This window comes from Glycine soja, chromosome 4 (assembly GCF_004193775.1).
Source record: "Glycine soja cultivar W05 chromosome 4, ASM419377v2, whole genome shotgun sequence".
Lineage (NCBI taxonomy): Eukaryota > Viridiplantae > Streptophyta > Magnoliopsida > Fabales > Fabaceae > Glycine > Glycine soja.
Window position 1 is genome coordinate 50,636,869 of NC_041005.1, and position 69,340 is coordinate 50,706,208.

At 29.6% G+C, this 69,340-nt stretch overlaps 6 protein-coding genes, 1 non-coding gene and 1 pseudogene across 7 annotated transcripts in view; 5 read left to right on the forward strand and 3 right to left on the reverse strand.

Moving 5' to 3' along the window:
• Positions 1–8,028: 8,028 nt before the first annotated feature.
• On the forward strand, positions 8,029–9,849 carry LOC114410357 (transcription factor CSA-like). Its single transcript, XM_028374280.1, has 2 exons — positions 8,029–8,363; positions 8,661–9,849. The coding sequence occupies exons 1-2, from the start codon at positions 8,216–8,218 to the stop codon at positions 9,527–9,529; spliced, it is 1,017 nt and encodes a 338-aa protein (XP_028230081.1). The 5' UTR covers positions 8,029–8,215; the 3' UTR covers positions 9,530–9,849.
• Positions 9,850–18,467: 8,618 nt separating this feature from the next.
• On the forward strand, positions 18,468–19,845 carry LOC114410358 (basic blue protein-like). Its single transcript, XM_028374281.1, has 2 exons — positions 18,468–18,736; positions 19,266–19,845. The coding sequence occupies exons 1-2, from the start codon at positions 18,553–18,555 to the stop codon at positions 19,463–19,465; spliced, it is 384 nt and encodes a 127-aa protein (XP_028230082.1). The 5' UTR covers positions 18,468–18,552; the 3' UTR covers positions 19,466–19,845.
• A 5,784-nt stretch (positions 19,846–25,629) lies between these two features.
• Positions 25,630–26,190, forward strand: LOC114410914 (annotated as a pseudogene).
• Positions 26,191–29,023: 2,833 nt separating this feature from the next.
• LOC114410359 lies at positions 29,024–30,372 on the forward strand. Its single transcript, XM_028374282.1, has one exon. The coding sequence runs from the start codon at positions 29,172–29,174 to the stop codon at positions 30,174–30,176; it is 1,005 nt and encodes a 334-aa protein (XP_028230083.1). The 5' UTR covers positions 29,024–29,171; the 3' UTR covers positions 30,177–30,372.
• Positions 30,373–34,901: 4,529 nt separating this feature from the next.
• On the reverse strand, positions 34,902–37,566 carry LOC114408246 (probable indole-3-pyruvate monooxygenase YUCCA10). The gene is made up of 4 exons (XM_028371305.1): positions 36,805–37,566; positions 35,689–35,922; positions 35,465–35,590; positions 34,902–35,333 (listed from the first exon to the last, which is right to left on the reverse strand). The coding sequence occupies exons 1-4, from the start codon at positions 37,519–37,521 to the stop codon at positions 35,106–35,108; spliced, it is 1,305 nt and encodes a 434-aa protein (XP_028227106.1). The 5' UTR covers positions 37,522–37,566; the 3' UTR covers positions 34,902–35,105.
• Positions 37,567–46,077: 8,511 nt separating this feature from the next.
• On the forward strand, positions 46,078–46,149 carry TRNAQ-UUG. Its single transcript has one exon. It is a non-coding gene; the product is annotated as a tRNA-Gln (tRNA).
• Positions 46,150–47,014: 865 nt separating this feature from the next.
• LOC114410360 (F-box protein SKP2B-like) lies at positions 47,015–50,544 on the reverse strand. The gene is made up of 5 exons (XM_028374283.1): positions 50,402–50,544; positions 49,524–49,821; positions 48,359–48,707; positions 48,141–48,282; positions 47,015–47,715 (listed from the first exon to the last, which is right to left on the reverse strand). The coding sequence occupies exons 2-5, from the start codon at positions 49,781–49,783 to the stop codon at positions 47,351–47,353; spliced, it is 1,116 nt and encodes a 371-aa protein (XP_028230084.1). The 5' UTR covers positions 49,784–49,821; positions 50,402–50,544; the 3' UTR covers positions 47,015–47,350.
• A 14,481-nt stretch (positions 50,545–65,025) lies between these two features.
• The window catches only part of LOC114410361 (ACT domain-containing protein ACR3-like), an 8,268-nt gene continuing 3,953 nt past the window's right edge, over positions 65,026–69,340 (reverse strand). The window contains exons 5-9 of the mRNA XM_028374284.1: positions 68,785–68,899; positions 68,206–68,273; positions 67,156–67,767; positions 66,616–66,720; positions 65,026–65,505 (exon numbers count right to left, since the gene is read on the reverse strand). Of these exons, the coding sequence (XP_028230085.1) occupies positions 65,185–65,505; positions 66,616–66,720; positions 67,156–67,767; positions 68,206–68,273; positions 68,785–68,899 (1,221 nt within the window). The 3' untranslated portion in view covers positions 65,026–65,184. The remainder of the gene's footprint in view (positions 65,506–66,615; positions 66,721–67,155; positions 67,768–68,205; positions 68,274–68,784; positions 68,900–69,340) is intronic.

Consider the following 69,340-nt stretch of genomic DNA (forward strand, 5'->3'; position numbering starts at 1 on the left):
TTAGGAATTAGTTGCTCGACAAAAGATAATTTCTAATAGAACTAAAAGAAATGGATATCTTAATAAAATCATTGCTAGACATAGAGTGTTTGCATTATGCCCATGCATCAAAACAAACATCTAGAATTAGAACTTTATGCTTTTTATCTATTGACTATTTGCAAAGACATTTGAGAGATAGATAGGTAAAAATATGTTTGTCATTGTGAGATATCAGGGACAAGTATTCTAATAGATGTGGGTAAGATAAATTCACCTGATTGATAGAGAAAAATCACAAATAATACATCTTAGACAAATAAGATATGCTAGGTCCTAACATTCTCATCCCATTGAAATCCTTTTTATATATTTTGTCTCTTTTTATCTACTATTGTTTATTTTAAATTCATCTTTTCTTTTACCTTATCTCATTTTTTCTCTTATAAATTAGAAATTATCCAACACAAGTATAAAACAAAATTTATGTGAAAATCGACACTCGAACTTCCAAATTTTTATTACTTAGACATTTGGTACACTTGTCAAACAAGTTAACAATGACTTAGTTAGTCGTTGTTTTATTACTAATATACAGATTATAGTTAGTGTGGGTTTTGTTTATGGGCTTGTAGGTTGGTAATGAAAGCCCATATTAGTGAAGTTGCACACATGTTGTGTGAGGAGATTGACTATAAGCATGTTGGACTAAATCAAGGTGTTCAAATCCAAATCAATTTAAAAATAAAATAAAAAATCAAATCAAATCATTTTTTTAGTTTGTTTGGATGATTTTTTTTCTCAAACCAATCAGTTTGATTCGGATTACGACTTGTGTTTTTAAAATTGAATCAAACCACAACACTTATATGACTTTAGTGTTATGCGTCTTATGTGCATATCACTTTAGCTTTACAGTGTTTTGTAATGTGTTTTGTAATTTTATATATATGAAACTTATATAATATATATAATTTTCTTTTTAAGATATGTTTAGTTTAATGGATGAAAATTTGATAAATTTTTATTGTTGAAGGTTTAACATATTAATAAATTTCATATATTGTTATTAGTAATTTTTTTAATATAATTTAATTTAAAAGATGAAAAGAAAGTATATAAATTTTAATGAAATAATATTTTAGTAAAAATTTTAAAAAATAAATCATATCAAATCACAAAATATTAATTTAATTTGATTCAGATTTTATTTTAAATGAAAATCAAATCAAACCGTATATTTTTTATAAGTTTTATTCAGATAAATTTTTAAAAAATAACTGAACCAAATTAAACCACAAACACCTTAGACTTAAACATTGGTTCATAATTAGTACAAGGAATTTAAGCGTTGATAAAGTAAAAACGGACAACGAACAGAACAGGGTAGCTGTGTGTAGTTTGGTGAAGTGTCATTATCTGGAGCCACTAACTATACCACTTTGGAGGTATATCACAAGCGCAGAATGGGGATGTCGCTTTTGGCTGAAACTGCGAGCCAAGAAAGAAAGAAAGCCCCACTAATTTGCCAACGAACCGTACCTCAGTGGGCCTATAATAACATAATAAAATGAAAATTTCACACTCATTAATTATAATAATATATATTAGTTAAATTAATTGAGACTAGTTTAATTTGTATATATTAATTGTATGTATGCCTACGAGTGCAAGAAACTGAAGTCCATCACACAAATACATTCTTATGGGTTACTTCACCCTTGTCGGATTACACGTCAAAGTGTTCTATGAACCTGTTGATTTACCATCTATGACTGCAGTCTGCAGGAATGAATTAGACTGAGCCAACTATTTTTCATGCAATCCCTGCAAGATAAGCATGTCAAAAATATCTAGATAGATCTAAAAGAAGGCAGAAAATATGACTTTTCTTTTAGATACCACATGTACTCTGTCTAATTTTATTCAAGTTAAATAGTACTATTATGGGTAACAAACACATTTGAGTATTTAGATTCAAATTAGTGATTATTAATTAAATTAGAACAATCCTAACCTCTATCAGTTAATTTATGTGTTTAGTAGTGAAAAAAATATAATTAGATATTTGTATAATTTCTTTTTTTTTAAGGTAAGAGATTGGTATAGCTAAAAAATTTGATTTGATTTATTTCTATATTTTATTCTGTTATTTTTTCTCACTCATCCTTCTTTCAGTTTGTAAAAAGTCCAATGGTGGAGAAGTGCTGAACTTTGGAATACTATTTTGCAACATTTGAATTAAATGAATTTAGCGTGGTTGTAACAGAATATATTTATTGAGAATGACGAAAAGGGTAAGCTGAGGAGAGTTAGGGTGTGCAAGCTGCACAAGAATGTGTCTATAAATATGTATGATATATTATTATACAGAGAGGTATGTGGTATCTATGCGTACAAAAAGAGTTGGATAGGAAGAGTCAAAGTAGTTTGTTGAGGATTTTCATGAGGGACTATTGATGTCAACTTAATTACGGTGTGGGTTATGATGATGAAAATGGTGGGTTGCTTAGGTTACGTGGGAAAGGTGAGTGAGAGAGAAAAGGTGTTATGGTTTTCATATAGAGACAGTTGAAGGAAATGGATGTTTGCCTGTGCAAGTTTGCATTCACTGTTTGAAAGCTATTTCAAACCCTTCTATTCGTGCTTCCCCCACACACTCATGGAAAAGAAAAGAGATAGATGGAGTACTAGTACCATCATTTTAACGGTCTATTTCTCTGTTGTTGTGGCACATACACTTATTTTGCTTTGAATCAAGCAAAAATTAATATATATAATATAATATATTGACAAAACAATTCATGACAGGTACACAGCACAACAATATTGTTACCTCAATTCTTATGATTCCTTTAACAAACAACAACTCTGAAATATGACCTCGGGCTCAACCACACAAAGTTACTTTTACAGCATGTGGCACGATCGATAGTACGTTCTACCTTATTAACACGACCTTTACAACATTCAACCATAAAGTTTATTTGATTGAATGCTTGTCGGATTATTCTAGTTGTGTTATTAAGTTATAGGTTATAACTAATAGGAGTACCTAGCATAGCAATATTGTACGATATAAAAATAAACTTTTGCGGTGTAAATTGGAATGAAGCCAATTCTCAAAGTTGGCTCGATCCCCTTGTTTTGAAGTTGATATATACTGCCGATGCCATCTAACAGATATATACTACATCTGTTAAATCCTCACTACGATGTGGAATAAATATACACGACAGGAGTAATGTATTCATTAATTAAGGTTATTTTGGGCAACTAAGCTTTGTCTTGTTATCTTTATTAATTAACCCCACCCCTTTTTTTGGTTGTTTAAGATTGCATTTCATCCATCAGAGTTAACCCTTCAAGGCTTCTGTTGCAGTCATTTTCAAATTTGAGAGACTACCTCAACTTAAATGCAAGTTTCTTGTTTATTGAAACTTTGCTTAGATAAGTAATAGTCCATACACCATTAATTTAGACGGGTCATCTTTACATGAGCAATTAGTTTGACTATCTTGGTGCGCAGCCAAAATATGACTGATATATATATATATATATTTGATTAATTACATGCACCAAGAAAATTGTTTGAATTGAAGAGTCTTCAGGTGGTATGCAATAATTCTATTGGGTGAAACGGGTCAATTTTTTGCTTTGGCACAGTATGATCTTCATGAAAAGTTGCGTACAAATGTAAGGCTACAAAAAGGATTAATTTCTGATTATGAATTAAGTTTGTTGGATTAATACATTATGACTGGACTTAGTCTTACCATGTGACCGCGGGCATAAGCTATTACCAGTTAGTTATGTCATATGTGCAGCATTTCAATTCTTAATAATGACAGAGGAAGACTAAAATCTTTTCTAAGATTTTTCTAGAAAATAAGCTTCTAGCTAGGATGTTTATTCAATATTTATTTTCCCTTTACAGTTATAGTTACCATGTTTATTCGTCAAAATCAACTGTTTCCATACCAGACAGGTCCAAGAATATTTTTTTTTTATTGTGGATAAATTATATCATTTTTGCATTTACACTTTTTGAATACCTTTTTATAATTTATTCTCCTGTTATCTCATTTTATTTTTACTTTCTCTTTTATCTTAAATTTTCTCCTCTCTTTTTTTTTTTTCCTTTTCTTTTTATCTTTGTCCTAATTATAAAAATAGTGACAAGAAAGTGTTGCATCTAGGTACAAAATTTCGATCTCGTAATGCATATCCATAGTTTACACTGACTATAATAAAATCTTTCTTGTTTTGGGGAGGGGAGGTAATTTGCGTTAAAAAAGGGTGGATATATAACAATTTAGAAAATTATTTTAAACTGATAACCTATTTAAAAAAACAATTAGACTGAAAATTGGAAAAAAAAAAGCAATTTTTTTTAGTTTGATTCAGATTTTGGTTCTGGTGGAAACCAAATCAAACAAAATCAATCCACATATTATACTTAATGATAAAAATTTACTCTTATAAATTTCACTATTCTAAAATAACTAATAACTCAAAACTCAATTTTGATAATCAGTCTAAATGCTATTCTAAATGTATTAGACTTATTTTAGTTATGTTAGACAATAAGTTTATAACATTGATAATAGATAAATAATTAAAAATAAATTATTTGTAATATACTTTTTTTATAAGATGTGTTTGCTATTTAATTGTTAATATGTGTGATTTTTCGTTATTCTATTCATTATAATTATGCAAATGTCATTTTGAAGGGTTGATAATGACTCGATCAATTATTAGATTTTATGTTGTGTCAATTTATTTAATTTATTACTTACCAAATTAAAAAAAATTGAAAGTCATGTAAAAATAAATTAATTTTTTTAAAAAAAATTATAATATCGATGCAAACCAAGCCATAAAAGATCAATTTGGTTTAACTCATACAAATCAAATCACATTGTGAACATTGCTAGGAAGTAAATTAATGAACTTTCCAAAAATCAAGCCTAATATGATGATTAACTAAGACAAATCAAATATAATAAAAAGTGAACTTATTATTCAATAGCCCAAGTGCCCAACCCCCACTAAGTGTATACTATATATCATCCTTTGAGTGTTGAACTAATCCCTGAGGGTTTGAGATGAAACCTTTGTTGCTATCCAAGCTCCATCTCGTTCATATTCCAGTATAGCTTAGTTGAATTATAAGAAAGGGAGACAATTTGGTTTTAAGATGTGATTCAACTGTTGGATGGGTAGACATACCAATTACTATTAGATATCCATTAAATATCCAATGAACTGTAAGGTAATATTACTGTCAACAACATATATGTTGATGTTTACGGACAAACTGTATTCATATTTTGATGGGAAGATAAGTGTTTGATTTCGTGGGGTATGAAATCTCAATCGGTTAAGAAACACATTAGAATAATAGTTACTTTACTACGTGCTTCAATGTTTTATTTGACTTGCCATCTGCATGGAATTGAAGAATGAAAAACTAAGGCAGACGGTTTGGAAGTACTTTTCTTGATGCCATACTTACACGGTATTTGAATTAATCCTAAAGATTAAAATTTAACTGATTTTGACAGCTCTCTGACTCTCTCATGGCCATAAAAATGACCCCATTCATTAATAACAGATAAATTTTCATAAAATTGAGGTCGTGTTTACCGGGTTTGCTGTATCTTTTTGTTATAATCAATTAGAGTATCGTTAACCTAGTTAACCTCGTTTATTAATTTTGTTATCAAAACAATTTTTTCAAACAATCTTACATCATATGGAGATTAATTCTCTACAAGATAGCTATTACTGTCGTAACCCATTATAAGTATTTTATAAATGATAATTATAAGGAATCAAATGTGTTTGGATTTAAATTAACTACGCAATGCATTCCACTCCATTTTTTCCTCTTCTTTTCCGTTGTTGGGCTTCACGTGCGTTTTTAATTTCCTGAACTACTTTAATGACAAGTCCTATCTTGAACTGAAAAAAATGGAAACATATTCTTTCCATTTGTGGCTATACTTTACAAGATTCCGAAAGAGAATTAATGAACACATGAAAATAGGTGTCCACTTGATTATTAACTTGAATGACCTAAGTTCATCTGTATGATTTTAACTTATATAATAAAGTAACCAAAGCCCAATATTAATGCAGGTTGAACTCTCTTGAATCTAAGCCTCACTACCCCTATAGACGTAATACTTCAATGTTTATTCTGGTCCATCTGTATGATTTTAATTTATTGTCCATGTAGTCACTGAATCGTATTTTATCCTGCAAATTGATTATTGCTCAATTCATTTTTGACAAGGCACTGTAAGCAAATTGCACTTGAACACTGACAAGATGAGGTAAGTGGTATTTCAAAGAATTTTTTATTTTAAAAAATAAAATTGAAAGAGTTTAATTGAACTTATAACACATACACTATTTTACTATATTTTAATAAACTTTCTTTAACTTATTTTTGAATAAATTTCATTATTTAATTATAAATACATTCATATTTAATAAAAACTAACGGATACAAATTGTGCCTTTCTTTATATATAATATATATATATATATATATATATATATATATATATATATATATATATATATATATATATATATATATATAACGGATACAAATTTAAACTTAGGACCTTGTGCTAACTATCTAAATCTCCTACCACTAGGCCTAGGTCAACCCTAATGAGTATACCACCAGATTTAATACTATAATGTTTCTAATTTAGTGCATGATGTCTTTGGCTTTGCCAACCTTCTTTTTGCTTTAATTAATGGATATGTGATTTTATTTTTATTATTAGAATGTATCATTGATGTAGATGAAGCAAAACGGGTTATTCGACCTAATGTGAGGCCGGCTCGATACGAGTTATTAATGAACTGAGCAAAAAAAAAATTCAAATTTAATTCGGGTCTCTAAAATGAAATCAAGTTATGTAAAAGCTTATTTTTAGGGTTTTATACATTAGGCCATAATCAAATATAGATAAAAATATTCACATTTAATTCAAATCTTACATTTCATCATACGAGTTTGAGTCTCTGACTAACTTGACCTATTGTATCAGTTTGGGTTTCACAAAATCTTGAAGTATTTAATGCAAATGATATACCTATGACTTAAATTCAAGATTATTAGTTAAGTTAAAATAATTCTATATCGATTAATCACGTGTTAAGGCATGAATTCCTAGAATTAATAGTTGGATGAACGTCGAAAGAAAAAAAGTTAAATTGATGAAAAAATAATTTCTTTTATAAGAAAATATAGGTGAATATTATCCCCCAATTACTAAGATTCTTTTTTTATATTATTTCAACTACAATTGCAATATTATTTTTTTAACAGAAGCACAAAATTAACATATTAATTACAGTACTACTAGAAAATATTTAAAAATACATACACAAATGTGCTACCTATCCTGTATACAAGACACATAAAAAGCTATACCCTTCACATGTTGTTAATTTGTACCACCATTAATTATAGAAAGAAATTTTTTGGAAGGAATTTGTTTTGCAAAATAATAATTTTTTAAGATTGATAATTCTCCAACAACTTTATCTATCGATATTGCTTAGAAACCGCTTCATTTTATCAAGGTCGCAATTACCTGATGTGGGAAATCAACCACAGTCTTCGATCAAGGAGAGACGTCCCTTTAATAAAAACTCTACGGTAACCAAACAAGTGGATCTGATTATTAACGTGGTGCGATGGTTTATATAATAATTGAAGGAATTTGAAAAGGAACAGCAGTAGGAACTTAATTTCCTTTTTCTTTTAATTAATAGTAATACACTGATAGTGACAAAACAAATTGCTAATTAATAAAAAATCATTATTAATATAATTTGTGATTATATGATACAATAATAAATAAATTTATTATATATTATGTCTTGTAAATAAATGATAGGGTAATAATATGCGTTACGAAATCTATGTTCCTTGTGAAAGGTAAAGAGGAATTTGATAAAGAAGTTGAATAGCTAATGAGATAGTATAATATAAGGTCTCTATTTAAGTACATGTAGAGAGGGCACAATCTGTCGTGTGAAGACAACAAAAGTGACTTACCATCCACAACCCTAAACCAACCCCTCTCCTTTCCTATATATCTTGTTCGAGACTTCTCTTTTATGTGCTTGATGTTCAAGATTTCTCGCCGCTTGCTATCTTCAACATAATATTATCGCTACCCCTCTCTTCTTCATCATTCCCATGGAGGATTCTTCAGCTGGTGAAGACACCAGGACTTGTCCCCGTGGCCACTGGAGACCCGCTGAGGATGAAAAACTTAGACAACTTGTTGAACAATATGGTGCCCAAAACTGGAATTCAATCGCTGAAAAGCTCCAAGGAAGATCAGGTACACATAAATACATATCATAGGATTAATCCATATCAATCTCATACGTATATATAATTGGATTAATAATTATCAACTTAGCATCCTCCTTGTTAATTAATAAAAAATTTAGTGGAATAGTGGAAGATCTAATTCAAGGGTTTATTATTAATTAGCTTAAATTAATATTACTATTGCACCTAGCTAGAGCCAACTTGATTAATTCCTTAAGAACTATATATTTAATATGTATATAAAAATCATGCATGTCTCTGTGTCTTGATTAACAAAACCTTAATCATACGATTCCTTGATCAGGGAAAAGTTGCAGATTAAGGTGGTTCAATCAGCTTGATCCAAGAATCAACCGAAGGCCATTCACGGAAGAGGAAGAAGAGAGGTTACTCGCGGCTCATCGCATTCACGGGAACAAGTGGGCACTCATAGCGAGACTTTTCCCCGGTCGAACCGATAATGCTGTGAAGAACCACTGGCACGTTATAATGGCGAGAAAACAAAGGGAACAGTCCAAGCTATGTGGGAAGAGAAGCTTCCAAGACGTTTACAACGATTCCAACAACACGTTCCTCGAAAAAAGAACAACACCACAATCTCATCATCAAGACATGTTGTTTAGTACTACGAGATTTGGGTTAGAGAATGGAAGATTCTTTGACTTTCGAAGCCTCGATAACAATAAGGATGATGATAATAATTATAGGATAGTGTCAGATACTACCTCTAGTACTTCTCTGGCGTCTTGGAATTTTGCTTCTGTGCCAACCACCACCTCCACCACCACAAAAGGCGCGAGAGACTATTTCAACACTTCTCGTTCTTCTAGTGTTTATCTCTCAGAGTGTTCCAGAAGCTCAGATAGATCGTTTCTTTACAGAATTTATCCAAATCCCGCATTCTCTCTTCCCAACTACAAGAGAGTTGTTCCAACAAGTCCTTTTAGAACTTTCCTTGGTTCTTCTGATCATCATGATGGAAGGATCATAAAGAGGGACTTGATGAGTTTCTGTGATAATAATAATAATAACTCATCATCCACATTCAGCAAGTTGAAGGCTTCCACGGAGAAAGATCATCAACAACAACAAACAAATGAAGATGAGACCAATGTCGAGCCCAAAGAAGTTCCTTTCATTGATTTTCTTGGTGTTGGTGTCTCTTCATCATAATGACGACCAATCAAAAGGTTTAATTATTTAACTTCGTATGATACTCATATATATATATATATATATATGATCTGTAGTTTGTTTAGCTTTCTAGTTTTCACTCTTCCATATATTATGGATTCTAGCGTTTAGCAAATAGCAATTCTAGCTAGTTTAGTTTTGCAGTAAAGGCTATCGTAATTATGAGGCCTTTTCAACGTTTCATCAGGTTGTGTTTAGAGTGAAAATTTTCCAACTTTTTTGTTGTTGTTGTTGTTCATAACTTTAATTTTATTTTCTTGTCCCCGTTTGAGGAATAAAGCTTTGAGTATTGATGATCTGATTAAGGGTAGTGAATGATTAGTGTGAGATACACGTTTGCTGCGCGTGGCTTGGAGTTGGAGCTGTATGAATATATAGTAAGTGCATATATAAGGTATTGAAATTTGAAGACATTACCTGTCTTTATATATATATATATATATATATGGGACATATTAGATGAAAGAAGTATTTTATTATGAGAGGTATTAAATCAAAATATATATATGAACATATTAGGTGAGAGAAGTGTTTTATTATGAGAGATGAGAAGATTTAATTAATAATATTAGATACATGTGTATTTAATATTAGCTCTCTCACACACATTTAAATTTGAACCTTCTATTTTGATTTAAGGATTGTTATTTACTCATCTTTTTTCTCATAATAAAACACTCATCTCACTCTCTTATACTTCATATATATATATATATATATATATATATATATATATATATATATATATATATATATAATGACAACTTCGATTCTAAGCTCTCACTAAGAATAAAACTGGATGGTGCCAGATACAGCTATCTTTTATGCCATATTTGCATGTATATGTTATACTAATTGGGAGATTGTGATCAAGTGTGTAGGTGTACACAACTTCTTAATGAATACAATGCATGCATTAATTCTTCCTTGCTCAACAATTCACGAAATTGATGATGATGATTTCTGAATATTAGTCATTGCTACTTGTGTTTGTTGTACGTAGAATCTCATATTAGGAAAGCAGGTTTATAAATGAGATTAAATAAGGTATAGCATAGCTGTTTCTTATACTTTATTTGTAGTTGTATATTTTTATGAGAACCAGTGAGTACGGTTAGGTTAATTATAAGAAAAATATTTATTGGACAACCTTGACTTGTGTACATACAACTTGAAAGAGAAAGAAAGAAAGAAGAGATAAGAGTGACTGATTTAATTGATAATGTAGTGTGATAGAAAAAAAAATAAAGAGAAAAGATAATTATTGATAGGGTGTTTAAAATTTTTAGTTGTGCAAATATAATCACTCTAATCACTTAATGGTTTTGAATGATATCACTTTAGATGTTTTCTTAGTTTTGCAGAACACATGTTGCTTGATATTTCAAAATTATCATTTCATTTTTCATGAGACTGTTGTTTTTGTATCTATTTACTATTATGTTTTACAAACACGCCATAATGTTTAATTAGTTGAAAATTAATTCATAACAGAGATAGATTTCATAATATACACATTGCGAGCCAAAGTGTATTTTTTTGTATTGATTCTTGCGAGCCAGTGCCTTCTACCTAGCTAATTGTCATAAGAACGGTTATTAAATTCGTTTGTTTTATAGCCAAAAAAATCTTACTGATATCCTATACAGTTATTGAATTCGTATGCCGGATTAATATTTTAGAAGGTAGTTTGATTTTTAAAATAATTAACTTTTCCTAACAATATTTATTATTTAAGTATAGATACATATAAATTATTTTTTTATATTTTTTTTTATCAAATTTCTCTAAAAAATGACACAAATTTTATTATTATTATTATTATTATTTTCGTTAGAAATTTTTTTATCCATCATATTATTACAAAAGAGTTCTTATATCACTGATTTTACTGTCTGTTTTTATCCTCGATGAACCAGAGCTGACTTAAGTATTATTTATGATTCCAGTTGGTTAAAAATGTAATGCACTTTAACTTCGTTTGTTTTCATATGAATTGAACAAATAAATCGCTACCTATGAATATATTTAATTAACTAATTTTTAAGAATAAATAAATAAATATATAATTATGAATATATATATCGTATCCTGCGAAGTTGCAACTACCCAAATATTATTTTTTCCTTCTATTCTAGGCACATTACCTGACGTAAAATGGTCACTGAAATCAAACAATGATGCCATAACTGTCATATTTGGACATACGCCAATAAAATGTAAAGAGGAGTGTGAAAATTAAAAAAGTATTAGTATATGTTATAGGCCATGAATAACGTATAAAAGATGTTTTCAATGGGTGTGTTATTAAAAAAGTTAATTATTAAAAACACATATTTCAAAATATGTAAATAAGTTTATGCTTTAGTGCTAAACGTGCAAGCAGTTGATGGACTTAGGCATCCATTTCACAATTAAATTTGTGCAAAAGGAAACATAGTGTGTAAATGGTTCTAGTGAGGTATTAGCAAAATAAACATCCTCGCTAATGTCAATAAACCTTATACCCATAACAAAATGATAATATGGAAAGATACTAAAGAAAAACTTATATTAGAATGTTTGGAAACTAAAATGTAGAGCTAACAAATGAAACCATGAACTGTACGCGTTTTAATTAATGTTATTTCTTTGTATGGTAACTGTAATATAATATTCATTCCCTCGCGCCATGGATTAATTGGATAATAAGCAAATCAAAACATTCAGTGGTTTTAATTATATAAAACAAACGAATTATTTTTTAATAATATATAAGCTAAAATAATAGCAATAATTGATATATTATCAAGCTCAAAGCACTTGGTGTCTAAGATGTTTAAATGATGTTTAAAAGCTCACTTGCGTTAACTTAATAATGAAAATATTAGGTAGTTTACATGAGATTCTAAATTTTTTTTATCAGCAAAAATATCATTTTATTAGTGTCAACAGCTTTAACCCAAGCTGTGTTAAAACATCAGAATACAAGAATCCGATTCTGCATTAGATTCTAACTTAAATCTCATTATTGTTATAGTACGTCAAAAGATAAAGTTTAAGAATTAGTTTTTTATGTATTACGTACTATTAACAAAATCTTCAGGAAAGAAAAAAGGTAAGCCAACCACACAACCCCATGGAGGCAGGACCCAACTTCGAACTACCATTTTCAATGTTAACTCACTTAAAATGTGTGGAACTGAATCCGTTTATTAATAAGTTACCAATAATCATAGGTATAAATAATATCTATTTATGTTCTTTCATTAAGTAGTTTAATATTTGAATCTTGATGGTTGAATATGAAATAAATTATGTTAAAAAAAATAATTTTATCTTATGTATAGTTATGATTTCTAACAAAAATTAATCATATCAATACCATGATAAAATTCATTTTTTCTTATCCCTAACAAAATCATTGTTAACTAATTTAAATTGCACGTAAAATTTTAATTAAATTAAGTTGAATTAAAAAATGTGACATGATAAAATATTTTTGTATAATGATGCCAAAAAATTGTATATTATTATTATAAAACATTTTTAGTTCCTTTAAATATAGCTAAATTTAGTTTTATTTGTTTAAAAAATAGCTTTCATCATCATAACTTATTTTTTAAAAAATAGTATTTTTTTATCACCAATTTATAATAATATAGTATACATGTAGACATTCCATGTCACTTGTCACCCTAGTATGGTTGTTGATGTAACATGACTAAATGCATGTTACTTTACTAATGTAAATAATGACAACAGTTATATTTAAAACATAAAATTTATAAATTAAAAATTAATATTTTCAGAATTAATATCAAATTTAATTATATTTTTATGGAATAAAAATATATTTAAATTTATTATAAAATAGTACATTAGTACATTATTTAATAAATTTATTAACAAATTAAATAACTCATAAAAAATTATTAAATAATTTGACAAATTTATTAGATAATTTTTTAGGATAAGTTATATTTTTAGTTTTTGAATTTTTGATATTTTTTTTCTAAACTTTTTGTTAATCCGTCAAAGTCCTATAATTTTTTTTTGTTATTTGCTTGCGTGTTCATACACGTGACCAATAATATAACGTCATGTTGTATATACGTCAATGTGGAATTTATCAAGTTGAATACATGGCAATGGAAGACTCAACACATGTTTGGACACGTATGCAGTTAAAGGCGAAGATGGACAACAAAAAAATCAAAATTTTGAACGGAAAAAAAATTGAAAGATTTTGACCAATTAGCAAAAAATTTAGAAAACAAAATCATAAATAAAAACAAAATTAGGACTAAAAGGATTATATATGTATATATATAATCAATCATCCACTTAATTTTTAAATACTTTTTCTTGCAAACAAGGTGTGTCATTCTTCTAGAACAAAATAAACTAAAAAACCTCCAAATTTTCCGTTAACAATTAAAATAGCTAGTGCCACCGTGCCGGCAGTTGGCAAGTACAAAATAAAATAGTGAAAGATTGCTTTCTATGTATGAGTCAAGTAGAATTCTCCATCCAAATCAAGTGTCACACATGTACACTCATGTAATTCCCAATCACAGCTTTTCCTTCTGGTTTAACCTATTATTAATATATAAAATATATAGTATTAATGTTTTTCTTTAAATTGCAGCATTCGTTGCATCATAGCTTCTAGTCATAGCCACTATCTTTGACATATGTAGCTATATAGGTCTTGGGGATAGAAATATAAGAGTCTGGATAGAAAATTATATTGTTGATCGAATTGCCCTAAAGAATCTGTCAATTTGGAAACATAAGCAATCTTCAATCTAACAAGACTTTAAAAAAAATGAAAAAGATATATTTATTTTTTAATTTAGCTTCAAATTATAATATATATTAAATTGATTTGATAGTAGGTAAGAATCTTTTCATTCACCTTGAGAACAATTTCATTTTGAAATAGTCTTATCTTGAGATTTGTACCAGTAAGATTTTTTTTTTACAGTCAAATACTATATAGAATGAAGTACTGTTCTAAATCTTGACCCGGGAGAGATATTTTCAATCTACAAAATTATCAGTTCAATTCCACGAGGATAATATAAGGAGCACGGATATAAACTCCTACTATTTATCTTTACAGTTATCTTTTTCTTCCACTATAAAAAAGTTGTACTGACTTTATGGAACTAAATAGAATAAAGCAAGCATGCACTTTAGCTTATCAAACTTTATAGTGGTTCTTCAATAAAGATATAGGAGAAACCTATATATCTTGTTTGCTTCAATTTGCAGATTGATAACACTTTCAAATAGCATAATTTATTAACAAGGTACTGAATTAAATTTGAATTCCCACTAGGAGACATGACTTTACTTGAACTAATTATAGATATATTTCTATAATGTCAAACCTTTTTCTTTTGAATTTTTTAAAAATGCATTGCGCATGACACATACTAATTTGCAAACACTTTGAAGAGTGATATCCACATATAAGACTCTTTTCATGTACCTTGCTCCTGTTTAAAATAGTAAAATTATATTGATAACCTCAGAATTAAATTTCTGATTGATGTATACTATTCGCTGATATTTGACTTAATTAGCTAGGCAAGAGGGGTGTCAATTTTTATGGCCACCGGCCTGTTTCCCTCCGTATAAAGTATGATCTAATTTCTTTCATTTTCTCATCCAATATCAATGTGTATTTCTTGCCTTTTGACATAGTTAAAGGAACTAATATATATAATTAATTAACTCTAACTATCGAAATTGTGACCTAACCGAAAGCACTTGGGTACCACCACCGACCACATCACCCATGTCTAATTTCCATTTAGATGGCTGATCATAATCATGCATATAAGCAAAGCGAAGAAAGAAAAGAACAACAAAGCTAGAGATGAGATGAAGGAAAGAATAAGAGGCCAATAGAAAAGGAGTGGTCTCTCTCAAGCAACATTGCAGCAATGCCCTCAGTGGTCTTGTTTCACACTTACTTTTAATTTTTCTGTAAAAGGATCTCTTTCTTTGTTCCAAAGTATCTTTTTTTTCCTCCCAAAGACTAGCTAGATGGACGTAAATTGAAATGATGACCGTTAAACACGGGCATTTGTATATTTATCAATAAATTGATCAATCAATAAATATATATATATATATATATATATATATATATATATATATATATATATATATATATATCAGCCAGCAAGAATTTATGTTTAATTTACACATCATGGGACTGGCTGCTCAAAATCCTCAAGAGAAGAGAAGATTTCAATAATGTAAAATCACCTGCTGAGATAATTGTCTAATAACATGTGCCTATTTACGATTAGTTACAAAATCCTGTTTAGAAAATAAGAAAAGTAATATGATGTTGGAGAAAGCAGGAATCTATTGATTTCTCTAAAATTTTCTAGCTATTTAGAAAACTCGTTTACATATATACTTGATTAGTTTGAGAACCAAAGCCGGCTAATACAGTAACTGAACTGGTTTGTTTTAAATTTTAGGGTTTTAAAATTGATTTTATGGTAAATAGAATTGCTAATAAAAGAAGTAATTTTTTTTCAACTTTTGGCTATAAAAAAATTAAAATTGTATATTAGTAACAATACAGAAATCCTCAAAAAAAAAATGGTAACTGTCCATACAAGATATACACAATCACAGCAATTTTTGTTTTTTTTTTTTTATATGTTTTATACTTGGAACTAAGAGTTGTCCGATTTAGTAAGTAACAAGATTTTACATTTTTATTTTATGTTATCTGACTTCTTTTATGTTGTTCTACTCTTTATTTTTGTTGTATTGTAAGTCTTTTTAAAATCAAAGGTAAAACAAGTAATTTGCTATTGTTTTATCTCTTAAATTTATGTAAATCAAACGTATCCTAATATTAAAATAATTTTATTCACTAACATTTTATTTGACAAAATTAAAATTAAAATCTGTTGGAGTATAATTTAAAATTCAAAATTACTATTTGAGTAAGTGAAAAAAACTTTATTTTAAGCTTAAATATAATTATTCTCCCTATTTTTCTTAAGATGTAATTCTAGTCGTCCATTTTAAAATAGAAATACTTCATCTCTTTTTCAAAATGTAATTCTAGTCGTCCATTTTAAAATAGAAATACTTCATCTCTTTTTTAAACAATTCACAATTTAATTTAATCTTTAATTTTATATGTATATATTATTTTTTTATTTTAATCTAATTGAATCTAGATCTTACATATTTATTTAAAATATTATTAGTAAATGATTTAATTAATCAAAATATAATATAAGAAACAAAAGAAATAGATGTAGACAAAATTAAACACTAAATCAAAATTATGAATTTTTATAAATAAAAAAATCAAATATATTTATTTTAAAATTAGATGATCAAGATTTAACAAAAATAAGGAAACCTATATTACATTTAAGGTTTTTTTATCAAGTCAAATCACAATCTAAACACACCCCAATTGTTTGCAAGCTTCCGGGGGATCAATGATTGCAAAAAGGTGCCAACTGAAATAGGATGGGTTCAAAGTTTGCTACAGTGCTATCGGCTAGTGTAGCAAATTTATTAACTAAGCTTGATTACTATTTTAATATATTTTTATTATTAAGTAAAATATGCACATATACAATTAAAACATGAATTCAACAATTTTAAATATTAAAAATGTTAAAGTAATCTGTTAAGGTCTTTCTGGAAGCCCAAAAGGGCATGATATATATATATATATATATATATATATATATATATATATATATATATATATATATACTTGAGGTGAGGTCAGTAGTGTCAGAGAGTCGACAACGATAGATAGATAAGCGGCTGGCACAAACAAGTGCTGTCCAATGAAGGCTTCACGGGTGTGTAAGTTTACAGCAACTTCATCAAAGTTGTGTAGTCAACGTTGCCATTCCTTACTTTAATTGCTTTAATCATTTCTTCCTATCCAAAACCTTGCCATAATCTCCTCCGTTAATCCCCCAAAATTCACGCGACTAATTTTTCAATTAAATTTATGTCCATCTTTTCAGGGGCACTGGTTATTCCCCACCACACACAGCACCTAGCCTAGCCATTCACTAGGCACTGTTATTTTTGTCTCTTTGAGGATAATAATTGACTTGCTTATGTACTAAATTGTTATTTTAGATTTAAATAATTACTCATTAAAATATTATGGCAAGGTTTTAGATAAGATGTCTTCAGAAACTAATTAGAATCACTTTTTAAATGTATTGATCGTTAATGTTTTTTATTCTTTTAATTTATTAAGAAGTCTATTAATATGATATTTACTATTTACTAATTTGTATAAAAGGGGATATATTTATTCGACTATTAAAAATATAAGTCAATACATTAGTTAAAAAAATTATACCCTCCACTTTAATCATTTATTTTTATGGATATTTTCATAATAAAATTAAAAGTCATGATGATATTTGGTCTTAATATTTTTGTTATGGTTTAGGCCAAAATCAATAGTTGAAGAACATTTTTTCAAACCGTAAATATCACTAAAATAAATTTTACTTCTTTCAATTACAATTTTTTTCCATACACATAATAAAAAATTAAACTCTTACAATATATACTTAAAAACTCAGCTATTGTGTACCTGGAGGTTATTAATTGGGGGACTGCTAAAGCTAGTATAAGCAGTGGTATTGGTATTGCTATTAAATTTTTAAAATTGCATTTATATAAATAAAGTTCACAAAATGTGTCCAATGCCTAGGGCACAAAATAGACCCAGTTACTATTTATTTAGACCCCACCTCATCATACAATTGAAAGGTTAAAATGTCGAAGGTGGCAGTTATCATGAGGTACCTCGTAGTTGCATCCATCTTTTAACAAACTAATTATTGAATTAATCTGTCTATACACTGTGTCCCCATTTATATATAAAACAATCTCAAGGCCCATAATGCGACACAATCAATCCCATTATTAAAGGGATAAGCCTTCAACCTTGCAACACAACACTACAACCTAAGGTCTGCACTACGAGAATGTCTCAGGGAAGAGGCAGTGCATCTTTACCTATTGTGGTCACTGTGGTTTCACTACTGTGCCTTTTGGTTCTTTTGGAACGTGCTGATGCAGCAACTTACACCGTTGGAGGACCTGGGGGATGGACCTTCAACACTAATGCTTGGCCCAAAGGAAAAAGATTCAGAGCTGGTGATATCCTAAGTAAGTAAATTTAATTAGTACTCCACTCCTTGTATGTCACTTCAAAAATTAATGTTAGTAACACATTTTTTTTATAAGTCTATCTTTTTATACTTTTTACTCATAATTTTATAATTTTCAATAAATTTTAACATGTAAAACATATAATAAAAAATGTGTTAGAGAAATTGTTTTTAAGTTGAATTTTCTATTGTCGTAGTCGATATTTTAAAAATATTTTTAAGTTGAATTTATCAAAATGATTTATATTAAGAAATATTTAAGTCTCACATTATCTAAAAATAAAGTCAAATTAAAATATATAAATGAGGAATAACATTCATCCTTTGAACTAATTTTTGAGGTTGAGTTAAATCTCTCACATTATTTATTTATCCTAAAAATTTATGAACAGTCAGATCTTTATCAGATGGTTCTTATTGTCTGACCGTGAATGTTTGTTTCTCCGACGGCAGGAAATAGGGATCCGTTGTTATACTCTTCCTCATGTATCATTTTGTTAAATTTCTCTATGTGGTAATTGTTGCAGTCTTCAATTATGATTCAACGACCCACAATGTGGTTGCTGTGGACAGAAGTGGATACAACAGCTGCAAAACGCCAGGGGGTGCTAAAGTGTTCAGTTCAGGGAAGGACCAAATCAAACTAGCAAGAGGGCAGAACTACTTCATATGCAACTACCCTGGTCACTGCGAATCTGGGATGAAAGTTGCCATTAATGCAGTGTGATGGTGCTTAATACTTCTTGAGTTGAAGTGAAAATTAAGTTAATGGTCAATTAGCTAGCATTAGTAAATGTTAGTGTGTGCTCATGTATGTACTTTTTTTATATGAAGCTGTTATATATATTTATTAATCACTATAGTTTTGTGAAGCAAAGTGGGAGTGAGCTGGCTTGGTAGATCAATTGTTCCTATGTTTGGTATGTGTTGTGTAGTGGGAGTATAAAAATGGTCCATTAGTCACGGGCTCTTCTTATTAGACATTGGATCTACATATTTTGAAGTTATTGAAAGTCTCAGAGCCAATTATCTGTATCTGTGTGTCGGTGTCACAGTGTATGGTTCTATTACTGATTTTGTTTGCTTCAATAAATTAAATTTCCTACATTGCTCCACTTACTAAAGGATGATGCCAAAAGTTTTTTGGTTGGAGCTAGCTCTGAGGAGTTAGATTAAGCTTATACGGACGATCATTATAATTAATATATGTAAATATATTAATTATTATATCAAAATTAATTATTACAAAATTTATTATTTAAACTTACATGCATATTAAATATATATTAAAAATTTAAGTATTATATATAACGACATTAATTATTTTATAATATAATTGACTTATTAGTTTAATTGGTTAGAGTGTTATGCTAATATGTAAAAGTCACAAGTTTTTTATTCTTGTTTAGATCATTAATTTTAAATTAATTAGTAAAATATATTTTTTTTTAAAATTGTTTGAGCCACTTACGGGTGGGCAATGCATAAGCCTCATACGATACGGGTCCTTATGAGGCTTATGGATTCTCAATCCGTATCAATTTTACGGAAGGGCAAAACAGGAATCATGCACAATTGTTAGGTGTACTAGTAACAATGCTGTGCAGTGTTTCTAGAATGTCTTTCGGCCCTCTAGAATCATTATCCTAAAAATAAAAAAAGGAGTGCATAATAAAATATAATTTTACATTTTGAAAGAAAAAAAAAGGGAAATGCAGGAAGCAATAACCATACCCCAACCAAGGCTTATACTTTTGGGTCGAGACAAGCTCACATAAATTAGGGGTTGTTGCTTCCTGCACCCTAAAATTGCTTCCTACATCTTTTTGAAATGTTTTTTTTCTTTGCTTCCCACATCTTTCCGAAACGTTTTTCTTTCCTTTCATATCGGTCATTTTGGAAGAAAAACATGTAATCAATTCAGAATGTAATTTAATATCTCAAATTGACCAATTCAGAAGCCAAAAAAAGAGGTGAAAGAAGCAATTTTTGAGTGCACTAAATGACAACCTAAATTAGGCAACGCCGACTCAGCTCGGAAGGGACATAGAAAATGGGAATTGTTATTGGCACATAATACTTTAGCTAATGGTACTACCCACGTGCTCTTTGTCCATATTCCAAAATTGCCCCCTTAAAAATGCAAAACGGAAACATGTTTCGGTTGTGTAATTTTTTTTTTTTGTGCTCTCTAACAAAACAGAGATATGTTTCTGTTGTATACCTCCACAACGGAAATATATTTCCATTTTGTAAGTTGTTTTGTAAAAAAAAAAAACATAATCATGTTTTCGTTGTTATTTTTGTTTGTCAACCATAACTTTTGCTAAATTGTTAAGGACCTCATTAAAAGATTGACAACACACTATGAATCACGTACAACAATTACCAAACATAATTAGCAAAGTTTATAATCCACATTAATTGAATAAAAACATTAGCTAGAGTTTTGCCAAGTATCAAATGAATACTCATAACAATACTTAATATAAAAAAAAAAGTTGATGTCTACTAGAAATTGAGATCCTGCAATTGAATGAAACATCAATGAGTTGAGTTTTTTATGTGTCGTAGGTATGGTCTCTATCATGAATGAACTTCACGCGTGCAATGTGTACTCTATTGTGGGGCAATAAGAGACAAGGGACAAACGTCCTTTAAAAACTTCTATATTATCATAGAAACATGGTATAATTGAGTTAGTTAACAAATCAATTAATGTTTGCAATACTAGAAAGTCTCTTAAGTAAATGTTGTATACCTACACAAAGTGATTCCCATTAAAATATTCAATTGTAATAAGGCATTGTTGTGTCATAGGTGGTGTCGAACTCCTGAGTAGAAAGAAAATTCAATTTTGGAGCATATATAAATAAACACAACATTATACCGAACAACATTAATTAATTAATAATATAAAATAACTTTTTTTATACTAATAATGTATGTATTAAAATTAAAGTCTTATTTTAATTTTGATATATTATTAATGTCATTTTTTACATTATTAATTAGTTAAAAATAATCTTAAATATGATTTTTAATTAAAAAATTATTATAAAAATTAATAATTTTGCCACACATAACATTTCATGATTAAATAATAATAATAATAATAATATAATTTTTACACCATTAGAGTTAAATAGTATGGTATTATTAGGATAAACCAACCAATCAACTGACTTTGATAGCGCTTGCGTTTAGTAGGAGAAAAATTTTTGGTTCCTTGTAATCATAAGTTGAAAAAAATTTTGGTTCCTTGTAATCATAAGTTGAAATTTTTTTAAAAAATAACATTCCTAGAAAAAAAATGTTTTCTGAAAATATTTTTTAATTAGTTTCTTACGAAATTTTTTCCATAAGTGATGAAAATTTTACTTTTTCAAGTTTAATTTTTCTTTTGCTACAATAAAAAATATCATATTATTTTTTATTAAAATACATAACATAATAAATGTTTAAAATAATAGATAAAAATATGTGTAACTATTTAATTCATAGGAAACTTATATAAAGATTTTAATTGTTCTATGAGGAAACAAATTTTATTCATGTAAAAAAAATCATTTCCAGAGTTCATAATCTTCCGCATGAAATAAATTTTCTCCTACCAACATGCCTTTAATTACGTAGAGTTTAATCCATCTATTACAGTATCATCATTTTCTTAATGGAATATGCTTACATGACATTTACTTATGACAGTACTCTAATTAACATATTGATGTCATGATATAACTCTAACATGCTAATTAACATAATAGATGGCATGATACACATGTTGGCATGGGATTGACACGTGCTAACAATTGTAATCTACTTTTTAGTTGTTGTATTTATCCATTCAAATTTGTTTGGTTCTTCACTTGTAACAAATTGTACAATCTGAGTTATATATATAATATCATCTTTTAATGTCAATCAATTAATAGAATGAATTAGTTTCTCAATATTTGTATAAAGAATGAATTTTTTTTTACAACACATTATTTAACATAATTTATCAGAATTTTTTTTTTAACTTCACTCCTTATTTAATGTGTTTCCCTCATAATTTTATTATTTTCAATCAATTTTAGCTAATAAAAAATAAAAAAAACAGTTAGGGATAAGAATGTATTACTAGCTCAAAATGAATACTTATTTATTTGTGTAATATAGACCCAAAGACTAATATGTCATAATCAATCGGATTGTTTGCATTTTCCAAGAAAAAAAAGATAGACATTCAGTCAAGTTTATAATAACTAATTTCAGAACAAAAAAAGTTTGTTGATTTGATTTATTTCTAAGAAAACTATAAAAACGACTTTTAAAAAATTATCATAAAACATATTATAAAAACGACTTTTAAAAAATGTATCATAAAACATATTTTTTAAGTTTAAGAAAATAAGTTTAAATTTAATAATTATCAATATACAAATTTTTACCCTCTTAATCAATTAAAAATCACCATAAATATAATTTTAAGTAATTATTATAAAATTTGTATTTAAAATTTTTTTATGAGAATTTTTTTATTCCTAAAAAATGAAAGTAGTTTTAATTACAATATAGATTATAATTTATGATTAGATGCGAGCTTTCATGCAAACAAAGAACGGTATTAATGAAGCGTAGAAATCAGGCAATTGCTCTCAAGGATTTGAAAGGTTGTCACTTGTAATTGTCCAAGAAAATGAACCTTGCAAGAAGGGCAGAACGTTTCGTCGTTGATGGTGATTTCAAGAAGGACAAAACCAAAGCGATATATATAATTTATTGAAAAATATTCTTATTCGTAGTCTTCGCCTGGGTTTTAGGCTTAGACGTTAATGATCAAACTAATATACAATAGTTAACTTGGTCTTCGTCGTTGATGGTGGAATCAACGATTAATGAAGTTAACTACACTATATAAAAGCCAGATATTCGACATAAAAATATATGTTAAGAAAACAGCTAGCTAGCAGCTTTATTAAACATGAAACATCTTAATCAACTCCATCTAATCACTTCTTCTTCTTAAAAAAAAAAAAAAAACTTCATCTAATCTCACCATGCTTTGGCAAATGCATGTCATGTTTGCTTCTCTAAAGACGTGTTTAATTAAGATTTAAGACGTCTATTAATTCAATTGTAAGAGCAAACAAGGTATAAAAACTGTTACCCTTAAGGTTATTAGCTAAGAAAAATATTTTAAAAAATATCATATTAAAAAATACAAAATTTATCGAGTATATAAGTATTTTAAATATTTAGAGAGATTATTAATAAGATTCTTTAGTTATTTTCAAAATAGGCATCAAATTATACATATGCTTTTAATATAGCAACTATTTTCATTTTCATTTATACTTTTATTTCTTTAATTAATACCGTAAGAAGTTTTGCCGCCCAATATCTACAAGCATTAGGAGACATGATGAATGTTGAGGAGCAGCAATTTGAACAATCTTAACCTCGAAATCAGTTAAGTGATAAATAGACAAAATGCCCCTTTTTTTTATTGCTTCAAGAGAATTATAAAAGTTTGTCCCCCGCCGTTAAGTGCTATACACAATAGCATATACCTTAAAAAAAATATTAGTATAAGAAGCAGAGGTGGATACGTATCATATGAGAAAACGAAACCTAAATATAATCTCAAAAGAAAACAATTATATAGAACGACAAAATATATATGATATCGTTTTAGTCATTTATACACTACTAGAAATATATATTTCTTTTTTTATTTTTCTATACTTTTTATCCATATATCCAGAATCTGTTTGGCCCTTTTTTTTTAATCCATATATCCATAATCTATTTTTTGGACACCAGTGCAAATTACAAATAGTCCACCATTAACTTCTACATAATTCCAATGTTGTTTTTTGTGAAACTAAACACAAATATGAGAAGTGCTTCCTATTGCATATCTGGTTGAGATTCTTATTCTTCTTGTGCATGATTATTGGATATAGTTTTTCGGATCTCATTTTTGCATAGCTTAGCTGGATGTAGTGATAGTAACCTGATTATTGGATATAATTTTTGGGATCTCTTTTGCTTTTTAAGTTGGAGTATAAAATTGAATTATGTTATTGTATTAATCTGTCAGGTTCAATATGCCGGGCCAAACCATCACCCCTGAGTTGCAGAGTGCTTTTGAATTTTAACTCATCTACCTTCCTTTCTACAATGTTTTCTAATATGGTCAAATATGATGTTTTGTGAAAGTAGCTTGGATTAAGCTAATGACATAACGTACACATACATTATATTCAAAATGAAAAGAATTAATGAAAGTGAATGCATCAAAGTAGATGATTCTGCTTTCTCCAAGTGATACGGTAATAGATTGAGGAACATTTAGGATTTTAATTTTTATTATTGTTGTGGAATGAAAATATTAGGTCCTTTTTATGTTCTACTTTTGCTTTATAAGAAACCTTCTCATTGTCTAGGACTTGGATTATGTACGATGTAAATTTAGATTCTTGCTTGCTAATTACTCTTATGTTTCAATGACTAGTGGTATTTGCTACTTCCACTGTGCTTTTACCCCATTTAAAACCACCATAACCAAACTTAAAGCATGTCTTAGAAAGAAGTCATTTTAAGACTTCTCTTGATCCTCTTAGAAAGTTGACTTTTTAAAATGGTTTTTATTTAGGTCGTCTTAGAAATTTCTTAGAAAATAAATTTTTTAAGACGATTTTTGTTTGGATCGTTTTAGAAAGCAAACTTTTTAAAACGGTTCTTATCTAGAACCGTTTTAAAAAATTCGGCTTTTTTACGATGATTATTTTAATACCGTCGTAAACTTTTAACGACGTTCATTATAAAGACGGTTTGAAACCGTCGTTAAATATCACTATCAATCATCGTTAAATGCCTGTTTTGCAGTAATGGTTGTATTTCGTGGGGTTTGTGTACTTAACCGTGATTTGGGAAGTGGGAGTGTGGTGACCGTGTTGGAAGAAGACACGTACGGGGTAAGAGCAATGATGAAGACCAACGTTGAAGCTCATGATTTCTTCCGGGTTGATACAGTTTCTGTTCAAGAAAACGGTGGTGCAAGGGTGGAGTTTGGGGTCTGTGGATAGAACAATTTATGGAATGGTGTGTTTGGTGCTGTTGTCTCAATTGTACCTGCTTGCAACTTGTTATCCAAACAGTGCTCTATTTCGTTTGCAAGTCCTACCACCATCAGAATATTGAAAAATCTGCCTTGTTGGATCACCTTGAAGTGTATCATGGTGAGTGAGCCTTTGAAGGCTAAAGATGTTCAGATGGAAGAGTGTCATGTCTGATAGATAAATACATTTTGTTTATATATATCTGCTATAGTTAAATTAATTTCTTGGCGTCATAAGAAATATCTCTGTGTAATTAAATCAAGCAGATAACTGTGCCTTTCCTTTTGCACTTAGTGTTAATAAATTCTTCTAGTTTTTGTTCACGCCTGCAGTTTGTTAATTACTTGTGATTTTTTTTTTATCATTTTTGCGGTATTAAGCAGGCTGGTTTAATTTAGTTTAGCATATATATATATATATATATATATATATATATATATTCTGACTTGGTCTCTTCCCTAAGTAATAATAGGTACCACCTGGCAAATGTACCTGGTTTTAATTTTGGACTTTCAGACTACAGAAAAGTTGACTTAAAAAAAACTACAGGCAAGTTGTAGCAACTAGCAACAAATATAAAAAAAATGATTTTTTTGTATTAATATTAATATTAGTTAGGCTTTATTTTAAAAATAAAATGTTTTAGTTCCTCAAATATTAATATTATATTTTTATTCCTTAAAATTGAGGATAAATTCAATTTTGAATCTATTTTTTTTTTTAAAAATATTTTAGTTCCTCAAATATTTTTTTTTAAAAATATTTTTAGTTATTGATGCACATTAACAAAAGTGGTAGTATTACCTTAAAAATAGGCATGTGTCAAATGTTTACAACACTAAAATGCTACTTTTCACAACGTTTGTTAAAATTGTCTGATTTTAGTGACTAGAAGTGTATTTTTTAAAATTTTAGGGATTAAAATATTTTTTTTTTCAATTTCAAGGATAAAAAACGAATTTGCCTCAAATTCAAATATTAAAAATATAATTAACCCTATTAATTAATACAAATCCAATCTGTATTTGAAAATTCTTTATTTTAAATTAAGTTTTATTTAACTGTAAATATAAAACAATATATTTATATTCCATATAAAACAGGCGTTGACTTGTCTTTTGATTAGTTCCATCCGCATTGCCATTCCGTGTAAATATAATATATATTTTTTTAGTTTTATAATTTTTTTTTATTCCGTGCAATATTCTCTTGATTTGATTATTCCTATGATTAGCTAGCTAAGGATTAAAAATATAAATTGCTACATTTTGCAGGAATGTAATAACTAATATCATATACAAAAAAATTCACTGACGGGGATTAAAAACAAAATTCTTATATTTTACAGAAACATAAAAATAAAAAAGTTGTAATAAAAAAACTAATATATTTATAGAGATGTAAAACATGTTGCTAACCATTAACATATTCATAAAAGAGACCAAAATAAGTTAAAAAAACACATAAAAATATAAAACAAAAAAATGACAATAATTAAACATAAAAATTGCCTTATTCACATAAGCATCTAATATATTTAAGCTAAAAACAGTGGTGGATATGAATAACAAGGCAAGAAAGTCAAAAATTCAAAAACGTTAGAAAGCCCAATGCTTTTCTTTTACGATTAGAAAGCTGAATGATGGGTGGTTAACTGTTCAGTTTATAACATTGTAAGTGATTCGAATAAGGTTTAAGAAAAGCCTGACTTAAAAGAGCTTTATAAATATGTTTTGATTATAGAAGTACAAAAGGGAAAATATATACTACATTAAACTCAAGTTAATTTGAAATTGGGTATGAGGGCCTGCCTATATATACATAACTAGTGATTAAAAGCAAATCTTATAGAAATTTTTATTATAAAGTGAGAAAATAATCTGCACGTCGATAATGTTTAGATAGTATATAGCTATATATTAATTAGAGACAAGTTGCAATGATATGTGGTAATCAAGTATATAGGTTGTGTCCACGTGAGCGTGGCGCGCAAGAAATGGAAGAAAATACTTCTTTTATGTTGTACAAAGTAAAAGTCGTTGCATGTGTTAGAGATAAGAGCTTTGAATATTTGGTATGAAATCCTAATCTGAAGCTTGCATCATTCCCTGCCAACACAAGTATATTAAATAAATAAATAAATAAAAATATCTTCTTTAAAATCATAATTGTCAATGTCTGAGAGGGAAGTATTGTCCTTAATTTATTTGATACGGCAGAATTTGTCTTTGAAGTATGAGTTCGTGAACAACGGGGCAAGACCTTAGTTTGGTATTGGAATGAACCAGCGTAAGTAGAACCATTCATATACTTATTACTCGTAACCTTCGCCTTTGTTTGGCGTAGTCTTTGGTTCGCTATCCTTTCATGAATATATATTTCTGAATAGTCTGACTTGGTCTCTTCCATAAGTAATAATAGGTAGCACCTGGCAAATGTACCTGGTTTTAATTAGGCATGACAATCAAACCATACATGTGGGTATCTATCTAAATCCATCTTAATTTTGACAGAGAATATTCGAGTTGACTGGATACGGGTTTGAATTCGAAGATTACTCAACTTTTTTAATTGAGATCAGGGATGTGAATGTCACTATCTGTCCTATATTCATTCGCATACCTACCCTGATAATGAAATTATTAAAATTTTATTAATTATTTGTTAATTTTTATATAATTTAATACTCTTTTCTTGATAATTTTTGTAAACAAATGTTCTGTAAATACAAATAATTAAAAATAAATGTATAACAATTAATTTTTTTTAAATCAGATTTTTAATATAATTTTTTTATAAATCTAAACCGGAAACGGGATGGGGACGGAGATACCTGATACCCAACAGGTATAGAAATGAGATAACAAATTTTAATCCATCAAATACCAGTACGAATTATGTTGGGAAGTCAAGTACAAGTTATGTTGGGAAGTCAAGTTCGAACCGAGGAGGCAATACTCTTCCCCTTCCTACCTCATTGTCGAGTCTAGTTTTAATTTCGTGTCTAGTTTTAATTTTGGAGTTGGTCTCTTCCATAAGTAAATTTTTTCCAACACATTTATTTTATTCACACAACTGTATAGAACCCAAAATATTATTTAAAAGAACCTAACCTCTTGTCGATTACAACTTGTACTTGGTCGACCAAGCTAAAGTCCTATGAATTTAACGAATTGGTAAATCAAATTTCAAATAGTTGTTTGGCATATTGATATCCCCTTCCACTATAAAACAATCACCTTAGAACCTCATTAGTCACTCGTCCCTAGCAAAATCCGTACCCATTCCACCTCTCCAAACAACCCATAATTAAACAGAACCATGGACACAATAGAACAAGAAAACATGCAATTTCTCGGGTTCTTGGGCATCTACAAAGAATCCTACAAGCTCATATTTTCATGGAGGAAGATCTTCACCCAGATCACCTTCACCCTAATCCTCCCTCTCTCCTTCATCTTCCTCATCCACATCCAAGTATCCGATCTCCTCTTCGGGAAAATCACACACGACGCCAAGGACTTAACCGAAACCCTACCCGGCACACCCCAACACCAAAAGCTCCTTGACACATTCTCTTCCGATTGGGCCACTTTCTTTCTCTTCAAACTCCTTTACTTCATTTCCCTACTCATCTTCTCCCTCCTCTCCACCTCCGCAATTGTTTACACCGTCGCTTCCTTCTACACCGGCAAAGAAGTAACCTTCAAGAAGGTCCTAAGCGTTGTCCCTAAGGTATGGAAGAGGCTCATGGTAACATTTTTGTGCACCGTTGTTGCTTTCTTCGTTTACAATGTTATGGCAGTGTTGGTTCTAGGCATATGGGCACTCACAATTGGTGTGAGAAATGGTGGTGGTGCAATTTTGTCGGTCTTAGCGATATTATATCTAGTGGGGTCGGTGTACCTTACCGTGGTGTGGCTATTAGCGAGTGTTGTGACAGTGTTAGAAGACTCTTATGGGTATGAAGCCATGATGAAGAGCAAGGAGTTGATAAAGGGGAAGATGGGTCTGTCCGTGATGATTGTTTTGAAGCTCAACTTCTTGTTCTTTCTAACACAGTTTTTGTTCTCGATGGTGGTGGTGAACGGATGGAAGGTGTTCGGTTTGGGGTCGGTGGACAGAACAGTGTTTGGGATTGTGTGTTTCTTGCTGCTGTCTCATTTGTTCTTGCTGATGCTTGTTATCCAAACTGTGATGTATTTTGTTTGCAAGTCCTACCACCGCGAGATTGTTGACAAGTCTGCTTTGTCATATCACTTGGAAGTGTATGAGTGCTATGAGCCTTTGAAGGCTAAAGATGTTCAACTGGATTACCATGTCTAATCTAATAGCTAGATATAAAGCATCACGCATATATCTATACGAATCTTCATATATCTTCTGCAGTTTACTGATTTCTGGGTATATATATATATATATATACACACATTTATGTTCGTATCAGAGAATAAATATGCAAATGTATGTAGTGAATTAAATCCAGCTAAAGATGAATGTATGCAATTATGCTTTACTTTTTTTTCAAGAGTGTGAAATATTCACTCATTTTATTAATAATTAATTTTTATTTATAATTATTTTTTTTATTCATAAAACTCAAATTCAAAATCTTATTTAAAAAGATATTATCTAAGATCATTCAGACTAGTAATCAAACTTTATTTTACAAAAAATATTAAAAAATACAATTAAATATCTATTTAATTAATTCTTATAAGGTACACTTGTTTTTCTTTTAGTTCTTATAATATGTAATTTTTTAAAGTCTTGTAACATTACATTTTATTATTTTAGTCTTCGTCAGATATCCCTATTAAGAAGGAATGAGAGAATAATTAATTTTATCTCTTAAATTAAAATCTAGTTCATATCTAAGAACTAGATTGCATTTATAAAGGGCAAACAAATCCTGGATGAGATACACTTTGCAAATAAGATCATTGATGAATTCAAGAGGAAGGTATGAGAATTGGTATGTTTTAAGTTTGACTCAGAGAAAGTGTATGAATATGATTTAGGAAGTTCGTATTATTCAATAGGTATAACAACAAATGGGTTTTGAACCGTAATGAAGCTAGGGATGGAATAGAGATTTGAGTGCCATGCTCAAAAAGATTGTAAATAATGGCCTTTTTAGAGGTTTTTCTATTGGAAAGTAGTGATAATTATTGTGCATAAGTAGATTATGTAATTAAAATATAAGAATTAACAATATCTTTCCATTTTTATTGTTTCTTTTTGTGTGAATCGTTGGAATTTTAACATCCTCTGAGTTTTTGTGCAGTAGGTGTCATAAACTGCTAATTCATATTGTTTTAATGATTTTATTTTGCAGATGTGTAGGCAAGGAATAGAGAAAGAAATTGAAGTCTAATGTTTCACGCTTAGAGCATGAGGCTCGCTTAGCGAGTTGTTGTCGCTTAGCAGGAGGGTGTCCGTTCAGCATGAAGAAATAGCATAGAGAACCTGCAGTCAGGCGAAGGGATGCTTAGTGCACATGGTTTGCTTAGCACCCAATCACTTACTCGCGCTCAGCGCGTAGTTGCGGGATTTCAAACTCAAGAAAGGTTCTTAAGCGAAAATGGGAGAGAATAAGAGGAGTTCATTCAGAGACAAGAAAAAGCCTTAAAGTTTGAGCTAGAGGAAGAAGACAATCATTGGGAATCCATTCTCTTTCCCTTATTCACCTTCATTCCCTATCCCTTCACCTTTTACATCCTTTTGAACATTTGAGTCTTTCATGACCATGAAAGGCTAAACAACCCATTGTTGGGAGTTTTCCATCAAACTCTTTTGATGTAAAGACTCTTACTATCTATTTAATATTATTGCTAGTTTCATTGTTCTTTCCTATGTTTATTTCCATGTACTTTGTTTGATCATCCATTGACATGTTATGTTAGGATTTAAGCATTGGGAAATGATGTTAATCCTTAGAACTTGGAAGAGCATCTAAAATACTTCGTTGCTAAGGATAGTGTGAGGTAATTTAGCTGAGTTGTTTCTCTCTATTAATCATGCAGATCAACTAATTTATTTTTTGAGGGATTAAGAAAGAAACTAGGGAAATTAGACTCTCTCGTGTGAGGAATCACAGTTAGAGTAATTTCACGAATGTAGGTGGTAACTAGAATAGTATCAAATAGAGAAAAATTACCTTAATTACAGCAAGAGAAGTTTCGGTAAAGAACCCCCGACATAATCAACTCCTGTATTCGCTTTTCGTCATCAATCTCAGTGTTTGTTTTCTTTTCTCAGTTTTAGTCTAAAACCACATCATCGTCTAAATTGCAACCAAAAATGATTTACTTAGCATTTTCCCAAGTCATTCATTAATTACACACAAATTGAATACACACCCGTTGAGCACAAACAAAATCCTTCTGGAGATGATATTTTGTTTTACCATTTTAAAATACTATTGGGATAAATTGGTCCAGTTTCCAATTAGTTAACAAGTAGATCTTAATTAAATATCTCAAATCTTTAGTTTGCTAATGACATTCTCATAAGGAAAATGCTCAATGGAACAAATGATGTTTAGTACGAATTACACGAATGAGTGTCTTCCCAACGTGGGTTTCATTTTACTGCGAGGTGATACTCTTACTCCTTCAGTTTTAGTTTATTTTTTGTATGATATTTCAATTATAATAGAAGAAAGACTGGCAATTTCATTTCCTATCGGAGATCCGTGGTCATCTCCTTGCTTGATCCTCTTTAGTGACACTGAAACTTCAATTTCAATGCTCTTGAATGACTCAGCTTTGTTCTCACTCTTGTTACCACTGATATATGCTATCAAAGAAGTTTTGATTTTTAATCTCAAGTTTGATTTTATATTGAATAATCAAGGTTACAGAGAATGTGGTGTCATTCGATCATTCTTGTCTTTCAAACAGGATGTAGCTTTTGTTGGTGATCGACTCTACAACTACCTGAAATTACACTTATGACTTAAACCATTAATAAATTTCCTTTTCAGCATTTTTCTTTTAATTTATTAATTTTAAAATTAATTACAGGCAGCTTTTCGAAAGTTTCGTGCTTTAATCTTTTGTACTATATAGCATTGTTGTTCTCATAATTGGTGATAAATGCTAGGGACATATTTGGGCTATTAAAATTGTCGTATAATTAATTGAGCTTGTATATATGGTTCAAAGGTTAGTTTTCAAAAAAGTGGCTTAGTGGGTGAAAACATTGTCGATGGGTGGTTGATTGAGGCTTCAAAAGCTCTAAATTGTAAGGTGGATTCATTAATTTTTAAATATCTTTGATTACTTATCAAGGCATACCAAAAACAAAAAAACAAAAAAAGACTACTACTTGACAACCCATGGATGTTGTATTATTATCGTGGAATAATAAATATATCACTCTAGATAGAAGAGTAGATTTGCTAAAATTAGTCATCTCTTTAATTTGATGTACTTTATTGCTTTCAAGGCTCCAAATCTAAAAGTATTATCTCTTTACTTTATTTCCTACAGTATTTTGAAATGATTCTAGAGGTGAAGGTTATTTCCCACAAAAACAATCTTATTGGGATAAATGTGGTAGAAGATTTTCTTGCGGCTGCATCTACTTTCTTAAATTGCAAATTAGTGCCATTCCATTAAACTTTCTTAACATACGACCGGGTGGAGCTAATATAAGGTACATATGTACACGTAGAAATCAGTCGCCATAGGCTATTCAAGAAAAGGTTAGCTGCTTGGAAAGGTAAACATGCCCATCTTTTACAATTGATTCGCTTGTACTTATAATATATTCTAAAATATCAATTCACTGTATCTTTAATTAAGTATTTTGTCGAATTATTAATATTTTTCTTGTATATATATATAAAGTACCTTCTCCACCCTGTCGGTGGATTTTGAGGGAATATAACACACAAAACTCTGTTTCTCAATATTTAATATAATTGTGTAATTAAGATGAGAACATACTTTTAATTAAGTTGAAATAATTTTGTATCAATTTATCTGAAAATTCAATCGATGGTTATAAATAACATTTTAAAATTATTTATTAACATTTTCATATAATATTGATCAAATATAAAATTTAGAATGAAGTGTTTCCAATAATATTATCTATTGTGTTTTCAATGACTCCTTTCATTCTTAATATTGAAGGATACCTTAGAAAAAATAAAATAAAATGAGATTGATATAATTAAATGATGTTTAATTAATTTTTTTAGTAAACATCAAAATAGTTTTCTTTTCTTTTGATTATATTTGAGATCGTAAAGTACTTAACTAATTCTCTCCAAATTTTAACAATAGAACGTACGTTGTTTAATTAAGGAAAATCATGATACATGAACGCCAGCAATTGTTTTGTGTTTTCTAACAATCACATCATCAGGTAATAATTTTAATTATAGGTGTGCATTTACGTGTGGCGCTATTGCTATGAATGGTTGGATTTTGATATTGTTCTTACTCTCGATATTTAAAGAACAATTATGTGTTGATGGAGTTGTTGCCGAGGGGTTGAGCGCAGTTTGAGAAGCGCTCTTTATGTAGCTAGGAAATGGATTCAAATGCTGATGACACTATTGAAGAAGTAAAGGCAAAAAAATTAAGGGTATTAAAAACAATTTTTAAAAATTCTGAACTGGTTTTCGAGGTGAAGGATATTTCCCATAAAAAATCTTACTGGGATAAATGTGGTAGAAGATTTTCTTGCAGCTGCATCTACTTTCTTAAATTTGTAATATTAGGGCCATTCCATTTAACTGTCTTAGCTTACCGCCAGCTGGAACAAATATAAGGTAGATATGTACACGTAGAAACAAGTCGTCATAAGTCATTTAAGAAAAGGTTAGCAGCTTGAAAAGGTAAATAATTGTGCATATATGCGAGGTCGTAAATTTTATTAAACTGTGTTAATTATCTATAAGAATAAGAAGAAATTTGAGCAAGTAGCAGTAAAAAACATAGGCATTGAAATACAAAAAGGATTGTAAATATATTATTTATCAACTTCTACATTCTGTATATTTCTTTCTTCTATTTAATTAGAACGAGACATAGCTGATCACCAAATAAAAAACATATATGGGTCATGTAATCCCATACTTCATAACTTAACCACACTCAAGATCCATCGACAGGAAAAGTACTTCAGCAGCTATGTCTTTTATACTAAGAACTCATTACTTAACCACACACAAACAAACGTAAAACTCATTACTTAACCATACTTGTACTACAGCATTTATTTTATTTTTGTGTGTGCTTATTTTCCTAAGAGTTTGAGGGAAGCAAAATTGTCCTCTTCATCACCGGGTAAGTTCCTTGCATTCAGAGTCTTTTTTATGTCATCAGCAATACGCTGGGCATCAAAAGCAATGCCATCTAATCCCCTTCTTGAAAATCCAGCGCAGTAGATACCGTTGTTTCCCTTCCAGTGATTTGGAAAACTTGGTTTTGGCATTCCATTCTCATTGAACAGCCCTCTGTAATCCTGCATGGACACAACCAAGTCACACAAACAACAGTTAGGGCATGTCTCAGGCACGTTCTGAAATCAACAATTGAACTTATTGGGACATAAATAGTTATATGCTCCTATGAAAAACATATGTTATGATGCACCTTAAGCCACTTCAGCACAGTGCTATTGTATCCAGTAGCAAAGATGATGACATCAAATTGACCATTTTGTCCATCCTCAAACTCAACCATCTTGTCCTTTTTGATGCTTGAAATAGCAGGGAAAACCTGAATACAAAAAGTGACAACCAAATCAATAGTATAAGGAATTAATATGAAATAAACGGTATTTTCAGATATATGATCAAGTGAGTCCATATAGCTACCTTTACTTCGCCTTTCTTAATCCTACTAACGCAACCCACATCAATGGTAGGGGTAGTTCCACCCTTTATCTTCAGAAAGAAGGGTCCATCCTTTGGCCTGACCAAGCCATACTCGGACATGTCTCCATACTTCAGTTTGCTCATGAGCAACATAAGCTTGTCCACCTTCTCCATTTTGAAGTATTTCAGCAAGGACATTCCCACGAAAACCATTTCTTTGGTAAAATAATGAACCTATACAAAGAGAGATGTATAAAATTTAGATCTATAAAATTCTGAAAGCCCTTTTGAAGCATGCATATCGCCAACATATAATAGGAAAACAAACATGGATGGCCAACATAATTTTCATTCATTTGTTTATTCACACAATTACCATTAAAATAATTTCAAAGCAAAAATACCCATCTTAATTTTTTAAAAATATTTTTGTCTCAAAATACAGAAACAAAAAACATGGCATATAATTTTTTTTCATTTATTTGTTTATTCCACCAATCTCCTCTTTCAAAACAACCCTGTTCGAAGCCATCCTCATTTATCTATTCAAAAAATTATCATTAAAATAATTTCAAAGCAAAAATACTCATTTTAATTTTTTTTAAATATTTTAATCTCAAACATATAAAAACAAATAATATGGCATATATTTTTGTTTTTTATTTTTTATTTCTCACATATCTCCTCTTTTAGAAACAATCATGTTCAAAGCAATCCTCATTTATTTATTCACAAAATTATCATTAAAATAATTTCAAAGCAAAAATAATCATTTTAATTTTTTAAAATATTTTAGTCTAAAGCATACAAAAAAAAACATGGTATATAATTTTGTTTTTCATTTATTTTATTTTTTGTTTCCCACGAATCTCCTCTTTTAGAAACAATTAGGTTCTTAACAATTCTCATTAATTTATTCACAAAATTATCATTAAATAATTTCAAAGCAAAAATACCCATCTTAATTTTCTTTAAAAAGTATTTTAGTATCCGGTTGGACTAAAAAAGTATCATCCTTTACATTTTTTTAAGATTAATTTACACGACTTTTTATATATTTTGTCTTGTAATAAGCAGAATCCACGTAAAGGGCATGTAGAGAGAAAAAAGACTTACAGGGCCCCTAATAACAATAGAGGTATTTGCACCCCAAGTTGAGAGATCATAAGCTATCTCCATGCCAGAGTTGCCACTGCCAACAACAAGGACATTTTTTCCATACAGGTGTCTTCCATTCAGGTACTGGCTGCAATGCATGTGTTCCCCTTCAAACCCTTCAAGCCCTTCAATCTGGGGCACATACCCTTCATCATTCTCCCCAGTTGCAACCACCAGATAGTCTGCCACATAAACCTCATCAGCATTTGTTGTTGTGTCCTTCACAACAACCCTCCATTTCCCATTGTTTTCTTCATCCACAGAAGCAGATTCCACATTCCGGGTATACCGGATGGAAATCTTAAAACGGGTGACATAGTTGTCCAAGTAACGTAAAAAGTCAACCCTAGGGACAAAGGTAGGAAAATCTAGAGGAAAGGGCATATGAGGGAGATTGCAAAAATCTTTGCCTAAGTGAAGTTTCAAGCGGTCATAAGTCCTTTTCCTCCAAAGAGATGCATGACAATCATGTCTTTCTAAAACAACGTTGGGGATGGAATATTTGTTAAGGCATGCAGCGGTTGCTAAGCCAGCAGGGCCAGCACCCACAATCACAACAGGAACTTCAATTTCCATGGTTTGGTTTTGGTGTTTTGGTTTCAAATTGGTAATGCAGTGGCTTTGGTGGTTTTCTTCTCTTTGCTGGGTGCTGCTTTTATAAGCCTGGCTATTCATAACCTGGTTTGGTTGGCAGTGTTGCTGAGTTGCCAACTCACCAACCAGAGTGATGAATCTATTTAATTTTTAGTTTTACTTTTTTTACAATCAATCTATATATTTGTCAAAAAGCATGAGTCAAATAGAAAATTCAATTAAAGGTGTAGGTTTTTGTCTATGCTGATGTGTTCAATTTTACTCAATTTTAAGAGATTAATTATACTCTGAAAATAATTCACAATAAAAGGAATAGAATTAATTATTTCAATTACTTTTGGTCAAAAATAGATTTTTTTTCATTGTCTAGCATTTACAGCAGGAGAGAGCTCTATATATAAACGTGTAGAGCTAGCCAAGAAAAGAAATTTTACTTTGGACATCAAAAAAAATTCCAATACATCTGGCAGTTTGATGATGGTTAACCTTTTATTAGTTTTTAGTTTTTGTTTTTGGATTATTTACAACTAACTTATTTGTTAGCCGTTCTCAAGTTTCTTCCTGGGAAAAAAGTTACGCCAACACACCCGAGTTTAATTTTTTCCTAATATCCTTCTTTTTTCTACTCTTACATTCACTTCTTTAATTATATGAAATATATTACATTGGTATCTCATAAATATTATACTAAAATTGCTAACCAAAAACACATTACACACCATGTACTTTTATAAAAAAAAATTGTTGTAAACAATAAAAAGCATATACAGTGATGTATAATCTAAAAAATAATTTAGATAAAGTTATCATTATTAATTAGTGTTTACTTGAATTAATGGGAAAAATCTCATGATATGTGTTCAAAATAAGACAATAAATGAGCATAGATCTTTTTGGGTAATAAAATGATTGTAGTAATAAACTATTGTCATTAAATAAATAAATAAAAATATTTAATTTGAGTGATCAAATGAAATTGTGTGAAAAATTAAAGAAACGTTATCATTTTTAATCAAGTATTTGACTATCCATTTTTTACCCATTTCAAAGCCTTTGATTTTTTTAAAAATATATATTTTATTTTATTTTGATTTTTAGTATTTAAAAATAATAAATATATGTCTATTTTAAAAATTCAAATGTTTATAAAAAATTAATAAATCAAATGTAAATATAAACTTCATTTTCTAACCTAATTTAAGTCGATATTGAATTAATTAACTCAGTTGGATTAGTTTAATAATTTTTAAAATATTAAATTATTAACTCAGATAAATTTTGTCTCTGAAAAAAATATTTTTAATATATACAACTAAGAATCTAACGTTAATTAGTATATCGTTTTTACACTAATTATTATAGTTAAGAAACCTAACTAATTATTTGTCAACTTTGTTGATAAGTTCAATCCAAAGAGTAAAATTTGTTGTATAATTATGATTTCTCTTATTGATTTTATATATTAAATAAAAACAAAGTCTCGCTTCCAACTTTAACCTTGGGTGTCAGTGTCAGCAAGTAGTATTGGTGTACATAAATTGTTTTTATTAAAAATCATATTAAATGTTCATAAAAATTACAGTCAAAATACTTTAATATTATTTTTTTGGTGAAAATAATTAATTTTAATTTGATAATTAGTACTTTAATTTGATACTTTTTATGCAAGGCCACAACTATATTTTACAAGAAGCCATCTTTCTTCAATTAGATAAAATTATTATAAACCAACACTTATATATTTAAAACTTAAACTTATATATTGGTTGAGTTAAAATAATCTTAGATTAATTTGTCCGCATCCTCAGTCGGTGGTCATAACAAAGATTTTTAAATTATTTATTAACACTTACATATATTTAATATTAAAAATACTAATAAATATCCTTATAATATTGATTAAATATAAAATTAAAAACATTATTAATATACTTTGACTGCATTTTAAAAAATTATTAATTTTATAATCAATATTTTTTAATATATTCATTAAGACAATCTTGTATAAAATAGTGACATTAATTTTATAATGTATTTGTTGAATATTTATAAAAGAAAGAAATAAATATAATAAAATAAATAATGTAATAAAGAAAAGAATAATATTATAAAAAATTAATTTACATACATTAACCATCATGTACATATACCGAGATTATTAAATGTTATTTTATTTTTTAAAAACATAATTATAATAATTTGAATTAATTAATAATTTAAATATTATATGTATTATTAATTTGATAATCAGTATTTTTTTAATATATACATTAATATTATATGTAGGTGAAAAAGATTATCGTTACGGTTTGGATGTAAAACTTTCGCGTCATTTAGGGATTGCATCCCGGCCACCTTGTATAGTTTAGTAAATCCCACATTGCGGTCTGCATGCTATCTTGTTCGCAAAGACAGACACGTAGGTTTGAGAGCAATTAAACAAAGTTAGAAATATATATGTCAGTCCAAAAATGTCTATCTAACTCATGGGGCTTTGGTTTTTATTTTCATTCTTTTGAGTATCGGTTATCTTTTTCCTTCATTACTTTCTGAGTCTGAGTATGGGTGGCCAAGTTGCATCAAGTAACGGTTGAAGGATTCAGGGATCAAAGTTGAGTTACCGATTAGGATCAACAGTGGGAACACGCAGGCAGGATTCGTATTTTTCTTCCTTTTAAAAATCACTGTAATAAATGCCCTGATTTTACTAAACTTTTCACAAAACGTTACAACAAACAATTTAAAGTAAGTCAAAAGTATATCACAAATCATGCATAAATGAATTAACCTTCATAGTTATCGTACTCGTGGCACGGATATAATATGCCATTTGGGTCCGGGTGTCTCATTCAATTTTATATATATATATATATATATATATGAATAGTTTAGATTTTATGTTATTTAAAAAAAAACTCTCAACTTATTTATTTTAATTTTGATGATGAAGTCTTATAATCAGTATTTATTTTAAACATTCTCGGATAAAAAATAAAAATAAAAGGGTTGTTTTCCACTGATTTTCTGGCAAACTCAAAAAGCCTGACAATAAATGACCACTAATATTATGAGACCGGTAAAAACAAATGGTTGGTCACAACATTGTCATAACAATCTATGCAGCTTCTTGTGACTGCTGCCAGAAAAAGAATCGCTAGTAGTTTAATTAAAACAACCATATGTCAGTGACTAGTTTCAAAACAATCTCACTTTTTTTCAATATAAAAATAGTCTCACTTTTGTAAATATATAGTTTACAAAAGAGCGCCAAATTTGTCAATCACCCAAAGAAAATATTTAGATTTCTCAAGGTTAGGATCAGTTCTAACGATCATTGATGAAATTGAATTAATCGTGTAGATTTGAATCACTTGTTGTTAATGTTTTTCTTTGATTGGTTACCATATAGTTTACTTGTGCTTTGGCTTTGTATATATTGCAATATAAATTGCTAACGAGGCCAGATGTAAATTAGGAATCACATGTTTCAGACATCTTAATTGGGATAGGATAGGATTCATGAGCATTCTTATAATTGACATCTAGAACTTAATGTTTCTCTTCAATTAAAATCCACCCAAAGGAGTTAGGGTTCTAAATAAATCAGAAAAAGAATTATTCCTAGCAATTGAGTTAGACCTATGTATTCTTGTAAACTTGAATGATAATTAGATGAGATTGACCATAAAGTGAAGGATGATGAGATTAGATTATGAAGGTATGAAAAAGATAGTGAACTTTGCTAGGGTTTTAGAGAAGGGCAAGGCGAGGAAAGGGGTTTCTAATCAAGAAGAAGATTTCTTACAATATTAGCACGAAGAAGGTGAAGGAGGGTGGGGGGATGCACGACAGAGGTGATCACAAGGTTGTATAAGGATAAATTACTAAAACTTGTAAGAAGATGAGGTTTTATTCATGAAAATACTAACACTTATTGGTGTTCATCAATTCAAATCAACTCAACAAATTCGATAATTCAAACCGAACCAATTAAATTAATTTGGATTTTTTTCTGTTCAAATTCAATCCAAACCAAATGAATTAAAAATCAATGTTGATTGGTTCAGGTATCAAGTTTACATTTTCCAAACCTGAACAAACCTTAACTAAACCAACTAGATTTCTATTATTATTTATATTATATTTGTTAATGCTTGTAACAATGTAACTCATTGTTGTGTCATTTTGATTGTGTTTCATTATAAATGTGTTGCTTACATTATTTTATGACATCATTATTTGTGAATTTTGGCTTTTATTTTTTTCAAAAACATATTTTTAAAAAAAATTAGAAATTTGATGACCCAAATCAAATCAACTTGTTCTTCATAAGGTTGGTTTAGGTTAGGCCAAAAAAACTTTCATAAATCCAAACCTAACCAAATCAATGAAAATCAATTTGTTTTGATTTCATTTTCCCCAAAATTTAAACCAAACCGACCCTTGAACATTATTATACGTGAGTATGGACAATGATTTGTTGTAGGATGTTCCAAAAGAGAAGCAAGGAGGGAGTGAAAATGCATATGGTTTTGTGATTCCTATTTAAGATGGAAAACTATTAAGTTGAGTGGAGCCTTGATGCAACACTTTGGTGGTGAATGTATTAGGGAAAATGGTGAGTTTTCATGCTATTGAGGTAAAACTACAAATAAGTTGGACAAAGAATTGCAAAATTCAAATAATTGATTTACAATCAACTAGTTTTTAGTAGTGAGGACGATTATAAATTTGTCTTGTTTGAAGGTCTATGGATGGTGGTGGATCATTATCTTATTATCCAAGGATGGAAATTGTTCTATTTAATGAATGCAAAAAAAAAAAAAAATCTTGCAAAGTGACAATGTGGATTTAAATTCAAAAACTTCTTATTGGGTTCTATAATGAAAATCTCCTCAAAAGGGTGGGTATGACTACTTTAGGCAATTTTTTAAAGTTGATCATTTGACTTTCGTACATTCTCATGGCAAATTTGTACTTATATGTGTCATATTTGACCTCGATAAACCTTTGGAGACATATTTTTGTCCAAGGATTACCATTACAACTTTAGTATGAAGGGTTACATACAATTTGCTTTTGTGGGGGTTGCTTCGTTCACTAAAAGGATCAATGAATTGTTTTAGGGGAGAAATAAGGAAAAACCATGTGGAGGAATGTACGAAGGCCAATGAGGTAGTGGTGCAAGAGCATACATCAAGTCAAGGTAATGGTAAGGTTGAAGTAAGCCCTAGTTATTCCTCAAGACCAATTATTGAGCAACAAGATTAATTATGTGTTAAATGAGGAATGCATTATGATAAATGCGAAATTTAGATTTAATGGATATTCAATTTTGATTAAGAATGATTAAAATTTCTCTATTTTATTGTTATTTTTAATGAAATAATGAGAATTTTAATATTATTTTAATTTTTTACCAGCAGGATTCAAAAGAAGGAAATTACAAGTGCTTTTGAGGAAAAATTGATGCAAAAACTTGAAGAAAAAACCTTGAAGAAAAAGTTAAATATTGGACCAGCACAACCTTAACGCGAAAAAGGCCCAAGAAGAAGCTCAAAGGCACGTGATCACCGTCATACTCACTAAACCCAAAAGGCCTGTTTATCACGAGGTCGCGTGAATTTTAAGCTATCTGCCTATAAAATGAGTAAGACGCAAAGGAAAAAGACACACTGAGACTCAAAGCTCTCTAATAAATACATCCAAAGCATGAGTATTTCAGATAGGGAAAACTCTCTTACTATATCCATTATCTCCTTCTCCTCCTCTATCCATCCCTCTTCTTTTATTCTCATCAATCCCTAAATGTAAAGTCTCTCATGACTTTGAGAGGCTAAACTCTCATTGTTGGAAGCCTGACAGGGCAACCTCTTGCAATGTAACTCTTTATTACTATCTATTTAATGCAATTCTGGTTTTTATTGTTCTTTTTTGTACTTTATTGTTTCTAAAGAATTGGGAAAGAACATCTAAATGAAATCATTGCTAGGAATCGAGCGATGTTTGTTTAGCCTATTTCATGCATCTTATTCTTAATGTGATTTACTATTTTATCTTTGCAAAGAAATTTGGAAGAGAAAATAGATAAATTAGGTTCTTCATGCGGGGAAACAAAGATAGAGTACCATAGTAGATATGGGTCAAAACTGAGATAATATTAGATAGAGAAAAATTATTAAAGTTGCATCACATGTAATTTTGGCATGTTAGGTCCCAACATATTTTAAATTCTGAATTTATCTTTAAGCATTCAAATGTATTATCATTATCTTTATCTTCTACTTTTCTTATCTTTTACCTTAAAATCTTTTATCTATTTTATCTTCTACTTTTTTATCTTTAAATCTCTTATCTCTTTAAATTTTTATCTTATCTCCTACCTCTCTTTATCTTCTATTTTAAATTTCTTATCATTCTTATCCTTTACTTTCTTTAAATTTTACATCTACAATTCCTTATCTTTTTTACTCTTCTCTTGCTTAAAAATTGGTATATACACCAACTCAAGTACAAACAAAGTCCTTATGGATTTGACACTCGGACTTTCGAGTAATTTTACTAGTTGTGACAATTTAATGCACTTGCCAATGAGTTGACATAGTACCTATGTGCCCTGGATGATTGTTTGCAAGTTTAGCAAAAATAAAAACAAGAAAATCCCAAAAAGGAAGTTAGCAACATCATTTCACATGCAATTGTCAAGAACATTGTTGGAAGCGATGAGTGTTTAATTTGATTGTAAGATAGGATCATGACAGATTCAGAAGTGAATAAGTCAAAGGAGTACGTCAGTAAGGTTAGGGCTGAGTCATTAAAGGTTAGAGAAATAGCCAATAAAGTTGAAGAAATGATGCCTAGGATCAACAATGTCATTGGTGATCATGTGGGGTCTACTCTTTTTCAAAATAAGGAATTAGTTACAAGTCAATAGGTACAAGTGTCATATGTTAGGAATCAAAGAGTTTGTAACTCATCGGGTGGTAAGAACCCTAACTTGCAAAAAATGGTGGGTCAAGCTAAGTGGTTCAACCTGTTAGCATGTCTCGCCTAACTTAGCAACCCAGTAGCCTATCGAGGAGCAGGGGCGAATTGGCCTGCCATGCCATTATGTATTTTTTTATTAAAAAGAAATATATGTAAATGTTATTAGGTGTTTAGGCTTAGGGTTTTCTCTATGTATTTTTTTTTTTATGTTTTTAGTGTTCTTCAAAATCAAAATAAACATTTTTTTATTGTTGTTAGTTTATTTTATAAACTCAATTCCTCTAATACTAAAAGGAAATTTTATATTCAAAAAAAATTTAGGCTAAGTTATTAATATATTTTAGGTTCTTTAGCTAAATTTGTAAATTTTAGTTAGTTTCATGAAATAAAAACAATTTTTTTTTCATTTTCAATAGGTCATCTCGACCCGACTTAATTTTGATAGACTGGTGGTAAGAAAGGCCATAATAGGTTGGGTTGGACACTTTGTCACCCTTAATCTTATGGATATCTTAGTTGCTAACTCTTATCCCTAGGATATAATTGATGATTTCAATTATGCTTTAGGCCAACATGATCAATTAGGATCATGTTCTTCTCAACCCCAAAAAGTGATATGGATTCATTCAAAATTATTATAGAAGGGAGAATTAATTGATATGGGCTTCTAGGGTGATTGTGTGACTTGAAAGAATGATAAATTACATAATTTAAAATATCTTCAGTGAGTGACAAAGGATAAATTGGTAAATTAAAATTATTTTAGTTTATATTTTAATTAAATTATACTTTGAATTTTTAAAGAATATTCTTTTATGGTGTTAATTGTTAGATTAGATGGACTAGACTATATATTATATACATAAGAATGGATTGAGAATATAATACCTGTATATCATAGAAGAAGAAGAAAGTGTAATTTATTCTATATTTTAATATGAGAGGATGATAATATAATATCAACATCTTTCAAGAAAGAGGGTGTAGTTTATTTTTGTGGTGCTTAATTTAAATGGATTAAATTGTATATTTTAACATAAAAAGGGAAGAAATGTAATATTTATAAGTGAATTCACTTAATAATTAAATACTAGGTTTCAATGCACAAATATTTTAACATTTACCAACAAATGATTGGTTGAATTGATGGTGGACTCAAGCCTTTTAGGATAACCAAATTTAAATCGGGCAAATTCATTTATTAGTACTAACATATAAAAAATTATTATTGATTAATAAAGAATATAATCATAGGCGCACAAAAATTACAATAACATTTCATATGAGTACTACGAAAAATGTTTTTTTTTAAAAAAAAAAATCTAATAATTGGGTGCAGGTCACCAGATAATTTATAGAGATGATTAGATGGAAACAATTACTTGAAACAATTAAAACAAATTCCTCTTAGTGTATGGATAGAGCTTTCAACATCTCTCAAAGTGATTTTCAGCATTTGTTTGTTCCTACATAAATTAATTTAATTGTGAACTTTTTTATAAAAGTTATTTATAATTCATTAATTTTAATATTTTAAAAATGATTAGCGATTTGGATTATTTACTTGTTTTATTTTGGTTTACTTACTACATAAAGGAAATAGATTTATTTTTTATAATAATAATCAGTGTCGCCAAGCCAACACAAACTGGTTCTATGGTGTAGTGGTTAGCACTCTGGACTTTGAATCCAGCGACCTGGGTTCGACTCCCGGTAGGACCTTTTTCTATTATTTTGTCCAAAATATTTGATTTTTAATGGTCAACCGTCAACATTCCGAAGCAGTGCTGAGCAGAAGGGGCTCTGATTTTATTATAATTTAAAAACAAATCAGCCCTTAATTTTCAACATTTTACTAATAGGTATGTAATAAAATGCCGCAAACCGTTAATCATCTCATGTTTTGTCTTTCCTTGAAAGAGTTTTCTGTATGCACGATTTTAGATTACTGATATACATGACTTTGTAAGTCATATTATGATATTAAATTTTAATAGTAAATATTTTGACACCCAAACCTTATTATACACTTAAAGAAAGTGATAAAATAGAAAAAAAAATATAAAAAATATCGGTAATATAATATGATAGAAAAAGAGAAATACGGAGAAATTGATGATTGAATAAATGTTTAAAAGAAGTGGGTATTAAAATATCATTGCTCAAATTTACCTTCCTTATTTTTTAAGTTAATTTTCCATGAGTTGTAGACCTTATTCCTTTCCATTTCAAGTCAATTTTCTGTGACTTATAGACCTACTGTAACAGCTCATAAACAGACATGAGATATCCTTATACTTTTCCGCATGCATATGACTTTCTTTTCTTCAACTTGTTTTATAAAAGAAAACAAAAGGAATAAAAATAAAAACAAAAATAAATCTTTCAATACCCTAAGACTTCTTTTTTTAACTCATCATTTTTTTCCAAAAGCTGAAATGTAAAATTAATTTTAACTTCTTGAAATCCAAAAGTTGAATCATTTTACTTCCTTTCTTTCCTATAAAATACTTATAGAAAAAATTATCTGGACTTTAGTCAAATGCTAATCCCACCTAAGTGTTCTGGAATTGAAGTGAGGCCGACGACACAAAATACCAAAATGTGCATATAAACTTCCCATAAAACCATACAAATTTAGAAGTCCATGTCTTTCCATAAACTCAAATAGCTTACTAGGTACAAGCCAGTTTTAGCATCCAAAATGTCTCGAGCTTTCACAATTCGGGGATTAAAACAAACCGAGTTTAAGACACAAAGTTGAAGAAAAGATGTACATATATGTACATCTTTTCTTCAACTAGATTCAAGTCTCTCTATTTGCAGGCATATATCTACCAGGGAGGGATTTCACTTTTTCACTTCTCTGAGCCCTTGAAAGGGCACATCCTCGAAGTGTGTTCAACATCAAAGCATGAGCTTCTTAATGAGCAGGATGAGGGAAAGTGGTGAATGCACGGTGTGCATGGACAGCACAGGCACAATGCACTGAAGTCAAGTTGAGGCAGCCACTCATGATGAGTGAGTGCCTCCCTGAGCATGTGTGAAGGGAAGGGAATGAGTCACAAACAGCTTGAACAGCAGATGGGGTGAGTGCAGTGCATTGGCTAATGTTCAAAGTCCTTAACCCATCTTCATCATTTCCTCCTTTCACAGATCCCCACATCCTGTTGTTCACCTTGCTGTGTGCCAAGGAATACATTGCCCTATCTGTGATGTTCTTGCAGTAGTACAGTCCTAGGGACCTCAGATGGGGGCATCTAGTTGCCAAAGCAATCACACTATCATCTGCAATATCAACATCCAATTTTAAAAGTGTACTCATCATTGAACCATGAAAGTGTTAAAACCAAATGGAGCAACTTTTATCATTTGCATAAAGCAAGAACTTCAAGGACCAAAAGAATATAGATTTTCAAACTGTGAAAAACTTTGTATTAAAAAGTAGATATTTCCTATTTGTCTTTCCTAAAAGATGGACCTCAATTCCAATTTATTCTTGAGTGAGTTTTTCTTACTCACATGTTTGTGACTTGTTAGTTTGTAAGATTTATTCTAACTAGTTCAATGGCATGTCTAAACAAATTCTGAGGGGCTTTCCATGTCAGTTTGGTAATATCATGAAAATCAGATATTGTAAAATGTCACAGGAAAAACAGTGAGTTTGGCTACAGAACTCCGGATTTAAACTACTGAAATTTTGAAGAAAATACCTGTTATACGGACACAGCCACACAAATCAACTATCCTAAGATCAGGACACCCGTATGCTAAAGTAGTTACTCCAACATCGCCAACATTATCGCACCATCCAAGGTTCAAAGATTGTAGCTGATTGCAGTATTGTCCAATAGCCTGCAGTTCATTTACTCAATGGGTTATAATTCTTATATGATTATGAAACCAACTAGTTTACCACAATCATTCATACCTGTAATGCAGTATCAGATGCAGCTCTAACACACCCACAAAGATTTAGAACTTTCAGTTTTCTGCAGAAACTGGCAAGGTAAGCCAGAGCATTGTCACTAAATGCTGAACAACCACTGATGTTGAGTTTTGTAAGATCACGACAACCAAGGGCAAGTTCATAGAGTGAATGATCAGTTAGCTTGAAACTTTTGCTGAGATCCAGAATCTGCAGTTCATGACAGCATTTTGCAATAGTCTCGACAGCATTATCCTCTAGTTGAGGCTTGTCTTGACGGAGGATTAGAGTTTGCAGTTTTACGAATTTCGGAACAAGAGATAGGACCAAGTTATTCATGCTCTTGCTACACCTGAAGAGAGATAAATTACAAAAACCTGTTATTACTACATTCCATTAAGTCCACAATAACTACAAGCACTTCAAATATCAGTACCTTTACCAACAAAGAATAATTACAATTTACAAACACTTCATGCCACTTAATCAAAATAAGTATATTCTGTAAAACCACTACTTTTATCAAGATATTCTGACCAGTGGCCAAAAATTGGAGACAAATGAAGGAATTTTAAGAAATAGATTTTACTTACCCAACAAAAAGTCATAATACCAAATTGACTTAAACTTAAAAGTAAAAACGGTTAGCCATGTTTTGCAAGGAGCATTAGAATTTTATTTTTAAAAAAAAAAAAAAACACTCAAGATTTTCATGTTAAAAAATCAACAAGAAGACACACAACTTTTGCATATTTTAATTCATATGGGGCAGAAAGAGATAGAGCTTAAACCTATAAGACACCTCTTAAATCGACTTAGAAGTGGAGAACACCTGTCGTCTATAAAATAAAATAAAAACTTAGGAAGTAAAACACCATTTTTTAACCCCATATATATTACATCACATTCTCAACAGAAAATCCCAGCTCATTCTTAAACAACTGAAAACATGCCAAGCAAAAGGGAACAAAGAAATCTTGATAAAAGCAAGAAAAAAAACACACTACTACTCTACCAGTATCACAAATTACAGCACGGCAAAATCAAATCACACAAACAAGCAAAAAGAACCAAGAAAACTTCCACCATAACAAAATCCCCAATTGGAGAGAAACAGAAAAGGAGCCTCAAGGCCAACACACATCCTCAAGAGAGGAAAACAATATACCATGAGAGTGATAAACGAGCAAGTCCAAAGTAAATAGCATCTCTCCATCCACGACAAACTCCAGAAGCTGTGATCACCGTCTGATCATCCACAAGGGACAGAATCTGCATCAAAAGCTCCACAGGAATGTCCTTCCACTCGGTGATCACCCCAACCTTCGAGTTCACCCCTTTCTCACCGTTCCCACTCCCAGCCACCATCATAAGTTTCTCAAAGCACAAGTTCAAGTCCTCAGCCCTCAGACTATCCTTGCCAACCATTTCACTTTCACCTCAACAAAAAACTTCAACTTTCCCACCTGTCACAAAAGGTAAAAGAAAATATACAAAGGATAAGGCATAGGGAGTCCTTGGATTTAAGGTATCGAAAAATAGAGCTTGTAGCAAAACGATAATCACCACAAACCAAGAAAAATCCAAGGTCCCCCAGAGGCAATTTGCAAAGAAAACAACAGAAAGATAAATACAATTATAAAGTAAAATAAAATAAAGGCCATAATCTTATTAGAGGGATTCAGCACATTACATAAATACCCGTCACTTGTTTCTCAATTACATGATTAAGACTTGACTGAAAGTCTCAAACTTTGCTTTCTAGGCTAAACAGAAAGATCAATTCATAGGAATGATGTCCCAAAAGGCCCCTTTTTTATAATAAAGTTTGTATAATTATATAGATTTGTCATAATATGAAATTAAAACCGAGAAATAAAATCATAAAAAGGGGAAGGAAGAAAGAAAAAACAATCAGAAACGAAACTGGGGTAAATTAAAATCAAAATCCAAACTTTTTTTTTTTTTTGTGATCAAAGACATGAAAACAGAAAACAAAAATACTACATGACTATGAATGTGATCAGAGAGGAACAAAGGCCATACCTTTGGCCCTTATGACGCCAATTTTTCTTATTTTTTTTTGTTCTAACAGAGAAGCTTGGTTGTGCTTCCCTGGAATTGAGTGTGGGAGGGGAAGCTCTAAAAAAGGAGGAAAGGGAGAGCCAGAGAAAGAGGCAAGCAATGTTAGGCTGCCACGTGTACGTATGATCAATGCGGCAGCGACAGGTTAAGTGGGTCCCAAGTAAAGTACTCCAATCTACTTTTTATCAAAATGGAGGTCAGCACCGGAGACTCCAGTAGTCTGGTTGAGAAAAAAAAAAGGAAAGAAATTTCTCAAATTATCTCTTTCTTTTAAATGAGACTTATTAAGTGATTCACCATATGCAAACTGATTTATTGGAGAATATGATGAACTATAACTTTTATACATTATTTAAAAAAGACAAGTTTAATATTTTATTATTGTGGTTTTTCAAAGATTAATAATCCTGATTTAAAAATATGTTTTTTTATATAGTTGCATTGCATCTATATAGAATAGTTTTTATGGTTATAAATTTTCTGTGTTTATAACATGAGGTACTGCTAAAAGGGTTTTTTCTCTTTTTAGAGTGATTTTCATGTTTTAATAGAAACAAAATCTCAATTCACTTAGATTTGACTCCAGCTTGTAAATATCATTTTCTTTTAATTTAATAAGATATTTTTTGTTAAAAATAAAATCATAACAGTTGATCGAGTGCTTAAACGAATAATGCATCAAATACTAAAGATTTAATGTCTCGTGGACTTAAAATCAGAACATATTAGAAAAAATTTAATAAATTTTTTAAAAAAAAGTATGTTACTTGAGTCAATAAAAATGAGTGATTGATGAAATATTATTGGGAGTACAAGTTTGTGTTTGTGAAAAACCGAAACCGCCCCGAAAAGCAGAAAACGCCGAGCATGGGGAATGGAAGAAACAAACCCAAAAAAGGGGCAGTATTGGCTCGCTGTAACACAATTTCCTTGATTTGGTTTTGTGTCTCGATTGCAAATTATTGTGAACTTAGCCAGTGCTATATATTATGATTTATGAGTACTATCAATCAACTCCTTATCAAAAATGGAAGCAAGGTCACATCTCAGGGCTGCAAATTGCAATTACACTCCGTGATGGAGGTCACCCCTCTAATTATTAGTTAACCAATTAATAATCTGTAATCATGTTCACAAACGGTATAGACTATAGAGTAGTTATTATGTTATGTCCATATGTGTCCTCTACTTCAACATCAGTTCCATGTCGATGGTTTCTTAAATTAATTGGTTGAGTGATGGATTTAGCTCGTCTTTAATTGAATATTTCGGGATGCCCTTTAATTAAAAACCATATCAGATATTTTTTCTATAACATAGCAATATACTATCACAACTTTTTTTGTTTGTGTCAGGCTAGATTCTTTTTTCCTCCTTTGAAAATAATCATAGAACATGTCTTGGAAGCACCTGAATATAAGGCCCTACAGAATTTCAAGCTCAATGGCAAGGGTAGTTGATTTTTTTTTTTAGAAAACATTATTTTAATTTTTGCGTTGATGTTTATTAGAATACACTAGAGGACTCAACTTCTAACGAATCTTGAAAAATGACTAAAATATGAAAGTTACAAAAATTAATAAAAAAATTATTCGGCAGCTGATTAAATTATTAATAAGGACATGGAAAATTATTTGAATGTCAATTTTAAAAAAGAATATTATAGCTTGTTCATTCGTGTGACCATTTCATTACCAAAAAAAATTCGTGTGGGCATTTTAAGTTGGCATGGAAATGTCTTGGACGGCTTGGGTGGCGACTTTGAGGCATAGTTTAAAAATTTGGTCCGATCAAACCGATTCAATTGAAATCACTTAAAGATAATCGGGTTAATTTAATTATTAGATTAATCTGATCTGACTTATTTAAAATAGATCTGACAATTCAAATTGATTTTTAAAACTCATTTTACAAGAAAAAAAAATATTCCAAAAAAAGTTTGAAACCCGTGTAATTATATTATTAAATTATTATTTATAAATTTATGTTATCAAATTTAATATTTTAATTGTTATTTTAAATTTTAAAATATAAATAATTTTTTTTAATTATAATATATATATATATATATATATATATATATAATTTTATCTTTTTATTATATACTAAATTAAACCAAACCAATTATTCATCCATTGGTTAAACCATAACTTATTACCTCAACAGAATCTACCAGGAAACTGGAATTCATAAATTTGCTGGGAGGTGGCGTCTTGGTAATCTTTATGCAAAAGAATTGATATGATGCAATTTGTTTTGTGTGAATGACTTAATATCTCTGCTTTGCTATTGCATTGTGGAGGTCAATCAAGTTGTCGTTGCAGAAATGTATGTTTGGAGACATCCAACGTGTACCTAAAATGAGGGCATTCATCCATCAGATAATCTTAATCATATGTAGTATTAATTAAAGACTCACATCCATTACTTAATTATTACTACTCTAAGAACAATTATCAAAAATTATATTAACAACATTAAATGTTTAAAATTTTAATATTTTTTATTTTTAATCTTTTAATTGTCATTTTAGGATAATAATCAATAAAATTGTATAGAAGTAATATTTAGAAGCTAAATCTTGAGAAAAACTTAGGGGGATACTTAACAATATAGCAGAAAATGCTTTATTTGTCATCAATGACAAATTTATTTTTATGGTTATCAAAATAACCAAACCATGGGCACCCTACTTTCACCTCTCCAATAATTTGTGCAAATTTCAAGATAAATAATCATATCATTAGAACAAAAACCAATGTAAACAGTGAAAGTAGAATTCCTCGCCTAGCACATCCCACCGTATATTTAATTAAAGATCAAATTAGAGAGAATAAATATTTGAATAATATTACTATCCGATAATTATATTTATTATCCTTTTTTGGTAGAGAATTATGTTTATGATTGTGATAATTCAATTGAATATTTTCAAGTTACAATAATAACAATTTCTTGTCAAAAAAAGTAATAACAGTTTGTGTTTTTGTTTTTCTTCAACTCGATTGGTGAATTGTATTTTATTCAAGACAACGGAAAATAACATATAAATATCGTAAAGTAAAACAAATATTTTAATTAAGATATTGATTAAAATAAATAAATATTATTTTAGAATTTACATTATACAGAATAAATTTTATTTATAAAATTAAATTTATAATAAATAATTAATTAAAATATATAGATTATATTATATATAATTAAAGTTTATATAAATAAATATTTTTAATATATAAATTATATTTTATATTTATGATAAATGATTTATATTATGATATAATAATATTTTTAATTATTGATAATTTCTTTTAAAAAATATTATAATTTAAGTTAAAATTAAGGATATTCAAAATGATAGATTCAAAGAGATAAAATGTCAAGAAAAATCCCTAAAAAAGTAAAAATGTTTTTGTCTAAGAAAAACAACTAAAAATGCTCCTGTTCAAGAATGATAAGTTAAAAACACTTTTATTTAAGATATTTATTATAATTTACACAAATGGTTGTAGGGAATTTTTATTAGAAACTTTGGTAAAAATAACAATAGTAAGTGTTATATTTTTTTATGAAAAAAATTACTTTGAATTTTTCAATCACTACCCTATTAAATATTCAAATCTTAGTCTATGACGCACCAAGATCAGAGTTAGTCGACAGTACCAATGAGAATAAAATTAAAAGGATTAAATCAATGAGCATCAATATATGAATATTATTATTATACGATTTTAACCTTTAACTTTGTATTGTTTTAATGAGCTAGATTGGTGTATTCGTTGAATAAAGAAAATAGTCGGGTTTAATTTTAACAAAACACAAAACTAAAACTCAGGTTAAAATAAGGGAGAGAAATTAACTTTTTATTTATTTGTTTCATTTGTTATTATTATTAATTTTAAATAATATCACTTTTAACATATAACATTTATTTTTTATCTCAATAAAAATTATTTATCATAAATCTAAATTATAATTTTTTTAAAGGGTTAACATATAATTTATATGTAAGAAATATTTTTTTATTATCAATTTTTGTTATAATATATTTATGTATTCAAAATTATTTATTTATTATAAACTTTAATTATATAAAATAAATATTTATTTTATGCATTGTAATACTAAAATACTAGTTATATAACAACCATGGCCAAATTAAAAATTATATCATAACACTAGATAATATTATAATAATAATAATAGAAAATGAAAATAGATGAAAAATTTAAATACTGAAACCTAAAATGTATCAATTTAAAATTGAGAATGATTGATCATTAACTTGATTTATTTAGATTGAAAAACACACAAAATTTTGGAAAAATGATAAAGATTATTGTCTTATTTTGTCAAAGAAAGATAGAATAGAATATAAAAAAATTAAGGCTTAATTAAGTTTTTCATACCTAGAACATAGTCTATCTTAAAAAACTTACTTAACATTCATTTTTTTCCTAGATACCTGTAAAATTTTTGCTTTCATTTTAATACATGTTGTTAGTCTGCATCTGTCAAGTGATGACGTGACAAATGAAGTGTCACGTCATCATGCTCAGTCACTAAAGATGTAGACACAAGCATTCATGTCATTAATTTTTTTAAATTTTTAAAAAATGAAAGCTAAAAAGGAGAGGGAGGGTTGTCCATGGTGGTGTGGGAGGCGATGGCCACCACTGTCTTAGACACTCTTTGGAACATAGCCTTTGTCGTCGTCGTCAATTTGAAGCTCGACTACGCGCCTCCAATTTGAAGCTCACCTCACTCAAATCCTCTTCAAGTATCATAGTTCGTTGGTTTTGTTTAGATTTGTTTCCTCGTTTGTTGGAATATCATTGATGTTCGTTTTGAATTTGTTAGATTTTGAGATCTGAACCATTTTTGCATGTTTGTCTCTATTGCTCGGATTTGTTCGTTTGAGATGTCGATTTTATCGAAAGGCAATTCGGTTCAAATCAGGGAAGTTTGGAACGATAACCTCAAGGAGGAGTTCGTATTGATCCGTGAAACTGTGGACGAGTATAACTACGGGAACCTCCCTACTTGTGGCACAAAGAGCCCCTGAATCTGGCAATTCAACTTCCACGAGTTCAACATCAACGAAGACATCTTTGCTTCGCCCCTCTTCCTTTGTTACCACCGTCAGCAGCGACATCACACTCCAAACTCACAAACAAACCAAACTGCCACACACACACAAACAGTAAAAGTCAAAACACGCAACGAAGTGAAGAAGAAAACACACAAAATCCTTAGAAACACGTAGAGAATTTGAAAAAAAAAAGAGCAGCTAGGAGTAGGAGAAGAAGAATTTGAAGTACGCACCTAAGGAGAATTTGAAGCTTTTGTAGATCAGAGAAGAGGACAACCTATTTTTGTTCTAAGGATTTTTTTTTCACGAGAAAATGCAAAAGCGAGAAAGTGAAGCTGAGAGGATTTTTTGTTCTGAGGGAAATCATCGCTTGACGGTGGACCCTGTAAAATGGATAGCTCAAGAAGATGGTGGTGGTGGCAAGGGCAAAGAAAGCCAAGTTCCATAGAGTGTCCAAGACGATGGTGGTCGCTGCCTCCCGCACCACCACGAATGACTCTCCCTCTCCTTTTTGGCTTTCATTTTTTTAAAATTTAAAAAAAAAAAACAAAAATTAATGACGTGGATGTTTGTGCCTACGTGTTTAGTGACTAGACGCGATCACGTAACACTCTGTCTGCTACGTCATCACTTAACAGATGCGGACTAACAACATGTATTAAAATGAAACGCAAAAATTTTCTAGGTATCTAGGAAAAAATGAATGTTAGGTAGTTTTTTAAAAAATGAGCTATATTCTAGATATGAAAAAATTAATTAAACCAAAATTTAATAAATTAGTTTGATATTCAAGAGTCACAAATTCATTAAATTGAAGAATAATTCTCAATTATTCAATTTATTAGATCTTGAATTTTGGTGAAATTTTTTTTAAGCGATTCATAAAAGAATAAATAGAGAAAAAATGTATGAATATCTCAATTACAAGAAAGGATTTCATGATAGTTAATATGAGGAGAGACAACGTCTAGTTCAGTTGGTGGAATAAAATATATAAATTATTATAAACTTTTGATACTTATTTTTTATTTTTTATAGATAAAAGAAAATAAATAAATAAATAAATAATTTAGTTGGCGCTTGAAATAAAAAGAATCAACTAACCGAACTAATATTCAAACCAATTTAATTTATTTATTTGGATTGCCAAAGTTCTCATTCACGAAATCTGATTTGATAAAGACCCCACATATGTATGTTATACAAGATAAATAAAAAATTCATTTTCTGAATGCAGAAGATTAGGTTAATTAAAATAATATGTACATTTATTTATTAAAGCCCAAAGATTAGAAGTTTTTTTTCTTCTTTTTTTTACAACAAAAAAGATTAGAAGTCTCACCGATCCCCGCGCTTCTTGCACTATCCTCAAGGAATAAAACTATACTTATACTTATAGTCAAATAAAACTATAACAGGGACTATGTGTTAGTATATATTTTTTCATTTTTTTAACACATAACAATATATATTTTTTATGCAGTGCACGTAACAACATTGAGGAGATTTGGTCAAAAACAAAGAAAAAGTCCCTCATCCATGATCCATCGGTAGTAAGATAATCTTACCCAATTTAAGTAAGATTGTTTTTTTTTTTAAAAAAAGATACGTTCAGTTTATAAATAAATATAAAATCGTAAAAAGCTATGCTATTTCTTTTTATTGTTATTCTGATTCTTCTCTTTCTCCATTTTTTCCTTTTTAAAACTTTTCTTATAACAATAGTTTTTTTTTACAGCGTTTATAACAATAATTTTAAATATTGAAAGAAGCATAATAAATCATTATTCCCTCACACAATATTTGTATTTGTTTGGTTGAGAATTTTCAATATTATAATTTTCATAAATTATGAGATTGTAGAATAATTACATTAAAAATAAACACTAATTATAAGTGCAAAATATCATGTAATATGTTTATATATATATATATATATATACACGTTAAAATAAATGTTAGCAAAAAATTGTAATGATTACATGAAAGTTTAAAATAGTTACTTTTGATTATTAAAGGGTTTTTAGAAAAATTAAAGAGAAAAATGATTATATATTAATAATGTAAAAAGTTTTACACAATCATCCAATTACAATGTATCATGTATGAGAGATAAATTTATTGACTTTGAAAATAATTATTTTAAATTAATTCTAAAAAAAATTGTGATTGGAAAAAAATGTAAAATATAATATAATATAATACTTATAATATAATATATATTGCGAACAAAATTAGAGACTTTTCATTTTTATTGCTTTCCTAAAAATTTAGCTTATATATTGATAATTATTACATATCATGATTATTATTATATTAATATTTATTATGGAGGACTTCTGATTACATCTCGAAAACTATAAAAAAAGAACATGGTGTTTGCGTAAGAAAATAAATTATTAATAATGATTGATATTTTAAAATATCATGGAAAAATATTTTCATTTTTTTATTGTATTTTAAATTTTGAAAAAAAAAATGAAATCTTCTTTTGTAATAGTGTGATACGTGTGTTGATAGATCGTCAACAACTTTTATTTTATATTTTATATACAATACATGATATGATTCAAGCTTCGAGAATGTACAAGTGGAGTGTCAGGTATTATTTTTGAGTATGAGTGAGTTGATGCAGCTTTCGGCAAATTTGTCTCAAGTGCCTAGTTTTAGTTAATCCATGCATTTTTAACTTATCTTCATTTAAACATGCCTTTGAAGCTTTGAGGATTGAGCAAAGGAAAACCATGAATTCCCAGGAATGTCTACATACGCAGTGAATCTTGCATGGGTTTTCGTCTGAGTGCATTCCATCATGTCATGCTATAAAAAAAGGAAAGAAATTAGGGTAAAGACACTAGCTATCTCAAGTACAAACTTTCAAAATTCAGGAAGATAATCATTGTGCAGCATGGGGATTGATTCAATCATTGAAGGACTCATATTTTCTTATAAAAATTTCATTTTTAATTCTTTGTTTTAAATATTTATATAAAATCATTTTTTTTATTTAATGTGCAAAACTGAAAAAGTATACAGAATTGCATTTTTATAATTATTAATAAAAATATTTCTTTAATTTGGAAAATGTTTGTTGAGTTGATCAATATTACCTGACTACTTCTTGACTAACAAGATGGTTTGATTTTATTAATTTAAAATTATTTAATAGTTAAAATAAAGTTATTTAATAACATTATTAATATATCATAAAACAATGCATAGTCAATTAATTATTTTTATATTTATATTAAATTCATTGAATATATACATAACCTACATATTGAGCTAAGTATAATCAATTTTATTCTTGAAGAGAATGTATATATATGTAGATAGAGAACGTTTCTTTCTTCCGCCCAGCCGTATTCTTAAATAATAAGGAGATATTAAATATTTAACTTTTTTTTTTTGCTGAGCTTAAGAAAATCTCTTAATCAAAAGTTAAAATTTATTTTTTTATGATATTGAGATTCATTTAAAAAATTAACATCTTTTAATAATAAATATTTTTCTTACTCAAACAGAAACTAAGCATTTGGAATTGCCCATGTTTCTGTCATTAGAAAATTGAGAAAGGAAACTTGTAAGACACTTGCATCACATCATAAATGAATAAAGAACCCATAAACTATCATTAATACAGTTTTTTCTAATACTTGTTTCCTCTGATAAATAATTTAATTTTGTAATCCCCTTCGGCATCGGAACATTTTTTTTTTTAATTACTTGACGTGCTATATCTTATCTTAATCTGGAGAAGCAACAACTTTGACCACTTATCGTTACCCGTCTTTGCTTGCGTTTCAACTTTCAAACCAGAATTGGGACGTAGCCGCGTAGGTAGCTTACAGCAACCAAAATCCATTTTCTATGTGTTTCTTTATGTACTAGTATGTTTTTAATTAAGATCCAATTCAATTTAATAAAAAAATTACATAGTAAACTTAAGTTGGATCTAGTTGCCGAGTCAACTCATATTTTACTTAGGATACTTTATCACCATCAATGATAAACTACAAATCGATTATTCAGGAATTATAATTTATGATTATGTATAGTTACAAACAAAATAATCCTAAACGTGTAACATTATCTTTAAAAACTTGTCCGCATAATATGTAAGTCCCTCAAGATATAACAAGTTTTTTTCAAGATTAATTTGAGACAATAGAAATAACAATTTTTTTTAATAAGAAAACCCAAGAACTCAGAGTAAGAATAAAGAGTCTCATCTTCATTCTCTAAAATTTTTCAATATAAATATTCATAATAATTAATCAGAAATAATTGTTAATCAATATAATTAGAATGAAATTCACATTAAAATATGTAATTGAATTGATTAAATGATATGTTATCCTTTTGAAATATCTAACCAAAATATACACCAAGTAATATTTCAATGAGTAAAATCGTGGCATGTCATCACGAAAACTCAAGGCTATCCATCTTTACTTGTTTGGAAAAATTGAAACAAGTCAGTTGTACAACAAAATCACACATATCAACTCAATTGTAGCGACACTCTAATGGAGAAAAAAAAAAAAGGAAAAGATAATTTCATGTCGCAATATATTTCATTGGAAAAAAAAATGTTAGTGTCAACAACTATATTTAAAATTTGAGATCCATAAAACACCAACATTCATATGGTAAACGGAAAGGATACAAGGAGATTATAAATGATTATTCAAATTAGGGGTGAGAATAGGGTCTACAACCTGACCTACATAAAATCTGACATGTACTGACCTATTTAATAAAAATGTTAGGGTCGGGTTTTTTTAAAAGCCTATTAAATTAAATAGACCAGACCTAGACTTACTAAAAAACTTTATAAGCCTGATAGGTCGGCCTATATATATATATATACTTATATTATTTTTTTGGATACCAATATATATGTGTCATTGCATTGAACAAAACACACATAATTAATATTTTTTTTTTGAAACTAGCAGATTTTGATTACACACTATTGTTCTATAACTTTCATTCCTATAATTAAGTAAGACTTTAATTACAATTTAAGTGGTGTGAGTCATGTGTTGACTGTCGTTTCATTCTCTTTACTAGTTTTTATTCCCTTTATATTCATATTCCTCTTAACTTTTCCTTTTCCTATTAGGTTTCTATCTCTGTTGAAGTAAAATAGAATAGAGAACACAACTAACAAAAATTATAAAACAAAAATTGTATCCTTTTCACTTCAAGATTTGATAGAGGTAAAACTTCAAAACCTTGCCATTTTTTCTTTGATCTTCTTATTCCTTTAACAAGTTTCATTATGATTCCTGATTTAGGCGTGTTCACGTTGGTTTTTTGTTACTTGGTGATATATGATTTCTATCAATACTTTTTTGCATGTCATTATAACTATTATATTTAGATAGCTTTTTCATTACAGAGGCAATGTAGTTTTGGGACATCAATATGCAAACCCTGATGTTGAGGATTATATTTGAATGTGGGTCTTCCAATATGCAAACCCTGATTTTCATAAGGTTACTCATAAGGTTATAATGACTCATGCATAAGATTACAATGGCTCATGCCTTCAAATTCAAATAACCCTTTTATGATTCTCGGTGTTAGATACTACAATGAAAAGATGAGGGGAATAATTGCAACTGCTATCATGGTTCATGAATGAGGTTCTCTTTTGTAATAGTTAATATGTTAGTTTGATAGACTTGGATAATGTTACCTCAAGTATGAGGTTCTCTTTTGTTTTGGATTATTTTATATCATATGGTGATTTTAGTTTATATTATTAATATATGACAAAATTGCAAACTTGATTTCCCACTTTATTTCTAGTTTCTGATTTGGTCCCCTATTTTTTTAATTCACAAATTTGGTTCCCCTATTTTGTAAAATCGTGCAATGTTGGTCTTTAGGCAATAATTGGACGTTGATTGTTAGCAAGTGACGTTGACTGTCACGTGTCACGTTCTTATTGGATGATGACTACCACGTGTCATGTTCTAATTGGATGTCAATTCCATGAAAGATGAAATGCATTGTTGTTTTCATTGATCAATCAGAACATGACACATGACAATTATCATCTAATAAGATCGTAACACGTAGCAGTCAACATTCCTTTGTAACCGTTAACGTCCAATTGTGGTCTGGGGGACCAACATTGCACAATTTTACAAAATAGGGGACCAAATTCGTGAATTAAAAAACTGAGAGACCAAATCCGAAATTGGAGATAAAGTGGGAGACCAATTTTATAATTTTACCTTAATATATTTGTAGGATTACCAACCAAATTAATGTTAGATTAAAAAATTAAGTCAAATTATATATTAAGGTCTTGTTTAGCCTATTATAGAATGTGTGTTATTTTTTTTTTTTGGTAAAAACAACTATCAGAGGAATATTAAAAATGTTTAATGTGAAGAAGGCTTTTAAAAAGACTATCAGGTCATGTTAGGCTTTTAAAAAGACCAGATCGAGTCAAAATAAAAGCCTGTAATAAGCTATAAGTCAGACTCAGGCCTAAAAAATTCATCATATGCTAGGCTCAAACCTTTTAAAGTCTAACCTGCCTATTCTCACCCTAATTCGAACCTTGTCAATGCATACTGATTAGCAAAGGATTGATTGTAACGGTGCTTTCCATTCATTTCAATTGTGTTCATCCAACTATAGGCTAGAAATGTAATTGAGGATAATTTTTTTTTTTAGAATCAGTCAAGAGAATAGATCATAATAGAAAAAACAAAAGATATAAATAATATCCATGAAAAATTATAAGGTCCCGATAACTAATTTAAGACCATTTAATACAAATTATACATATCCAAGGTTATAAAAATTTGAATAACATAGCATCCAACAAAACCAGAATAATGTCCACCGCATAAGACACAACACAGGCATAGACTAGAAAATGAGCACGTTATCCCTCACAAACACAGAAAAAGAAAAAGAGGTTGAGCCCACCATTTCATAGAAATCAAGCTCCAGAAGGGACCTCAAAATTTGAAGGAAATAAAATTATACTATTTATTTTTACTTGTCCAGCTTGTTTGATGTTGATTGCTATGTAATGATCCGTGGCCGGTCCAATGTTGTTCAAATGTTTTCTCTCTAGTTTATACCTTCCAATTTGTTTCCTTTGATTTGTTTGTAAAGTTGTTGGAGGAGTTATCAACTTGCATAATTTATATGGTTTATATTTGATAAGATTGACGAGAAGTTGATAAATAAGTTTGTAATTAATTGAAAGTTGGAAATTTAATTTTTTGAATCATAAGTATTTATTTGATAAGATTATTTATTGAAATAGCTGAAAAATATAAAATGATAAAAAATATATTTATGTGATATTTTATATTAATTTTAACTTTATTGATAAAAATATATTTTGAGATATTTATAATTTTAGTTTTAATTAATTTTAAATGGTTGTAATTTTTTTATTTATATAAAAATTATTTTAATTATATCTTTTACTTTTAATTATTATATTTGTTACATATTGTGATTTTTTTAATATTCATGTTACTATATTCTAAAATATTTTCAATCAAATTTAAAATAAAGTAAAAAACATTATTTTAAGTAGACATCTCACTTTCTTGTAGTAATGCCCTTCACTGTTCTCTTTCTCTTTCGACGGGTCTCTCTCTACTGGGCCATTAACAAATTAAAGCTCATATTCATTCTTGACAACTCGATGCAGTGAATTATTGTTTCGTAACACTTTCTTTATTAACGGAACCATCCCTTTTTAATTTAAGAATTTTAATTCCAACATATATTAAATTTTTTTTCTTAGAGAAAACCAACCTCAACTAATTGGGAGTTCAACTAGGTAAAAACTGACAAAAAATCAGTCCAGAACTAAACTTGGATACTATATAAATAATTCAATTTTAACTTCAATACATTAACCATTTGTGTCCAATTACTTAATTATATTAAATTTTCTTTTTGAATTAGTATTAAATTTTTAGAAAAAAATTAAAATATTCTTTTTAAGTTTCAAAATTCTCTTTTGAAATCAAAATTTCGTAATTTAGAAAATGAAAGCACTGGCCTTTGATTTTGATGTATGTGAAACTCACCCGACCCACCCTCCAGTTCCCTATATGTTTTTGTTTCTTTTATGGTACTTGTCATATAGCCAAGATTTGTTTCAACTAAAGATGTTCTAACCAATATAAGTAACACCTAATTTGGATTCAAGCAGGAAAAGTTATAGACTAAAAATTAAAAGGAGTATAATCAGAGTGATGCTAGGTGCACCCAGCATTATTGTTGGTGCACCCAACATTTTAAGTCAATGGGCGAAAATGCCCTTCACTCAAGTTGATCCCTATGACTCATATGGATCAACTTGATTCGTATGCGTAATTTTAACTCACGGATCAACTTGATCCATATAGATCTTACAGATCAACTCATGCACACCCAGCAAAATGCAACAAAATGGCGTACCTTAAATGCCGACGATGATGAAACAACCACCGCAATAATCACCATCGACCCGTAACACTTTTACCTCAACCCAAGCAGCAACTCTCTCAACAATGAAAAACCAACACGAACCAACAACAGAGGGAGAAAGCGAATAAAAAAACAATGGAGGCGTAAGAGAAAAAATAACACTGCAACCAACTTTAAAAGGAAGAAAACACCAGGGGCATTTAGGGAATTAAAAAAATTGCTGGGTGCACAAGCAATAATGCTGGTGCACCTAGGATCACCCGTATAATCAGGGCCCTTTTTCCTTGTAGCCCAATGGGGTTCTTGATAGATGTCCGGACCAGTCCAACTTAATCAAAGGAATGAGTAGTAAAACTTTTTTTTTTCTTTTAACAAATAGACGCTCTATTTTAATTTCTTTTCTGATCCATAAATTCTCCTCTTTTTACAAATAAATATTTTAAACTTTAATTTCACCTCCCAACTATTTCTGTTAGTTTTTAAAATACTTATTTTGGAAACAATTTGCAAAACTTAATAGATTTTAGATGAGAAATAGACTGATGAGTAGTCGGGAAATCTTTTAGAAAACAATTTTAAAAAAACCAAAGAGCATTTATTTCAAGGTATATTGCATTACCAAGAACCATTCTCAAGAATATTGTTGAAATATGAAGCACAAATGTGTATCAAACTCATTAGATTCGGTCCCTCTGTTCTTATGTAACTTTTGTTTGTCTTTATTTGCTTGATGCGAGACTTGGTGGTTCTACTATAAATATTTTGCCTAAATAATTACTTCAATTTTCATTCCAATGAAAATATCATATACTCACTTTTCACCGTATAAATAGGAAATAAAGTGAATATAAAATATTTTATAACTAGACCTATTTAATTTTATATATATATACAGAAGACCCATTTAATCCATCAAAAAGAAAAACAAAACCTATTTAATGACATCTAAATATTAAAATGCTAAAATATCATTTATGATTGGAGAAGGGTAATGGGGGCAGAGAATTAAAACAGGATACATGAGAGATGAAAAAAGTGTAGAAGGCGGAATATAACTGAAGCATTATTGTTATGATATTTAACAATAGGTCAAAGTCCATGTTTGAGATACAAAACAGCTTTATTCTTCTATACATAATCATGTGCCTTTTACTAAGGAACCAGACCATATGCATGATTATCATCATCAGGTCAAGAACCTTTCCAACAAGTTACCAAAGAAGAAACTAGTTTTAGCCCATCCTCGGGTCTCTGGTGCTTTGGCATTGCTTGGCACTCTCTTCACATCCACCATCATTGTCTTACCTATTTCTTTACGAAGTGCTTCCATAGTTTTCATGTCCACAGGGTTCCCTGATGCATCCCTCACGTAGAACACATTCAGTGCTTGCTCCCCTCTTGTTGATACACCTGCCCTACACACTGTCAACCCATTCTCTCGTAGAATCCTTGTTACTTCTGACAGCAACCCCACTCTATCCTTCGCACACAGCTCAAGGCTCACTCCCTGTGTTCACAATCAAGAGAGTCAATGAATGACTTCAGATATTGTCTATTCCTTGAAAACTAATCAACATTTTGAAGAAAGTGACAATAAAGAATATGATAAGAATTTAATTTAAATATACTTATCCGGTGGAAGTTTTTTTTACAAGATCATCCCATCGTAAACATAAATTATTATGTATAATATAATTGTTGATTTTCTAATAACTACTTTAATTGTTATAGTTATGATGATTTCTAATTGGTTGATAATGTAAACTTACAATGTTTGAAAATTAAACTCAAATGACGGTTGACATGACCGCATTATTGATATTCAATTCGTCATAAGCTTAATTTGAATATGATTGAAAAGGAAGTAAATAAATAAATAACTCGTCCTTCATCTGGATTTTTGTGCTTTTAAGATATAGGGATGCAGATGATATTACATGGAGCATATAGATTCTTAAGCTCTATTGAAGACAAATGACCATCATTGTCACTACTGGATATGATGGTCAGATACAATCTGAGTAGCCACATGTATTTGCCGTACCATTGCAGCAATACAAGTAGATAGCTGCAGATGCAAAAATGCAATAATTCTGTTAAATTCAGAAAACTTTCTATTGCAGAATCACATACACTACATACTAAGTAGAACAATAGCCAAACTTTCTATTACAGGAAAATGATAGGTGAAGGATTCTACTCTACTTCTACTCCTATCATTCTACAACTAAGAGATAAATGTAACAATTATGGTTCTTTATTGATTCATTGACAGAGGGATACAATATATTTATAACAAACACACTCAAACAGATTTCTAACAAACTCTATTCTATAACCCACCTATATGAGATATTATCTACATCTATCTATTATTATTAAAAGACAAATAAAGGATATTAATACTAACAATGGACCTAAAAGTACATAGTACTATTAAAACTCTATTGGGCCATAGAATAGTGTATTATTCGTAACAGAAAACTTCCAAACTAAACCAAAATCCTTGTTTAGAGCTAAGATTTTAGAATCAGAAGTTCATCCGTCTTTGTTTTTTTTTTTTTTTTTCACAATAGTTAAACAAGCATAAAGAAATCAATTCAAATCTGAAAGTTACCTCGCTTACTCTTCTTCGAATAGCAGCTTCAATACATTGGATGACCCTTTCTTTCTCTCCTTGTGTATCAAGCGTGCATCCATCCATATGTCGAATAAAATACTCCTAAAAGTACAACATCAACTAACTCACTCCTAATTTAGTAACTTAATCCAAGTTCAAATATGTTTCAGCTATGTCATTTCTTACAACTACATGCTTCAAAAAATTTGTAACAATCAAGTTGAAGCAAATTTAAACATACATGGATTGAATAAACATAATTAGTGGTAAAACCAAATAGATAAAAGATGGATACATGGATCAAGATATTCCTATTGTCTATAAAACATTATTCTATTTCTTCATTAGACCATTTGAAGGAACAAATCCTCCAAAAGCAATTTCATGTTTTCATACAAATTTTTTTCTTAAGAAATCAAACAAATATGTTACAGACAACCAGTTGCACCCTGGATAAGTGAATCAGCAGACTCAATGAATAAGTCCTCTGCATGATTCATAAATTAACATGCAGAATAGAATATCAACGTAATATACCTGCAATGCATAAGGGCCATCTGATGAGACTGTGGCATGGAAAACAACATATTGCATATCAGTAAGAGTGCAAACAATGTCAAACATGAGTTTTGCCCTATCTTTGCACTTCACACTGACCACTGAGTACCCTTTTTCCTCACAACGTTCTATTGTGATTTTTGGCCTTAAAGAGGGAGGACTATCAACCTCTCTTGCTACTGCATAACTTTCATAATCCCGATCAGCGAACAACATTTGGTGAAGCCGCCGATCCATATGGGTGGAACCCATGGAGAAACTGGTCCTAGCAACTTTCTCACCATCACATCCACGTAAGATGTTGTTGAGCTGCTCCTCCATAAGAGATAATCTGTTTGCTTCATCTACAGCTTGGTTTGTAGCATCATTGACATAAAGAACACAAGCGATTCGCCTGTTATGAGTCCAAACTTCTGCTGCAAAAACATTAAAATGGAGGTTGGCAAGAACAGCTGAAATCTCAGACAAGAGACCTGGGCGGTCTCTGCCAATTAGCTCAATGGCTGTATGATCACCAACAGAATGCACTCCAACGCGTTTGCTTGGCCAATTTTTCACCCCTTCTGTGCTCTGGCTCTTTGGTCCTAGAGCCTATTGTAAGAAAAACTGTTAAAAAGTATCTCTCAGTATTTGATATGCATTATTATACAGGTGCTATACTGCTATGCAGTCAAGGGAATGGTAGGGTGAGCTGGTAGTAAGGGTACCTGATCTCTGGTTTCTTACTTTTTTCTACACTTATGAGTAATATCACTATGATGTACCTGATTTATACTACTATCATAGTTTTGGATGGAACGAAAAATAGGAACTCTCAATCATGCCTGGTTTCTTTGAGACAGATAAAGTTTATTCTTCAAAGATTCCTCCCTCATTGAGTATATTTGTATATATTCATAGAGTTGTGATACTTCAAATTTTCACCTATAATTTTCAGTCTTTCACATTGTGGTTACATAGTTAACATATTTAATGAAAGAATATATTTGATAAATATGTTGGAGAAAAAGCAGATGGTTAGATAGTTACCTTTTCAATGAAGTCGATGGTTTTGCTATCTGTTATCTTTTTTCCTTGCTGATCCGTTACATGAAATACTGTATTTCATTAGGTGAACAAGTTAGCTTCTTGAACATTTGATTCAGGTAAGGAGTGTTGGGGCACATGTGAGCGACTGAGCATGTAGGTGTGCGTGTCTGTTTTTGAAAGAGAGTAGATAATGTTTTTCTAAACCTCATGTCAAACTCATTTTCTTGACAATTTTAGATTAGCTGCAAGACATACAAGTGCACGTTTGCTGTCCAAGAACTCGGATGCAACGACAAAAATAAAATACAAAAACCAAACCTTTTTTCTCAGCAGGTGGAGTTGCCTAATCAGTAATCAGTGATGCAAAGACACAAGAGAGGGAGGAAAACCACTTCATGTTCTCATGGATACATTCATATAGTCAAGAGAATAATGACAGTAATAGAGAGAAACTTGATAGCAGCCAAAGTTTTCTATAGTCATCCACATTTAATTAGGCCAATAAAAAGCATGAACAGGACACATCATTGTAGTTTTTAATGCATTTCAAGTAAAAGTTCAATTCAGTCTCAAACATACCATCCATAAACCAACCCCCATCAGAAGATATGTAAGCTTTGGTAATTATGAAGTCAAGGTCTGTCAAGATTTGCACAACTTCCAGCAGAATTCCAGGTTTGTTAACACTATCAACCTGTGTTTTTTTTTTTTGGGGGGGGGGGTTGGGGCAATAAAAATCCATTAGTAGAGTATAGCGTTACAGTTGCATATTGCAGTCACTTGTCTCCAAATAAATGATGCTTTCAAGAACTAAGAAAAATGATATTCTGATGACTATGCAGTGGGTATCCTTATGGTTCACATCACTTACAAGGAATAAAGAAATCTTTTATCATAGTGGATTAAATTTTAACAGTGTTTTTATCTGTTTAATTTTCAGTTTGAATTTTGTAATTACTTCTCTTCATGGACTTAAAAGTAGAACAGAACGAAATATTTCAAAAAAATGGTTTCTGCAAATTCCTAGGTGGATTGATCATGATCCTAAAGTCAAATTATGTTTGACTGAAGCTTTGACTTTAGATTGAAGTCACTGAGGGCTAATGAAATCTCATTTGACCTATAAGTTTGAAAA

Excerpts from the sequence above, each read along its gene's own strand:
- LOC114410357 (XM_028374280.1), top strand. The coding sequence starts at position 8,216 with ATGGAGGATTCTTCAGCTGGTGAAGACACCAGGACTTGTCCCCGTGGC. Across the intron at positions 8,364-8,660 it reads AAAGCTCCAAGGAAGATCAG|GGAAAAGTTGCAGATTAAGG; the intron begins GTACACATAAAT and ends TTCCTTGATCAG.
- LOC114410359 (XM_028374282.1), top strand. The coding sequence starts at position 29,172 with ATGGACACAATAGAACAAGAAAACATGCAATTTCTCGGGTTCTTGGGC.
- LOC114410358 (XM_028374281.1), top strand. The coding sequence starts at position 18,553 with ATGTCTCAGGGAAGAGGCAGTGCATCTTTACCTATTGTGGTCACTGTG. Across the intron at positions 18,737-19,265 it reads CAGAGCTGGTGATATCCTAA|TCTTCAATTATGATTCAACG; the intron begins GTAAGTAAATTT and ends TAATTGTTGCAG.
- LOC114408246 (XM_028371305.1), bottom strand. The coding sequence starts at position 37,521 with ATGAATAGCCAGGCTTATAAAAGCAGCACCCAGCAAAGAGAAGAAAAC. Across the intron at positions 35,923-36,804 it reads CTATTGTTATTAGGGGCCCT|GTTCATTATTTTACCAAAGA; the intron begins GTAAGTCTTTTT and ends CTCTTTGTATAG. Across the intron at positions 35,591-35,688 it reads TTAAGAAAGGCGAAGTAAAG|GTTTTCCCTGCTATTTCAAG; the intron begins GTAGCTATATGG and ends TTTTGTATTCAG.
- LOC114410360 (XM_028374283.1), bottom strand. The coding sequence starts at position 49,783 with ATGGTTGGCAAGGATAGTCTGAGGGCTGAGGACTTGAACTTGTGCTTT. Across the intron at positions 48,283-48,358 it reads CATCTGATACTGCATTACAG|GCTATTGGACAATACTGCAA; the intron begins GTATGAATGATT and ends AATGAACTGCAG. Across the intron at positions 47,716-48,140 it reads TGGCTGTGTCCGTATAACAG|ATGATAGTGTGATTGCTTTG; the intron begins GTATTTTCTTCA and ends TTGATATTGCAG.